The sequence below is a fragment of the Zootoca vivipara genome, chromosome 1 (assembly GCF_963506605.1).
Source record: "Zootoca vivipara chromosome 1, rZooViv1.1, whole genome shotgun sequence".
In the NCBI taxonomy this organism is placed as follows: domain Eukaryota; kingdom Metazoa; phylum Chordata; class Lepidosauria; order Squamata; family Lacertidae; genus Zootoca; species Zootoca vivipara.
The window spans coordinates 29,383,848-29,455,936 of NC_083276.1; the positions used below are offsets into that span (position 1 = coordinate 29,383,848).

The following is a 72,089-nucleotide window of genomic DNA, read 5'->3' on the forward strand; positions in this document are numbered from 1 at the left end:
TTTTGGAGAAGAATGACAATGACTGTTAGTAGGATAAAGAAAGCTGGGGAGAGAGGAAGGCTACTCTGAGAAAAGGTGCATCCATCAAAATACTTGCCCCCGTGGGTGGAAAAGAAGTAGGGAGCCATTTTGAGCAGAAAACTGGAGCTGTTTGTCATCCAAAAACAAAACTGTCAGGAGACTGTAAGTATGGTCCAGCCCCCCAAATCAGTTGCCAACCGCAGGCGTCCGAAGGTAGTTTCATGATTACTGTGTTTATTTCTGTCACATCCTTCATAGTCATGGAAGACCAGTTTAGCAATACGCTAGCTCCCTCCCTACCCACTTTTTCCCTCTTCAAAAAAAGAGGACCTTTGGATTAGCATCTGGATGAAGCAGCATAGTGAATTAGTACAAAATAAAGATGTTGAGCCCTCTATTCTGATTTACCTCAGGAAGCAGATGGGACACTGCCCAGCCCTCACTTGGCAAATGAGTTTTTTTATTTTATTTTATTTTTTGCCATCCATACCTTTTGTTGCTTTGGTTAGACCTGTTTTCATATGTTGTTTTGACCACTCCCTTTGGAAGTGAAATTCACTTGTATAGTCAACTTGGCTTCAATGCTGCTTCTACAAACAGTGGGTTTAACTCTTGAAATCACTGCTGGATCCCAAAATAACAGTGAAAACAGACACACAAACACATCACCCTCCTGAAAAGCCACAAACCAGTCAGCTATCTGGAGTTGTGGGACCGATGAGAAGAAAAGTAATTAATCTCTGAAAAAGAGGGTTGGCGGGGACCAAGCTAACTTGGAAGCCATTGTTTTTATAAATATAACCTAGAAACTTTACCTCCCCAATCCCTCAATGAGGAGGGAGAAGCACTTCCAATTCTCAGAGGCACTCTCTTACTTATCACTTTCAAGCCTGCCATTCAAAACAGGTTTTAGCTCAAATACAGGCCTTGCTGCCCTTGCCTTCCTTCAGCTACATGATCTGGGCTGGATTCAAGCAACTGACCTCAATGAGAGAGTTGCTACAGTGGGAAAGGGATGTGGAGGCAAAGATTAAGTATCTCCCCTGGGTTGGTTTAGATCTCTTAACATGGCGCAAGCCCAGCAGGTGAGTTCTTCTAATTCTTCTTCTCTCCTACCTCTCAGGGAATATATCTAATATTTGGAGCTTGAAATCTATTGGTGAGGAAAGATTGGGAAATGCCCTAGTTTGGGATAACTTTTATTTTGGCCCATTCCCTGTGATTCCAGTGACCTTGAGCCATGTGGGGAAAGGAAGAAAGGAGGTAGAGGGTTTTCTTTTTCCTTTTCCTTTTTAAATAGCACCACATCTAGGAGGATGAAGGGATAACCGAGTGACTATCAGCCTTGGAACAAAAAAAAAAAAGGTATCCATTTACTTCCATCTGCATGCTCTCACACAACGAGATCTTCTCTCTCTCTCTCTCTCTCTCTCTCTCTCTCTCTCTCTCTCTCTCTCTCTCTCTCTAGGACATGTCTCCAGCTTGTCTAGTAACCGCCACCGGGAATGTGATGATTGCACATGGATAGGGAAAAGCCAGGTGCAAATATGCTGTACAATATCACAGGATATCTTACACGTCCTTCCCAATAAGGAGGGCCTCTATGTACATGTTTTCTGTGTATCTTGAGCACAGAAGGCAGCCATTCTCAACTTAAGAGATCCCATGGCGCTCCTCCCCAAACAGACCACCATCACATGGACCACAGCATTGAGGAAAGGGGTCAAGCTGCAGACCCACTGACGCCTAGATTTTTTTTTAATCTCCTCTCACGCCACCATGCTATGAATGTTACAAACTCTTATTTTTCACCATTTTCTGCTTCAGTCCCCATACCCCTTCTCTTAGGTCAAAGAAGATAGGAATCAGCTGCCCTGGATAGTGCAAACAGCATCACTCTTAGGAGCTCCAGACTCCCTTTGGGCTCCCTCTGCAAGTGCAAGAGCTTGTTCTATAATTTTCCAGAAAGAAAGAAAGGAGGGGGGGTGGGGAAGAGTGATGTTGATTAAAAGAGTTTCCTTCTCTGTACACAATAATCTTCAGATGGATGTACAGACTGGCGTGGCTGCCAGATGGATGTTAAATAATTCTTCCGTAATAAATGATTGGAGATAAAAGCCAGCTGCCACCTCTGTTTGGTTAGCTCCATGGCCGCAACCTTGGCTTCCAGTTTCCTTCCTGGGCAAGCCTGTCAGACCTTGGCTTCGAGCATTTCTAGGAAGAGTTTGTGCATGGGGACCTTGCCCTGCAGTTTGATGCTATAGAAGTGCTGCACGGCCTTGGCAGCTGTTTGCCGCAGGAGGGGAAGGGTGAGCAGCAGCTTCCCCGCACGCCGTGGCTCCTCATGACGCTGGCTCAGCTCATAATCCTGGAGAGCTTCATGGAGAAGGTCTTGGAGTTTCTGCACTGCATCCATGTCCTCTATGTGCATTGAATCTGCAGAGTGACAAGGCAAAACAAACAAACCAGCAAAAAAGTGAGAGGGCAAATCTGCCTGTCCTTTAAGAAGTCCAATACAATACAAGCAGCATGCAAGGGCACAAGATTCAATCAAGTTTCAATCAAGTATTATTAGTACAAAAAGAAAACAATAAGAGAACCATGTACAAGTGCTGACACAGAAACCAAAACCAAACGTCAAACAGATAGCATATACAAATAAATACTGAAAGGCAAACCAGTCTTTATGGTCTTTGAGGTTATCAGCTCAAAGACCATAAAGACTGGTTTGCCTTTCAGTATTTATTTGTATATGCTATCTGCTTGTATTGGACTTTTGTAGAAATTGGCAGCATTAGCCCATTATTTCAGTGTCCTTTAAGAAGAGCTGATGCACCCTTCTTACGCATATCACTGTCTTCTGAGGTGTGATGTGAGAGAGGCAGCCTTCTCTGTGGCCTGCACCACCTCCTAGATGGAACTTCCTGCCCTAGAGGTTAACACATATTCTACCAGTATTTGAGAACCTTCCTTTCTCTACAAGCCTTTGGTTCTATTACTGTTTGTGGCTGCAATCTAACTCCACTTACCTGGGAGTAAGTCCCATTGCATTTTCTAGGACTTCTGAGTAGACATGGTTTAGGACTGCACTGCAAGTTATGGGTTCTTGTATTTTCAGTTCGAGATCTTATGGTTCTTTCTAATGCAATTTGCAGTGTCGAGGCATTGGGGGGGTGTTTTTAATGTATCTGTTTGTCACGATGGAATGTTTTTAGATAGGCCTCTCTACAATGTGCACCTGCCTCAAGCCAGGTTCAAGCACTGGCTCTGTATCACAGAGCCTCTTCGTGGCAGTTTTCCAAGATCAAGGTAGCATTGGAGTTAGTAAAAAATGAAGTGAAACAAACCACAATGCTGGTTAAGTATGAAATCGCTATGACCCAGTGATCTGGAAGCTCTCTCGGCAACTGAAAACACTAGAGGAATATAAAAACTAAAGGAGGTGCTCAGAACATCCTTTCTACCTTGACCACCATCAGACTGAACCAAAGGAATCATAAAGGAATGTTATCTCACTCTAGTAGTCAAGAAAGCCCCCATTTGGACCACATGTAAAGCTCATGAACCCAATGTCAGTGAGCCTTTCAGTTGCATGGGCGATGGTGGATAGACTCATGTCCATTCCAGATGGTAACCTTACCTGAATTGGCAAGAGCCAAAGCCTTGAGTGTCACAAACTCTTCCTTCTCCACCTTCAGCTTCTTATACCTGCGCACAAGCTGCAGGATAGCCAGGTAGAGCTCCAGCAGGCCTGTCAAGCGAGAATGTTCCTCATCCATGATGTAATCTTCAGCATAGACCAATTTATCCTCATAGGGTAACGAGCGGTAGACGATACCCAGGATGAGTATCTCCATCCATGCACTCTGCAATAGGCTCATCTGGTCCCCCAGGGAAAGATTAGAGAAGCCTGGCAGGGCAAGAAGAGCAAGTCAACTTACGTACACAAGTAGGAGACACTGTTTTAGCACTGCCTGCTCCAAGCCCTGAAGCTTAGAAATGGAAGCCTCAATATTCCCATGGGGAGCCCTTGGCCATAAACATTTAACCACAGTTCAAGGTGAAAAAATGCTCCTTTGACAAAGTGCTAAAAAGAAGAAGAAGAAGTGAAACTTTCAATCATTTCACTCACAGGTGTGCCACATTTTAAGAGCCAGTTGCATTTGCAGTTCCACATGGTAAGCCACTTCCTATGTAGTTTGGGTGATTTTAACCATTCAATGACACACATGCAAAAGGGATTTTGTAATGGAATACTTTTATTCACACAATCCCATTTGGAATCACCTTCAGCTTGCCACATACATAGCTGCCAAGTTATCCCTTTTTTAAAGGGAAATTCCATTATGCTGAATAGGCTTCCTCGCGAGAAAAGGGAAAACTTGGCAGCTATGCACATACCAAAGCTTTCTATTTGCTTTGGAAGCTGTACACATGATTGAATGAAAAAGTAAAGACTCAGTTGTTTTATTTAAAAGGACTGATCTATGAAATTTAGGTGGAACAGCTGCCTAATAAACCATGTATACTATAAACAAATAAATGCTCTCCTATTGCAGAGCTGTGGATGTGTTTCTTTTCGCCCTTGCTGCCATAGAATAGCATTAAATACTGCCCCGTGCCTGGCTATTAATGTTAGGCTTGCTTATACTTCACACCGACAAGCTTTGTAGCATTTAATCACAAAAGTCCATTCACAATCCATTAAGTCCATTCAGGCTGCGAACAGAAGGACCCCCTCCATGAGTGCAACCCCCTTCCAAAAACAGAAGCTCATTCCCTTTACAGAAAAAAGTTAGGAGCCAAGTCAAGTTTTTCTTAACAATGGAACTCAGTCCAGTTTTAGAACATTGCCTCCACCAACCACAGGATCATTAATGTTACCTTAGGACCCACAGGAACGAACAGCACCTACTCTGTCATGAACAGCAATTTGAGTACCAGCCAGACCAGACACTGAAAAGCCATGAATGAGAACTGAACAAATTAGAATTAGTAGCATTGAGATCCTCGCAACAGAGGAGTGCTGTGCTTGAAAACTACATGGTAAGATCATGTGTGTTGCCAATAATTTTTCTAGGTGGTGGCAGTGGTGATGCAAAGTACATACTAAATGGGGGCCTGGCTAGTTTCTCACAAAATTAAAAAGAACAGTTCCAGTGCATTTTGCCTTAGAACTCAGATGCCACAAGTGCTAGAAATGTACTCTCACTTCCTTTTTTCTTCTTACATGAAAACTGGGGATCTGGAGATTATGGTTCATCCGGAGGCAGTGGCACCTAGCCTGCCCACTTGCTCTCAAAACTGGAAAAGTCATGAGGAATCTGGGAGAGGAACAACATACAGTCCACACTGGAAAAATGAAATCAGGCATTACAGCTAGGGTTGCCAGACTCAATAGAGGACAGGACTTCTGTGCCTTTAATTGCCCTGCTCTCTTTTGAGTCTGGAAACCTTAAAGAGAAACCAGCAGACCCTTTGTTTAATTTTCAAGCAAAGGGTCTGCTGGTTTCTCTTTAAGGTTTCCAGACTCAAAAGAGAGCAGGGCAATTAAAGGCACAGAAGTTCTGTCCTCTATTGAGTCTGGCAACCCTAATTACAGCCAGTGTGGGAAAGGAGGCAAGGATAGGCTTTGTTCCTGTGTGAAACACAAGTGTAAGAAAAGGCCACTTCCAATATCACAAATGTCTTAATGTGCCAAGGACAACTGTCTGTCTACAAGTGATCCAGACATGAGTAAAACACTGGGAGTAGTTTGGCATATGGCTATCTAACTCACAAACAGACATAGGCATAAATTTCCCTCTGTTGCAACTTTACTCACAAGGGTGTCAAGGGCACCTCACTTTTGCATGATGAGATTTTCCATTTTCCCTCTTGAGATGCTCTTTCAAAATTACCAGACTCACACAAGAGTCCTGAAGAAATGGGGGAAACTGTTCTTGGTGAGGGCGGGAGAGGATGAGAGTAGAAACAACTGAAGTTCTTCTCAGTATTTCCTGACTCTTCCTAGTCTGTCACAACACATACAAATCCTACATATAAAGAAAGCATGGTGACTCAACCTAGTCCCACGTCTGCCTGCTCCTTCAATAAAGAGTGATTCATTTTCACACCTTGGTTACAACCAGGAATGGGGGAGAAATTCATTTTGTCCATTTTGCTTAATGTGAACCTAGATAACACCATACTTTCCAAACCAATATGCAAATCGAAATGCAGTTATCCTTATAACTTACTCTTCAACAAATTTTGTGGTGCAGTTCTCACAAAACATATATTAGGGAAAACTAAGCACAAAACGGTGCATGTGAGCAAAAATAACACACAACAATGCCTTATATTAGGCTCTTGCAAAAAATGCACACACTGCTTGCAAAACCTGATATATTAGGATAAGTGTACCCTAAAATGTGTTTGAGTTTTTAAGGGTTTGCAAAGTGATGCAAACCGAATTTGAGATTGGAAAATTTAGAAAATGACATTGACAGATTCATCTGTTCCCAGTAACAAACAGGGAGTTACCTAACATTTCTTGCCAAGTGTTGTAAGAGATCATTCTCCTTCCCTTTTCTTCTTTTTGTGCAACTGCTTCACTGCTGCCTCACAGTTCCTCCTAAGCTCATTAACCTTTGACTCACAGATGCTCCAGTCCCTCTAGCTGTGATTTACGCTCAGCAGGATGCCTTTATTCCCAGAGTCCTTTGCTCTGGTACTCGTTCGCCTGCATCTGGGCCAAGGGAGCCAGTCACTGCAAGGATCATTTGATTTCTCTTGTTATCAACTTGGCAATTAACAAAAGAGCTGGTGATTGCTGTATTGACTGGTCGGGAGTTCCATTTTTCTGTCTCGGCTATCTCAGCCCAAGGAAGTGAGGGCAGAGGGATGGGTTAGTGGTATTTATTTATCACTACACCATGTTTTGTGTTTGTGTTGCCAGAGGAGGTAAGGGGTGATAATGGCACGGCAGTCCTTGGACATCCAATTTCCCTTATCAGGCCACTGAATAGAAAAGAGGCCGCAGGCCACATTAATTAACAGATACCAATCAGCTGTCACGTGTTGTGTGTGCGTGTGTGAGGCCTGATGGGTAGGAGGGAGAGATCGATAAAGCACTGGGGAGGAGTACCAGAAGAAATAAGAGGACAGCTGAAGAGGAGGCTGGGACATCAGGGACATGAGCTGCAAATCCAACCCTTCTTGGCAAGTCTGAAGATGGAAAGGAGCTAGGCTAGACAACTAGTTTGCAGTGCATTGCTGACCACAAACCAGTGCTTTGCCCTGTATATGTCTGAATAACAACAAGCTGCCCTTTTAGCAAGGGAGCTGTGCTCTTCTGTTGCTAATCCACATTTATGTAGCAAGAAAACTATGCTCACAAGTTCCGCTGGAGACCTGTAACTATTAATCGCACCGACTTATTACGGTCAGTTCATTTATGCTTGACGATGTCCTAATGGAAGAAGGAGCTTCCATTCCATAACCGAGAATCATCAAAATGAAATAATAATCCAGCCAGTTTAGCAGTTACAGAAAAAGTTCAATCTTCTTTGAGCCAGACAAGCACACATAATTTGAAACAGTGTGAGAACATGAGAACCACACAGAACATGCAGTGCATGCAATATCTGATCTGGTATCTCAGGGCCTCTTCACTCATTACACTAGGGATTTTAAGTGTATGCCTAAAGTGTGCAGCGTGAATGCGACAAACACACACTTGAAAATGTGTTGCACACAGGTACACGCAACAGAGAACACACACTTCTATAATGGGCAAAGAACACCCTGCCACTCCAAGTTCACATCCTGAGCATTGTGCTCAACACTGTAGCTGCGACTCTGGGACAAAGCAAGAGCACTTTCTCACCAACTCTGTCCAGAGAGGATGGTGAAATCCCCTTTGTCAGATTCAGACCTGATAGCTGTCATCCATGCTGCATCTCCTTGATATCCAACTGGCCAATGCAAGGTGTTCTATAGGGGGCTGGCATCAAAGTATTCTCTTTTACAACAGAGGGAATTAAACAGTGGGATGCCTAACGCATCTGAGCAGAGAGCAGATCACATGCTGTGCAAGAAAATGCCATGCCTGCTGCGGATACCAGACTTTGAGCAAACAATGAAAGCACGACAGTGCTGAGATCAACGTCCCCCAATCTGATGTCCTGGAGATGTTTTGGACCACAATGCCCATCAGACCCACGTGTTGACTGAGGCTCGTTCACAGCTCTTTCCCTCAGCATCGCCAACAGGGTGGATTCTTTCATAGACCACAAAGAGGGCTATGAATTCATGGGGTTTCAATTCTGGCTCAGCACTATTTGAGACCAGAGATTTCAAGTTAGTAATAAATTATCTGGAATCAAGATAAACCTAAGTCTGTGGTTGTCACCAGTTATTCAAGATGGTTTAAACCACAACAAACTATAAGAATGCCAACAGAATAACTGTACCACTCAGGTTCCTCCTCATCCATGTATTAGGAAATTGTTGCATGCCCCACATTGCTCCAAATAAAGCACATTACTTCATCCTTTCTTACAGAGAAGCATGCATAAGCTCCTCTTGGCAGTATCCCAACTGAACTTCACAGATTCCCTCTGAAACCTGTAGTATTTGTACCCATGGGTGTAGAAACCTATTCTTTTTTAGACATTTGGCAGCAGGAGCAACCAGAATCTTTAGGGGGGAGAGAGAGACTAGAGAGAGAGAGAGAGAAGAGAGAGAGAGAAAACACATAATTTGTGGCAAGTGGAGTTCATAATCTGTTAATTTATTATCATCTCTGTCATCCTGGAGGGCCATTAGCAGCTGTAATAAAGAGAGATGTAATTATAGGATCTGAGGCCACTCTAGACACAGCTGCTGTCACTCCACTAGCCATATTTCATCCTGCGCAAAGCTCTCGTCTTCCCAGCAAGAGCAGCAGCAAAACAGACACCCAAAGAGCCCCTGTCATCACCCCTCAAGAGAAGTCTCCTCTTCCTGCAGGGAGGCACAGTGATGGGGAACCAAGGTATAGGTGATTAATGCAGGGGCTGGGTGTGAAGCATGAAGAAGGGGAGTCCTGTCCAGAGGGGAAGACAGCCTTGGTAGGGAGGTAATAATATTTGCTGAACACTATTAAAATGTATCCCCCCCCCTCAATTGCTGAAGAGTGGCTTCAAGCTTAATTGGACATATGTGCTGACACCACTGAGAGGGTCCTTGCACAGTTGTTTGTCTGAGGCAAGTTTAGGAATTAATGCAAACCTGAAAGTTGTGCACATGTACACACATACTCACAGCTTTCAGAGATTTCATTGGACGAAATCAACATATTGCCTTAATATTCAGAAACTTAGGACCTAACTATATTATTGGAAATCAGCCCTGAGTGCTCACTGGAAGGACAGATCATGAAGCATAGGCTCCAATAATTTGGCCACCTCATGAGAAGAGAAGACTCCCTGGAAAAGACCCTGATGTTGGGAAAGATTGAGGGCACTAGGAGAAGGGGACGGCAGAGGACGAGATGGTTGGACAGTGTTCTCGAAGCTACGAACATGAGTTTGACCAAACTGCGGGAGGCAGTGGAAGACAGGAGTGCCTGGCGTGCTATGGTCCATGGGGTCACGAAGAGTCGGACACGACTAAACGACTAAACAACAACAACATATTGTTACCCTCAGATCATTCTTCCTTTTCTATCATGCTGTCAACTCACTCTGGACCTGTCCATACTGAGTATCATTTAGCTATTAATTCACACAGCCACACCCCATTTGAATTAGCTTTGGGTTTGTCTGTGAGGAGCAACTTTGTGGACTTTTCCATTGCAAAATTTCCAAACAATGGGAAAGGATTTCACAAAATGGTACATTGGCACACTGCTTTGAGAAGTAATGGGACAGGATGTGATCAAGTGCTCTTTAGTGAAAAACAACCACAATTTGCACTGTAATCAGGCAAGTAACAAAAGTACTACCGGGGGGGGGGGGGGATGCTCTGTCTACATCTTTCTAGACAGACGGACATAAAGGAAAGTGTGATTACATCTAACCTGCTTGGAAAATGTGTATCTCCACAACAGCAGCTCTACCTGGTCAACAACTGTTTGGATTGTGCACTAAAAATGGGAAGTACATTGACCTCACAAATGTTCTTGCAGGAAGGGGCCTCATCAATATGGAGATGGTGGCCCTGAGTATTAATAAATTGTCGTCTGGTGTAGTTTGTTATTATCCTTCCTGTTAATTCTTCCCAGCTGCTGGGTTAGTGGAGCAATCCAGACAGAGTTTCCTTAATCAGCAGCATTACACTGTTTGTGCTGAATCAGGCCCTGGCAGATTGTGCAGCCAGTGAGTGGGGTAATCCCTGTTATGACAGGCCTCCTTCAAGAAGGGCACCATTGGGATTAAGATTTGCTGAGAAGCAGTATCCAAAGACTGACCTCCTTTCCCAAGCACCCATCAGCTGGAGTTTTCTCAGTTCAAAGCTAAAGCTATAAGATAATCGCAAGCATCTAAGGATACATTAATTTATACCAATAAATCAATAACTGCATTGGAATTCAGATTGAAAGCAAGGAGTCTGTTGTAAACTAGGAGTCCTCTTATAACCTCTATTTTCTATTGAACTCAGGTTCTCCTTGAGGCTGCTTCGCATGGTTAAAAGAGCAGCAAAAAAGCTGGTGTGTGTGTGTGGGAGTGAACTATTCCCACTTCAGTTTGTTGCTTCTTGTAATGTGCAACGAGAGAGGTGGATCCCTCCAAGGCTGCTCACGGGTTAAAGATTCCCATTGCATTTTTATTCGATTTGCAAAATGTGGGGACTGAAGCTGCGAAATCTTGGGGGGGGGGGTTTTACACACAGAATTTCGGAGCTCCTCATCAAGCAATGGCAGCTTCCCTGTTGAAAATAATAAACTAGTGCCCATGACGGTAAGTCACCGCAACCATTTATTTTTATTTTTGCTACCCACCCTTAGCTTCTTACCTGGGATGTGCTTTGCCCAGCCAATGATCACAACCAGCTCTCTGTCTGCCAAATCACAGAGCGTGGTCAGAGCTTTTATGTCGCTCTCCGGCATGGTAGGGTCAGGCATAGCATAAATCTTTTCCGGCTCTGCCACCAACAGGTGGGAGACGATCTTGGTCACTGCAAATTCCAAAGCAGAAATCAGTATGTGCTTCTGACAAACCTACACAAGTAGCTTAAAACTCCGCTATCTGAAATAAAGGTGAGATTATTTTTGCTTGGGAATGCCAGGTATGTAGGAAGCTGGCTCCTGCCTGATCATACTGTTTGTTCCTCTATCCCAGTATTGCCTTCTTGGAGTTGTGAACAGCTCTCCAGAGACCGTGGCAGAGGTCTTTCTCATCACATGCTACCTGCTCCTTTTTAAACTGGAGGCCCCAAGGATTGAACCTGCAACCTTTTGCATGCAAGACATGTGTTCTACCACTGAGCTACGATCAGTCCCTGATCCTATCATAGATACTTACATGTGTTAATTACTGATATACCTAAGCATCCTTTGCCAAGATAGAAGTTTCCATTCTGAACACTCCACATATTTCAACTGATAATCGTTTTACCATGTATTCTGGCTAATTAATACTGATAGGAAGCGCACATATGGACATTCTGGCTGGAATAAATGGGGAATCTTCTGACATGGGGGGAAATGCAGGGAAAACGGCTTAAGGAAACACCCCTGTGGAAATTAAAATAAACTATGGGCTATTTCTCATGTCAGCTTTAAATATTTTCCCAACTTTCTATTGTAAAATACTGATTTTTGGAAAGTGAAGTGGCTCTTAGTGTGTTTGAGCCCACTGGTACATTAATGGAGGGGACCTCATCCTGTTCTGACCACTCTCTAGAACAGGGGCCAGCAACCTTTTTCAGCCATGGGCTTAGACCAGACTATATTTTGAAGGGGGGAAATGAACAAATTCCTATACCCCATAAATAACCCAGAGATGCATTTTAAATAAAAGCACACATTTTACTCATGTAAAAACACCAGGCAGGCCCCACAAATAACCCAGAGATGCATTTTAAATAAAAGCACACATTCTACACATGTAAAAATATGCTGATTCCCGGACTGTCCACAGGCCAGATTGAGAAGGCAATTGGGCCGAATCCGGCCCCCGGGCCTTAGGTTGCCTATCCCTGATCTAGAACATAAAGCTGATCACTGGTGCTGCAGGACCAGCACAGATAGTGCAGTCTGTGTGGCTTGGCTGAACTCTGACAGAAGGTACTCTTGGTGGGAAGGGTGATATATCTTTTCCAGGGAGAGTTTCTCCACCTCAAACCAAAGTGCTAGTAGCTGGGCAGACAACAGAATAAGATCAATGAGCAATGAAGCAAGACCTTCCAGAGAACTAAGAGCTTTTACTATTTGGCTTAGGTGTGCCCCAAAGATACCTTACACTTAGGTGTGTCTTAAGTGTAAGGTATCAAAGCAAAAAGCACAGGTATCATACAGGTATAGGCACCAAGGAATCCGAGAGGCTAAATCTCCCCCACTGAGTGCAGACTCAGTGGCAAGCTCAGGATTTCCTCTGCATAATGTGTGAAATGCACCAGGAATAGATTCAGGCTGCAGCATAGAGATCTACGATGAATAGGTTGTTAGGCAGCTAGCAGGGTCATGCAAAGCTGGAGGACCACCATGCTGAGATGGGTAGACCACCATCTTCACCTGCAAGCTGATCTCTTGTAAATTTAGGGAAAGGCCAGGTGCTCCCTTAAACCATGGATCTGAACAATTGCCCTTGGCTTCAGTTTCAGAAAAGTCTCAGAGGACACTAACTCATGTGGCTCCCTAATTAAGACAGCTGAGAACTGGTTTCCTATGGGGAACACTCAGGGACAGCAGCACAATCCCACAGCACTATGTTAGGGGGAAGGAAACGGAGAGCTTGCCCCAGGCAACAGAGTGTGATACCGGCACTTACATGGCTTTTTGGCTGGAGGAGGAATCTGTAAGCTCAAATAAGTGCTGCTCTCGGAATCCAATCTCCTTTTGTACTTTTGACGGCCACCACGAACTCGATCCAGACGGACCCCTGTAGGCAAAAAAGGAAGGAAATCTTAAGGGTGTTTTATTTTTGGTGGAATCAGATATGTTTCTTTATTCTTTACAGGTATATTTGTATGCACATGCATTCCTATTGATTCCTATGCACGTGGGCTGTACAGTGGTACCTCGCAAGACGAATGCCCTGCAAGACGGATTTTTTCGCAAGACGAATACGTCTTGCAATCTGATGGTGACTCGCAAGACGAATTCATTTTGCAAAAAAATTGACTTGCGAATTGCGGTTTCCCATAGGAATGCATTGAAATTTAATTAATGCGTTCCTATGGGCAAAAAAAGAAATTTCAATGCATTTCTATGGGAAACCACGATTCGCAAGACGATTTTTTTGCAAAACGAATTGACTCGCGGAACGAATTAAATTCATCTTGCAAGGCACCACTGTAGTTCTAACTACACATCCTAGGGAGTAAGCCCCACTGAGCCCAATGGAATTTACTTCTGAGTAGGCGTGTTTAGGATTTTGCTGCCAATGAAGAGAAAAACTGATGAGATAAATTGACTGATGGAACAATCCCTCCATCTTCCACACTGGAAGTGGTGCAGATAGGATAGAACTTGAGATTTCTGTTCACCCAGTTATGTCTGGCTGTGCCAGTGGGGGGGGGGGAGAGGGCTCCCATCAACACAGAGCTCCTAAGTGCACCCACCTAAACCACAGGTGGTCAGATGATGTTGAAAACATGATCGCAGATAACCACCCAATAACATCACGTATGCATATCATGATGGGTGCTTAATAAAGAGGATGTCTGCATGGACCCTTAGAATGAAACTTTTCATTTACTCAGTTTCTGCATTCACACCAGGAATGGGTGGATCTGTCAATTTTGGTTTGTCTCCTTTTTCAGTTTCCTGTTCTTAAGTTCAGTTCTCCACATTTCCACCTCAGTTTCCAGGGTTTTTTAATAAAAAACAAAAACAAAAAATCCTCATGAAAATTCATCAGCATTCTAACACAAGTTTCTCCTAATTCACATATTTCTGTATGCAATTTTACCTAATGTACACATTCTTACAAATTACTTTTGCATTTTTGTATGCTGTCTTCACTAAAAAGATGCATTTATAGACACCCTTTATCCTGCTATGTGCATTTTTATGCAATTACTTGGCTGGGGAACGGTGTTGAAAATTCAGGGAAGTATGGATTTTGAAGGATGGCTGTGTTTCGGTTTGTGTATTGTTTCGGTAAGTACAAATTAGGTAGGCTTGCTTTAACAAAATCTAATTTCTCCCTCATCTGTAGCCACCAGCAATTGGCCTGATATGAGTCTGTCGGCTGCGCCAACCTGGAAATGGCATGTGGGGGCAGGAGGAGAAGTTATTTTCCAGTACAACCAGTGGGACTCCAGACATAGCAGTTGCTCCACTACTCTGTTAAATCCTGCTGCCGCCCACCAGGAATTTGGATTGCTCCGTGAAATATCTTTCTTAAAATATACACAGATATGCTTTCTCCCCCACCCAATTGATGAAAAAAGGGACAAAAACAAACAATGCGCTTTTAAACATCAGAGCTTCTTCCCTTTTCACCCTCCCATTAGCATCTCAACCCTGTGAGGTAGAACTGTTTCTATAGTGTTTGTTAAATAAAATCCAAGCAAACAGAATGACAGGCAAAAACCCAGTTCCCAGGAAACCAACTTGACTAGCATTGATAACCCAACACTACACAGGCAACCTGTCTTCATTAGTAGCTTTGGAATAACTGCACTCTCCAAGAATATTCTCCCAAATTGTGCATTTAAGATCTCGGCCATGATCAAATGAGCTAATGGGTTACAGCAAAGTGTTGTTGTTGTTTTTATGCATATGAACACCACTTATCTGCAACTTTACCAGCAGCACAATGAATTGGATGCTCATTTGGAGACTAGTCTAAACTGTTTTGTCCCTTCATGGCCACTGGTCCTGTCACCTCCTGGCAAATCGAAGGGGAAGAAATTGAGGCAGTGAGAGATTTTACTTTCTTGGGCTCCTTGATCACTGCAGATGGTGACAGCAGTCACGAAATTAAAAGACGCCTGCTTCTTGGGAGAAAAGCAATGACAAACCTAGACAGCATCTTAAAAAGCAGAGACATCACCTTGCCGACAAAGGTCTGTATAGTTAAAGCTATGGATTTCCCAGTAGTGATGTATGGAAGTGAGAGCTGGACCATAAAGAAGGCTGATCGCCGAAGAATTGATGCTTTTGAATTGTGGTGCTGGAGGAGACTCTTGAGAGTCCCATGGACTGCAAGAAGATCAAACCTATCCATTCTTAAGGAAATCAGCCCTGAGTGCTCACTGGAAGGACAGATCCTGAAGCTGAGGCTCCAATACTTTGGCCACCTCATGAGAAGAGAAGACTCCCTGGAAAAGACCCTGATGTTGGGAAAGATTGAGGGCACTAGGAGAAGGGGACGACAGAGGATGAGATGATTGGACAGTGTTCTCGAAGCTACCAACATGAGTTTGACCAAACTGCGGGAGGCAGTACAAGACAGGAGTGCCTGGCGTGTTATGGTCCATGGGGTCACGAAGAGTTGGACACGACTAAACGACTAAACAACAACAACAAAACTGTTTTGAGGTGTTTGTGCTTGCACTCTAGTGGTATATAAAATTTGGGAAATAATTGAATAAATTCATTGTAAAAACCTGTAGGGCTCTCACAGCCTGGTGAGGGTCAAAGAAGTGCGCAGACATTCACTCTCATTCATTCATGTTATTTATTCCCTAACATTTTTATGCTGTTTGATTATAAAAGAAAACCTCACAGTGGTTTACAAATATGTGGGTAGGGATTAAAGTGGGACTGCCACGTGTTTGCCATTGGTGTGAAAGGGGCCTTATGCACTTTGCACCCTTTTGCACTAATATTGAGCCTTCAGTGCTAGAGGCATGGCCAGCTGATGCTCTGGCATTTGGGGGGCGGGGCGGGGCGGGGCGCATGACCTGTATGCTTGGACCTGCTTCTCCCCACATCTTCACTGGATGAGTGAGGTGGGAATGGCTGGTGTACGCTGGCGTACACTGGAACGCCAGTCAAACTAATTTCCACTGCAAGTCCCAAGTGTGCAGTAACAGGGCATTTAGATATAGCAAAAGGGAAAGGGTGAGGAGCTAGTGGAGGGAGTTCTGCTATTTTTACCCAGCAGAATCATGCACATATAAGCATGTTGTCCTCGGTGCTTGGCTAGGAAGGTGGCTGCACAGGTTGCAAAGGTATTAGGCACCCTCAATCAGATTAGAGAAACACAAAAGGACTTAAGTGCATTAAAAGAGATAAGCAAGAGAGAGGGAGAGAGGGAGATGCAAGGAGATTTACCCTCCATCCCTCTTTTCCTTGCTGAGTAGATATGTCTATTCATCCAAGGACATTAGCTCGTTAATTTCAAAGGAGAGACTCTGTTCTCCCCCTGTCCCTCCATCCTGTTTGACACTCCTTCAGGCAAGCACTTTAAATAAGGTCACAGTTGTTGTTTCATCCAAACAGTCATCATCATGGCTAGCGTTAAAGAGACAGTGTGTGCAGACTAAACCCTCCCGCTCAGCTGTTGCTGTTTCTATGCAGAGGAATCACTAGGTGATCTAGCAGCAAACCTCATATTATTATTATTATTATTATTATTATTATTATTATTATTATTATTATTATTATTATATACCCTACCCATCTGGCTGGGTTCCCCCAGCCACTCTGGGTGGCTTACATAAAATTGTAAAACATTTATATGCTATACCTACATTTATATGCTATACCTACTCTCACTTCCTGACAGTAAGAGCTGTTCAACAGTGGAATTTGCTGCCAAGGAGTGTGGTGGAGTCTCCTTCTTTGGAGGTCTTTAAGCGGAGGTTTGACAGCCATCTGTCAGGAATGCTTTGATGGTGTTTCCTGCTTGGCAGGGGGTTGGACTGGATGGCCCTTGTGGTCTCTTCCAACTCTATGATTCTATGATACAGTGTAAAAGACACTGACGTGAGATCCCTGCCCCAAAGAGCTTACAATCTCTGCAGAAATGAAAGGCAATGCAATCCAGCAGCTAGTAGGTAATGTTTGGCAGGGCCCTGAGTTGTTTCATAAGTTGCTGTCAGAATAGTGAAAAGAAGAAACCTCTTTTGCTAATGCATCTGAGAAAGGAATGAGAGAGAAACACGGGCCATGCTGGTTTTCTAGAAATGAGCTCTGTGGTCTGCCCTCACCAGTGAATGCAGGGCAGCTGCTCCTCTCCCCTGCTGTGTCCAGTGTGGCAATTTCTGAGGAGAAATGCCTCCCTGGAAGGCAGGGAAAGGGTCAGCCAAGGCCACAAGCCTCTAAAGGTGTTGTGAAGCAGCTTGTTTTCCTTTGCTACCAGCCACTGGAGTGGTGCCACTGAACTCCTATCTTTGGGCTCCTCTGCCCTAGGCGTTTTGGCGGGAACCAGGCTGCAGTGCCATCCTTACCCCCAGCTAAAGGAACCCAAAAGGTCCACACACACTTTTTTCTATAAAAAATGTGGTGTTTGTGTAGGAGATGAGAAAGGAACTGAAGGCAGGGGAGCTAAAGGTGGAAAAAAAATGTTTTAAAAAGTTCTAACTTGGTCAGACTGCAGGAGCCTGACCTATCGACTCACAAGCAGAGCAAGAGGTTCTATGCTTTGCCTGTTTGGTCCTGTAGGAGGCGCCATCCCAAGGGTGGGCAATAACACCTAACCTCATGTAAACAGGGTGATCAATAGGATGCACCGTGCTATCCTGTATAGCTTGGAAGCCGGGGACACACTGAATAAGGACATCTGCAACCTGCAAAAATGAATGGGTGCAAATGGCTTAATTTTTCCAAGCCTCGGGGCCCTATCTGCCCCTTCAGAACCCCGTTGCCCCAAGCTGAAAGACAAGTGCATTCAATGCTTCCATGAAAATGCAGGAGAGGCTGCACTCACAAGGCAGGCGAAGAAAGCCCAGTTAGTGGGATTTGCATCCGTAAAGAGGAAATGGTAGGGGTGGGGGTGAAGAAAACAAAGAAAAAAATCAGTTCTGAGGCTTGAACAGAAACAGGAATGGAAGTAGGATGGATATGCTGAGATTTGCAAGATACATGAGGATATCAATCACAAATTAAGTTACAGTAATTATTCTGCATTTCACGCCGGCTACTTGAGTCTGAGGTTTGACAGCAGTGCAGTGACAGCACTAAATGAAAGTGCCCTATAGAAGACAGACAAAGACGGCGAGGGAAAACACAGCTCATGTGAGTCATACTGTCCAAATCAGTCTAGTTAAAGTTTCTTAACAACACAGAGTCGGGTCACCTGCAGCTGCAGAAGGGTCGCTGCTATCTGAGATGGGGAGTTGTGAATGGAAGTTAAAAGGGTCTGTAGTGCGGCTTGGTTGCTTCACTAGACTGAGAAGCAATCTGCTCATTGCACCATGAAGCCGTTCTAGTTCTGTTTTAGGACTGCTTATTTGGGGGAGTGGAGTTACCTAACATACCAAGTTGTCTTAAAGGTAAAGGTAAAGGGACCCCTGACCATTAGGTCCAGTCGCACACGAGACTGGGGTTGCAGCGCTCATCTCGCTTTACTGGCCAAGGGAGCCAGTGTACAGCTTCCGGGTCATGTGGCCAGCATGACTAAGCCGCTTCTGGCGAACCAGAGCAGCGCACAGAAATGCTTTTTACCTTCCCACCGGAGCAGTACCTATTTATCTACTTGCACCTCGTGCTTTCAAACTGCTAGGTTGGCAGGAGCTGGGACCGAGCAACGGGAGCTCACCCCGTCGTGGGGATTCGAACCGCCAACCTTCTGATCGCCAAGCCCTAGGCTCTGTGGTTTAACCCACAACACCACCCGCATCCCACCAAGTTGTCTTCCACTGTTCCAATTCACTTACTTGCCGATTTAAAACAAAACAAAAACCCAACTACTCAGCGGTCGTTCCTGTGAAACACTACATGGGCATGCATTTAAAAGGAATAAATACAGGCAGAGAATGAAATGCTAGACTTTCCTCTGGGGAAGAGGACAGCAGCGTGTGCGACTCTGTGTCTGTGTTGTGTGAAGCAATAGTGAGCACAGAGCTGAGGCAAAATTTCTCATAAGAACTTTTTCAGGAAAAAAAATTCTCAACATTTTCTTTTCCAGGCTCTTTCCCAAAGAGGGCCATATTGCTGAATATTCTCCACCATTTATGTGCTAGGTTACCATCTCCCTGCAACCGCGTGACTGAACAACACTAGGTTTGGGACGTTGTGCGGGATGCAAAATGGCTGCTGGACTTTCAGCAGTTTTGAACTGCGGGAGACATTTTTGTAGGGCAAATATGTATTCCCCCCCCCCCCATGTATCGTTACCCAAAGAATGGCTTTTGAAGGCAGGTGAATGTAATGTAATACAGGTTCCCAACCTGCTTGCTGACCCTATTTGGGAAAAGCTGCTAAGAATTTCCCTTCTCCTTGTAGTGTTTTCACTTTTTGCTTTCTTCCTATTAACTCTCTTTTCTGGGGAAAAAAAAAGACTTTTGATGCACTTCACGGGGGGGGGGGGATCATGGTGGCTTCAGATTCAGCCTTACCTCCTGCCTTGAATAAAGCTGTCAGTTTTCTAATCATCCTGTTGGTGCCACTCATGTTCCAGAAGTCCTTCGAACGGAGCTGTGCCAGTACCAGCCCTTTGCAGTATGAGAGCCATTTCTACTGATCTGTTTGCTCTCCCTGCATTTCTCCAGCGCAGCCCTGCCAAGAGACATCTGTCCAACAAGTTTGAGATCAGATGTCCCCTCACTGACTTGATAACATCAGGCTTGGGAGGCCTTTTTCTTAATGGAAGGCAAATAATTCCAGCTTCACACACACCCCCGCCCCCCCCTCCCTACATGCTGGATGTAGGCCCAGTCTCTCGGAAGTAAAAATAGCCGAGTGTGCAGAGGAGGTAGCACAAGCAATCAAGTTTCGTTTCTTTTTTTCTTACCCGGAGACTAAAAATACCTCTAAAAGCTTCATGAAGCAAAGCCCTAGACAGTGGGAAATGCAGCCTATTTGCTGTCATATTGAATTTGCAGGCTGTGCATCCTTTTCAGTTGAGTCCCTATGGCAGGGTAGGTCTCCTGACTTACCATTCTGTATTTGATCCTTGGGGCGCCACGTACCTGTACGTCTGTCTGTCTGCATTTCTGCATGTGTGCCTTTGTGTGTGTCCGTATTTAAGAGTTTTTCTGCATGACCAGTTTAAGGAGTCCCCATCATCCCAACTGTTCGCAACTTATTGCATCTTACTGCATTACTCACCCCCCTGTGCTTTTTACGACAAGGATGTGTCTGGCTGATTTGAAGATTTGAAGCTGAGTCCTGTTACATAGCAATGCTTGTTACTGTAAAATACCCTGCTCTGTTTTTAATGTCTTGGTGCACATGTGGGCATGGGGGTATGTGTGCATGCCCACAAACATATACGCCCCCCAAAACAGACATGCAAGTTTGCTGCTCACAATCAGCTACCTTATTCGTTCACATGGTATGGCCAACCATGCTACATCCCCATTGCCAGGCTATTTCCTCCTGTTAAAATCCACACTGCTATGCAGAACACCACAAAAGCATTCACCAGAAGCAGCTTTTTATTATCATAATAGCCAAAAGAGAGAATGCACTTATGGGATTTCAATTAAGTCTGAAGAATCATACCATTTTCAGGATGCAAGACCACCTATCGTCTGGAAATGCCCTAACACAGGGACTGGGAGCCTCGGGCCTGAGGGCCAAATTAGGGCCTCCAGGCCTCCCCATTTGGCCCGATAAGGCTGTTTTTTTTCTTTTCCAGAAACCATGCCCATTTGCCCCACACCTGATATCTCAGAAAGCAGGATTGAACTCCCCATGCGGAATTGAACTCCCCCCTACCCTCGCGGGCCAACTTTGACAGCTGGGTGGGACCACCCACATGCCAATCATTTGATGTCATTATGACATCAGTTGATTGACAGGTGAGTGGTCTGCCAGGGAAAAAATATTCCCCATCCCTGCCCTAAAAAAACTAGATTGCTTTAAGAGAGAGGGTGCAGTGGAGCAAATCCTACATTAAGCATCTGGGACATTGGAAATGGTTTAATAGTAATCAAATTTGTTCTTAAAACTAGTGCTGAATAGTATATTTCCAGCTCGTATCAGTTTTGCATGCTCATTCATAAATCCAATTAATCTGCAAATGTTTTGTTAACCCACAAAATATGTCTCTGTGTATACATTTCTAAACATTTCATCCCAAAATATGCATTTTTTATTTATATGGATACTTTTTTTTAGTCAATAGGCATACATAGCTGTCAAGTTCTCCCCTTTTTAAGGGAAATTCCCTTATGCTGAATAGGCTTCCTTGTGAGAAAAGGGAAAACTTGGCAGCTATGGGCATATAGCAAAATTAGGAGACGTGCAACCTTCTAATGATAATTAGATAACTGTGACCAACACTTCAGTCTGGGAGGTGATGAGGCCAGTTTGCATCAGAATCCACAGAAACTTAATTCCTCAAACATCTCTCCTGAAAAGATATCAGCATTGTTACAAACAAACAAAAACACAAATTGTTTCTCAAAGCGCAATTGTCCTTCAGTGAGAGAACTTTCCTCCATGTGCTTTGTTCACCTGAAGTATGCAGAAAAGTGGTATTTCTGGCACGGGTAGAAGCAGAATACTCTATAAATACAAAGCCATTAAACCCCCATGCAGCCGCAACCTGATCAGGGCCGCCTTTTAATTTCCTGACATGAGCTGGCCACTAACCCAATTACCCAGAATCCCCGGAGGAGTCCTCATCCTTCCCAGGAAGCACAAAGAGAAAGTGCAAGCATATTGCATGGACGTCAGCAGAGCTTTCACTGAAATCAAATATCTTTCAGAAAATGCACAGAATGGAAGTGGGGGGTTTTGGGGGAGGGGGGAGGATCCCAGGGAACACTTGAGAAGCAGGGGGCACTTCTCGAACGGTTGTGCTCCACCAAAAGATACTTAAAGAGAAAGTACGTAAGAGAGACAAAAATAACCCATTCAAATTAATTCTTTGTTGTTTTAGCTAGCTGCTTGGATTACAGCAGTCAGTATAACAGAAGTGGATTTAGAGTGTGCTGTATTCTGCTTAGTGGCAGTGTAAGAGAATGTGTTACAGCGACAGACCCTCCAAGTGACCCTGTTTTCCAGGGATAGTACCAGATTTACCAGAAGCCGTCCCGGTTTCTGACTTGATCCTGGAATGTCCTGCTTTTCCTTAGGTCGGACACCTGTATTTTCACTGGAGAAATGTCGGAGGGTATGCAGTGAGCTGTGCTCACAATCTGCTGGATGGAAGGAGGAAATTGCTTGGAGGCTGGAATGAAGGACCTCCTTCGCTGGAGGCATTTAAGCAGAGACGGAACGGCCATATATGAGGGATGCTGTAATTGCACCCTGCACGGTGCAGTGTTGGAACAGATGACCGCTGAGGTCCCTTAAAACTCTAAAATTATATTGTTAAGCTACGCCAAGTAGGAGTGGAAGTCTATTGGAGGGTGAAATTCTGGGAAGGAGCAGCTGGGATTTGCTAGTTAAAGCAGTTAGCAGGTTTGGGATTAGGGAAGAAGAAAAATGGGATTCTTAGCGTCATGGATGTTAGAGAAAAGTGGATTAGCTGTGATCACGGAAGTGGTTAATACATTATTTCTCTTAGTTTTGAATTATTTTTGTAAATTCTCGTTGCCTAAGCAGCTTGCCTGGTAATCTTGGGTTCATGATTGGATTGTTGTTGAGTTTTATCTTGTAGAAATATCAAGAGAGAGAAAGAAAACATATTCACTCTCAAATTAAACTTAATACAGCTAACCTCTTCTCTTGGCCTTTTTAACCCTGTCCTCTTCTGCTAGCTTTTCCTCTTAGTTTGGTGTTTTCTAATAGGTTTCTGCTCACATGGTTAGATTTTTGTTCCTCTCCATTTCCTATGCTTTATTCCTATCTCTGGGAGAGTAAAAAAAGATTTTGAAAGGTGAAGAACCTGGTAAGTTGTATTGTTAACACTGCTTGCTAACACAGTGAGATAAACGTAATGGAAATATTCTTAGGGTTTCTATGCAATTCGGGGGGGGGCAGGGTCACAGGAAAGGAACTCAAACAGGACCTCAAATCAAGTGTTTTTCTGCCCATGCCTGCTAACCCAAACCACCCGAGCTGCCTAATGCAGAGTAAATGGACAAAACAGCATTTTTCTGCACCAACGCTTTGTAAGGTCACAATCACAAAAGAATGACCTCAGTGCATGATCAGAAACATGCAATTTGATCTAAGAAAGCCTCATTCAAAGAATTCACATTTGAAATGCGACCTCACACTGCCATTTTCAGTCTCTCGTCTCCCTGCCCCCCTCCCCCACAGATAAAATACTAGTTGAGTTTGAAGAGCCAAACAACTCTATTGTTTTCCAGCATGCAAGATTCCAACTTTCAGCACTCTGAAATATTTCCTACAGGGTGAGTTTCATATTTTAGAATTCAGAGAATATTATTATTATTATTATTATTATTATTATTATTATTATTTATTCTGCCCATCAAAATATCTCAGGGCAGTTTGCAAGAAAAAAAAGGAGCTATATATTTAATAAAATAACATTACAAAGTCTTCCCTTGACTTTACCAGTTCAGACTGCAGGAGGAGTTGCCTCTCTAGTTGTACCAATGCAGCACATCAAAGAGAAAAGCACTAGGCTATGCCTATTCCTGATGTACTGTTTTTTCCATATTCAAGGGCACTGTTGCTGCTTTTAACATGGGGGGACATTCAAAAATATCACCCTCCACTTGGCAGTCTGAAATGCTGTCTACCAAATGATTTTGCTGGATGTGTAGCTCAGTTTTAAGGTTTTCAGTACCTAGTCTAGACTGATCCTCTCACCATGTATCAGATATATATATATATATATATATATATATATATATATATATATATATATATGGTACCAATTAATTTCTAGGCAAAGGTATCTTTAAGACATAAAGACTAACCAGGATACCATTTATCTGGCCCTCAGAGCTATCACTACATGCAATAGTGGATGTTGGGTGGGGCTATCTGACCTGGCAGATGTGTTACTGATGCTTTCTGGGAGGGCCATATGAATGTTGCAGCGGAGCCAATAGAGTGTTCCTGCTCACAGTCTCCTTGCCTTTCCCCTCTCCCTCCCAGCAGCCACTCTACCACCAGGTGGTCAGGTAAGTCCTGCCCCACAACTGGTTGACTATTTGGCAACCAACGTAGAACTAGAATTGTACAACTTAAGATGCCAAGGCCAAATGGAAGCATCAGCTCCATAGGCATGTTGAGCTGCAGATCCCAACCAAATGGATGCAACGGTGGCAAATCATTGTAAGAAAAAAGATGGTTAACTACAGGTAAGAAAGCTAGACGTGTGCGCTGGGCTTATATATCAGGTTTGACGTGGAAAGTTTCCCACACTGTGTTTTATCCACATGATGTAGCGAGTTTCCACTCTGCAGTGTCATGAGGGAAGAAACTGAGATGGCCCGGCGCACATGCATTCCCTGCGTTGTACTGCATTGATTAGGGCTCTCTTAAGCAAAGTGGCCAGGATATCTGAGAAAACTATTGATTGCTCACTCTGCTCCCTTCCTGCCTCTGTTTCTCAATCGCTTTCTGCATTGCCATAACAAACCCCCAGTGCTGGGTACATCACAAGGATAGTCTTTCACAGTCTTTAAGGATTCATTTGGAGCCTTCCTCTCCACCTCCACCCCCCCCCCCGTCACCATAACCTGACAAAGACAGTCTCTATTTCTGGCAAATCTTGCCTTTTGGGTTTGTGCCCAAAAGGTCTTCTTAGGCTGTGATCTGATCCCTGCTTACTGGGATGTAAGACCCACTGAATTCATTGGGACTTAGTTCTGAGCAGACATGGTTAGGATTGCACCACTAGTGTGTGAGCTCTATCACACAGCTCCTAACCAAAGTCCTACCTAAAGAGGATGAAGAAGGAAGCTTCTTGGTTGGGAAAGGGACTGCATGGACTAGACTGCTGCTCATTCCTTCTTCCTCCCCCAAAGCCCTTGCAACTCATCTGAGGCTCAGGAGAGCGTACCGTACAGCCATTGTCAGATGGGCTTCAGAAAGACAGCAAGGGTCTTCAAGCTTGTAACCAGCAACAGTCAACAAACTTTGCCAGGAAGTTTGAGGGAGAAGAAGATGTTTGCTGATGCTAAAAAGAAGAGAAGCTAGAGGCGGATGCCTGGAAATATCCAACAAACTTGTTTAGAGACTTTCTGGAGTAATGTTGAGTCATGATTTCAGTAACTACTGGATTCGTTCGACACGCGAGCTCCAAATAAATCTAACCGCGCTATGATGGGCAAAAATGACCTTACAGTAACTTCAAAAAAAAAACACAACTCCCAATTATATTATTTTGCTTTGGGCACTTCGGAGATGACATTGTGCTCAGCTTGACTCTATTTTTAGTCTGTGTGAAAATGCCCCAAAGAACAAAACACCAAACGGGGAATCTCGTTATCCCTTTGTTAAGACGATCTGTGTTTTCACTGGGATTTTCACCAGAACTTTATAGTAAGTGACTGGTAATGGGTCACAAGAGAAAATCAAGAGAGCTATCTTCTATGCCAGAATTGTTCTTACAGTCTGATGCGATCCTGACGTCTCTGGAGATGGCAAAAGCACATTGTATCTCTTTCAAAACAGCAAGCAGCGGAGAATTATTTAATGTGGTATTTGGAAGTGTTGGTGATAGGGGACAATATGACGAATGGGATCCCGGAAGGAGAAAAATATTACTTTGAGTATCAAGGCTCTCTTCTGGTCAGTATGGGGTGCTTCTCAAGGGAAGCACTTGGAACTTGTAAGGTTGACCTGGATATAATACTAGAAAAATGTGCACTTGGGAACAACCCTGCATTGACTGGGAGATTGAATGGATGATCTAAGAGAGCCAGAGGTAGGAAGAATCAATGAACCCTTCATAAATGAGAATCCCCAGCCAATTCTGCATCTCTGTGCTGAAAGTCAAACAATTTTGGATTTGTTCTTCCTAGAAAATTGCTGACTCCTTGGAGACTAAATACCATAAAACTATTTTTTCTTGCCTTTATTGGGCTTTTAAAGCCATTGTATTGACTGAATTCCTTTTCTTCTCCAAATAATATTACTGCAAAGAATAATAATAGTAATAATAATAATCCTACAATGATGGTTGCTAGTAGTTGCAGACTTTATAGCAGTAACAATAGTTCATGGCTACCTGCATACATATGTACTGTATATTATCATAGGATGGAAGTATAAATGATCATGCACTCATAGCTGCTGAAAAAAGCAGCAGCTCTGTCCTCTGTTTTCCCCTCCCCACAAGTCTGGTAACAAATAATAACAGGATGCCACTGCTCTGAGAGTTTTCCTGCTCTCTTTCATTGGCTGACACTAGTGAGGGTAAGGAACCACAGTGGTGTCACATTCTGAGTTTTGCATTAATAGATCTTAATGGAGCAGTTTTGTAGGAGGAGACAAGGGGCAACTATGAACATCTAGTTCCAGCCACAGTCTCTCGCACCAGTATGGTGCCTGTATTACAGATGTGGAAATAATGAGAGGAAGTTGGGGAGATGATGGGATATCACCAAGGCTTTTTCCCCCCAGTTGCAACTCAACAGAACTCAGTTCCAGCACCTCTCAGGTAGGTGCCATTGCCTCTTTCTAGAAAAATAGCACTGGATATCACCCTGTGTCTAGACAAGCAGCAGCAATCCGAGGTCCGGGAAACAGGCATGTCCTGAATCACTACTATTAATGGTTGCACATATAATATGATTACATGTTCAATTAAAGCAGTGTGCATTTGGAGCAGTGTAATCTAAACTTCAGTGCTGGAAAGCCTGTATGAGATAAAGAACTGGACGCGAAGTGGATGCTGGAATGAATGTGGTTTGAAGCTGTAAAGGAAAGAACAAATCAGGCCCAGTTCTAGGTGCCGTCCCGGTGGCGCGGGGCGCCAGGGCGCGGGGCCGGCAGGGGGGGTGCTGCGTGACGGGCGCCTGACCTGCTGGAGACGGCCCTGGAGCAAATCAGAGTAAGTAAAATGGAAGAATCTAAGGGACCAAAAGAGAGCTCATCTTTCCCAGCTTCCGAAGGACAACACACCGGTAGGTCACTCCACCACCTTCAAAGCAGGCTAATTTCTCTCTCTGAATCCATCACCATCCTAATCTAAAAGCAAGGTCATGAAGGGTCACACACAGGCCTGAGCTCACCAGTGTCAGGAGAGCTACAGTCGAGAGAGTGAGCGATCGAGAGGCAGAAATTTAACCTCAGATAAGATCTGTCAATCAAAGGGCAAAACAGGGTTTAAATCTACATTACTAACAGCACTAGCTTTTGATCACTCTTGCAACACCTCAGAGGAAAGCGCTATGGCTTCCGATTCATCTCTGGCTTCCGCAGATGGCAGCCTGCCTGCTTTGGCTGAAATGTGCTGGGCTGGAGCACTCTCCAGTGCTGATATCCTTTCAGTGTGGGTTAGGCTGTGAGGCAGCTGTGCTTTTCCAAGTACATCGATGCAGAGAGTTACAAGTGCTACATTTCCTCCCTGCCCCCCCCCTCCATCCTTCCATTCTGGAGGGAGCCCAGGGAAATGAAGCTTTGAAGCCAATCCATAAGAATGTGTTTAATTGCCATTGAATTCCCAGTGGCGCACCTTGAATGGATGGATGGAGGGGGCGGGAGGAGAGGAGCACAAGGGGATGAGCCAAGCACTGTTCAGACAGCACTGAGCAGATCAATAGGTGGGGTGGGGTGAGGTGGTGGGCTGAGCACTGCAGGGCAAAGGAGACCACCTGCACAGGGACAAAGGCTCTCTCCAGCCAGGGATGTTTATCTCTTCTCAGAACAAATGGACTATGATCAAACTTTCTTCCCAGTCGTGCCAAGGGATGGGTGTGCGTGTGTGAATTTGATTCAGTTTTCATTGGAAGGCGAACCAGCGCAGCACACACTTTCTGAAACAATGCGAGAACCGAAACACAACCACCTTTCAAAATGCACACTTCTCCAGATTTTGTAATGCAGTTCTCCAGTCAAGTAATGTGTACCAAAATGCATATAACGGAGTTTGTGTGAGCATAAAAATGCAGTTCTGGTTTTACATGTGTGGAATCTTATAGCTTGTAGCACGCCACTTCTGTAAATGTTTCTTATAAAATAAATGTGTACAAATAAATGGGGGATCAAAGGAATGATTCTTCAGCCATTTTTAAGTGCCTATAAAGAGGAAGGAGAATGCCACTGCTCAGATGACTCCCCCCCTTTTTTTAAAAAGGAAAAGGCTTTTTCACACGTGGAAAATAAGTCAAGTGCAACCCCTCTTAGGAGGGTTTCCAATGGAACAAAATATTAATACAAACAGCACAATTCACTAAAAAAGACAGCAGCATATTGCGGTGGGAGCCATGGCACCACCTGCACATATCCATCAGTGTTGGAGGCCTACATTCTTGCCCAAATGCAATCTTTTAAGTCACTTCTCTGGGTACCTCCACTTTCTGAGATTAGGCAGGCCACAGAGAAATATTGGATTTTTTTTTCAGGTGTGGTACCCAAAGTGTGGAATGCTCTCCTCAGATTAGTTTGGGGAATCTTAGGTTTTCACAGTGCTGGGCAAATACCCTTTTATTTGCCAAAGCATCTTAAAACACATTTCCATTTTTTGTGTGGAAGCTGACCTAGGAGGTCTGAAATTGAAGGTCGGGACACCAACTCTTTTAAACAAACCAGCGAAACATGCACAACTGCAGTTCGGCACATATGCATTCTTCACCCCTGACTGTGGTGTGTTAGGTTTAGATTTGCCTGCTTTTAGCATTTTCAGTCAGGTCAGGAACAGAATTTCAATTTAACACAACCGGCATGTCACTGAGTCACTCAGAATTCGAACCGACTTCAGCTGCTTCCTCCTCCACATCAAAAGCATAATCTGGCCTCAGTCAGAGAGAGGTGAGGGTTTTTTAGGTGCTGGCAAATCGACAGAAGTCATGCGCCCGGCTCGCCTTACCTTCTTTCAGCATCCCCACTTTGAGGCATTTCATGAAGCGACACGCCTGGCAGGATTTGCGCCTCCGTTTTGTGATTTCACACTCATTGGTTGCCGGGCAGCTGTATTCAATGTTCCCTGCAAAGACAAAGAGGGGCTCACTAAGGACTAGCACCAAATAGAAGTGAAGGGTATCATGCCCTCAGAAGTGTTCCAACAACAAAAACGGAATCGCTGCTTTGACCAGTGCCGTTGTTACACGAGCCCTACTACAAATGGGCAGATGTATCCGTTTTTGATTTCTCACTTGTTTCTCATTTTCCCAGTCCTAAATGTAATTCTCTGCATTCCCCCATCAGTTTTCAGGTTTTCCTCATGAAAAAGAAAAGTCCCTGTGAAGATTCTTCAGCATCTTAGTATGAATGTCCTCTAATTATTTCTAATAGGCATATGTTTGTATGCACTTTTGTCTAATATGCAACATTTCTGCAAAGCAATTTCCCTTAACATCATGCATTCTCACATGCCATTTTCATTAACATGCATTTTTAGGCATACATTTTATCCCAGTATGTGTGTGTTTGTACACATTACTTGGCCAGAGAACTGCATTGTAAAATTGAAAGAAGTGCAAATTTGAAGGATGGCTGCTTTTCGGTTCTCGTATTGTTTCAGGAAATGCATATTAGGTAGTACATGAAAACTGAATCAAATTTGTTTCCCACCCCTAGTTCCTGCAAAGAAGGCTTACAATCTACATTTGAAAAATGAAGGGAGGTGGTCAGAAGTTTATAAATTCATGAATAGTGAGGGTGAGGTGGCAGAGGAAGAACAGTGAAGATGAAGACTCTAGAAAAGATTTCTTGCAGATACGGTTCTGACATTACCCTTTCACATATATGCAGAAACACACACACACACACGACAGGTCTTTTCAAAGCACTTTGAGAAGAGAAACCTAATCAGTGGATATGGTCTCGAACGAAAGTTTATTCATGCATAGAGGGGGGAAATGTACTGAGATGACCTTAAACAAGTCACCATCCTGGAGTCTTAGTACATCATCTCTTAACTTTGGATAATATTTCCTACATGGTCCATACTGGAATGAATGAAGCTGGGCTGAGATATGACTTGGACCATAGGGCTGCTATTAAAAGCTACTGCACCCTGCCACTCAGTTTTTGGCAAAAATGTGACGCAACATCACATAGTTCCCCATCCCTTGCGCCACATCATTGGCTGATGTTGGAGAATGCAGGAAAATATTTGGCATGATGATATAATGTCAGACATTTCCTTAATGAAATACAAGGAGAGGAGGAAAAACTTCAACATGGGTTGCCATTTTTGGTAGCGGCCCCATTACAGGCATAGCTTCTGGTTCTGAAATGAGCTAAGGACTGAAAATCACATTGAAATTGCTACTTGTTTTTTTAAAGAATAATTACCACGCTGCCAAAACAGCAGGTTGAACTAGTTAACTCCTGGGGCTTATTAAGGAACACTGTAACCCCCAACGATGCTGACTCTGAGCCTGCCTGCCTTACAAAAGGGTTTCACCTTCAGAGTATTATCTTTTAAGACCCACATCCTGACAGTCAACACCAACGTGAGACAACTTCATTTCTCTGATGCCCTTCAGCATGCTCACACAGCCCTGCCACCACATGGTTAGATTCAGGAGCTTGGAGAGCAGTACCAGCTGCTTCCATTGAGTCTATACCCTGGCATTGCACAGCGCCTGAATTTCAATAGCCAAGGAAGTATCAAATATCTCTAAAAGCTGGAAATTGAAATTCAAGCTTGATCTCTAGTTAACAAATGAACTGCAGTAGCAAGGCAGGTACACCCAGCCAGCCACAGAATCCCTGCTTTTCTGCAGTACATCCCCTCACCCAAACACACACATACACAAGAATCATAGAATTGCAGAGTTGGAAGGGACCTGGAAAGCACAGTAGGTTTGTCTGTTTTGCATCCCGTTCTTTAAATCACCCGTTTCTCACTTTCAAATGCAAGGGTACAATTCCTTCAGAGCAAACCTACAGTTTTCTCCATCTTCAGGTAACAAAAATAAATAAATCTGGTGTCAAGAATCAGCCAGCAATGTTGCTTTGTGACCTGCACGTCCTTTTATCACACTTTCTACCAAGTCACAAACAAAAAACTGCTCCAGTGCATTCATGTTGTCCCTGACTAAAAGTGAGGAACTATGAAAGTATTGCCAATAAACCTTAATGCCATCAGATCACCTTGTATTGTGTCTAATAGTAGAGCAATGTGCTGCCATGAATGGGTGCAGATGGGCTTGAGCAGCAAAAACCCCTCTTTCTCTCTTCTTTAGAGAAAATCACAGGTAAGAGAAGGTAGCAGTCAAACTCATTCAAGATAAGCAACTCTCTTCAAAATTTAGCAAAGTTCTCTGCTCTGTTGTTGTTGTTGTTGTTGTTGTTGTTGTTGTTGTATTCCTCCCCACCCCCCACCTCCCACAACTTTCCCAATTTCTTTTATGGGTCCTGAGGCTGCCTGCCAACAGGACAGAACCACTCACGCTGCCTTGCAATTTCTGTAAGTGCCCTGTGATAAAGTGATGAGATTAACTCATTGGGATTCTAACAGCCTTCCCACCGGCTGGCAGTCAGGCTGCCACTTCAGTCACTGTGGACTTGGGGCGATCTGGCAGCCGGCAGCCGAAAGAGTTCCAGGGTGTCTTCAGGAGCCAGAGGAGGAACCTGCGCACGCCAATGAGCAGCAGCAAAAGATGCACACATGCATGCATGCATGCATGCTCACACATGTGTACGAGAGTATGCCTTGAGCATGTCACTCATCCTATTTGACCATGCATAATTGAGGGGAATGACTTCAAAGGCTGGGCTAGCTAGGAGATCCAGGGCTTGAACTGGGACATAATCTTGAAAGCAACCGAGGACGTTGTGTGCTTTAGATCTCAGAGCCCTCTCAGAGGTCTCAGAACAGAACGGAATTATGCAACATCAGCAGCCTTGGGGGTTGACAGACAGCATGCGGCCCCTGGATTGGCCAGGGTTGCTATAAATATTGAGAGCTCAACCTCTTATCCTTTCCCTATGAACAAGAGCAGAACCTGTACCCTGCTATTTTCTAGCTCCCATTCCCAGAATTCAGGAGTAGGGGATCGGGGAAAGTATCAGCATGCTCAGACAGATGCCAGGATTCCTGCATCTCAGCAGAACCTACTGCTGATGCCCACTCTGCCCCATCCGCACCCTCTGCATGGGAGGTGCCTGCCATTTAAAATTACCCCTAATTTGTACTGTGGTATTGTGGAAAACATTTTTTATAAAAATTCTGTATTGCTTTTGTTCTGACTGTAAGCCATATTGTAGCAGTTGGAAAGATGGAGTGTAAATTAGGAGTGTGCATCAGTTCAAGGTGGGTCACAAATAACAAGGTGAGTTGGAATCCATACAGGCACACACTCAAGTTGGATCAGCAGCCCCCCCCCCTAATGTCTCGTGTCACTCTGCAATTTCTGTACCTCCTGTATTTCTATGTTTCTTTAAGGCATCGGGCTTTGCAAGAAGTGAGGCTGTACAAAATGCCTGCCAAGCACACAGGAGCTCTGGTTTTTGTTGTAGTTGTTAAAGCACAGAAGCAGACTGTTTTTAAAACAAAAAGCTTCATTTAAGGTGGTTGTTGTTGTGTGTGTGTGTTTTAAAAAATCCTACATTGCGCTGTTTTAACAAACCAAACCAAAAAGAGAGCTCTTTGGAACTCTCCAGGCAAAATTTTGGACAGCCTCACATTGTAAGGTCTACTGGAAGAAACAAACGAGGAATGGGATGGAAAGGAAAGGCTGGTGTGAAGCTACAACATTGGGTGTTTTTTTTTAGCGTACTACCAACAAGACACACCACTCATCTGCCTCTTAATTATCATATGACTTGGAAGAACATGAGACAAGTCTCCAGTCCGATGCCTCCCTGCCTCCTGGGAATCATAAAGAAAAGTGAGCCCCTTTACAGGAAGTCACTACACCTTTTCATCCACAATTTGCTGAACTTAACCCAATCTGAAGGGTCTCCCAGGCTTGTAAATTTCATCCACTTTGGCCAAAAGGGGGAAACAAACGTATAGCCCAGTTTTGGATTTCTCATTCTGCTGAATAGAGAACCCAGAGCCTCGTTTTACACAGAATGTATTGGAACCCAAATTACAGAAACAAAGTGAAGAGAGCAACAAACAACCCAGAAGCAGATGGATTTTGTTTTAATGCACAAAAGCAGGTGCAAGGTGAAGCTTTGGGCCTATTTTCACCCCTAAATGTGAGAAAATAAAATAAATGAAATGAAAGACGGTCCATTTCCCATGATTGCGTAGAGAGAGGCAACATTGGGGGCTTTGTGATGAACTAAAATAGAAGTACTCTATCCTGTAACCACTCGGCACAGAGGACTGTGCTGCAGTCACTTTCAGAGCGGTCCACCAGAAAGCCTTTCTCTGGAAGAGGGGGAGGCTCAAACTTATTCTCCTTGTGGAGAACGCATACATCAGGTCTAACTTTGGAATAGCTACCTCTGCCCCCTACCCCACCCCACCAGAAACTCACAAGGAGCATTTTGTTCCATTTTACATCCTCTAATTCAAAAGTCCTCTTTCTGTCAGGACTGAACAGCACTTGGCTGCTGCTGCAGAAGCACACGGCTATTTTTGATGTACGTTCAACAACTGTAACAGTGAAGTGACTGCCAGCTATTGTTAGGAGGCATTTCCTGGTTCTGTAGCATCGGCTGATGAATAATATTACCATAACTCTGTATTAATGCATCTTCTGTCATTCGCCCCCCCCCGACACACACATTTTGAAGTGGTAATAGGTGCTAAGGGATATACAGACTGAATATAAATGAGAACCTTGAGGGTGTCCAATGATCCTATCTCACAGGATTGCTAACATGTTAACAGCTGAAAGCCATGGAAATCGACAGTGGGCCCTTCTTTGTAAAGTTGCCGCGCACGACTTCACTGTCACAAGCAAAAATAAGGGTCAACCCATAATAACAATCAAACATGACAAGCATGAGGATGCACTTACTTTAAACGTACAAGGCCCTGGAAGTCTCAGGGTTGAAAGAGACGTGACACAGGAGATCTGTGTTCGAATCTTCCCCGACCCTCTTTAAAGCAGCCATGGGAGGCTCCAGTTTTGATCAGAGCAGGAGCAGGAGGGCAGTGCAGTATACAAATATTTTTATAAATAAATAAATTCAGTGCTTGTCATAGAATTGTAGAATTGGAAGACTCTAGGATCATCTAGAATCATCTAGTCCAACCCCCTGCAATGCTGGAATTTCAAATATAGCATCCATGATAGATGGCCATCCAACCTCTGCTTAAAAACCTCCAGTGAAAGAGAGTCCCCCACCTTCCCAAGGGAATCCTTTCCACTCTCAAACAGCTCTTATGGTCAGGAGGTTCTTCCTGATGTTTAGTCAGAATCTCCTTTCCTGTCACTTGAAGCTATTGGTTTGAGTCCTACCCTCCACAGCAGGAGAAAACAAGCTTGCTCCATCTTGCACGTGACAGCCTTTTAGATATATGCAGGTGGCTATCATTTCTCCTCTCTGTCTCCTCTTATCCGGGCTAAACACACCCAGCTCCCTCAACCGTTCCTCACAGGGTTTGATTTCCAGACCCGTTCCAGCTTATCCATATCCTTCTTAAACTGTGGTGCCCAGAACTGAATACAGTACACCAGGTGTGGTCTGACCAAGGCAGAATAAAGTGGGACTATTACTTCCCTTAATCGGGACACTATACTTCTGTTGATGCAGCCTAGGAGATCCTTTTCACATGTACACTGATTGCTACTGACCCAAATGGTAAGGATTGCAAAGCATTTCATTTTTCATTTTTCACTTGGATACCCTGCATCCTGACTCCACATTCAACAAGAGTCTCGGCTGTCAGCTCTCACCCTTTTCTAAAAACATAGCAACCCCCCCCCCCCGGATCTTATTTCAGTTATTGGGGAGCATACTACAACAGCTTCTACTTGCAAACCAAAGAACCCATTTTGTCACATTGGCCCCCTTGCTTGCATCCCTTCTCCCAGGCCCCGTACCTTGAATTGTCCTCTTGAAGAAGGCTTTGCATGCTTCACAGGACGCCACTCCGTAATGGTACCCGGACGCAATGTCCCCGCACACTAGGCACAGCCTCTTGGGGATGGCGTTCAGCATATACTCGCACTTGGTGGGCGAGTCTTCCATGATGGCGCTGGCGCAGTCATCGTACCGTTTGCGGCAGGGCCCTCCGCCAATCCCTGCACTGCTGAACATGGGTGGTGAATCCAGGCCATTGGGGTGGCCACCTATAGTGATGCCATAACCGCCGCTGGCGTCGGATGAACCACTCGGGCTGTGGTGGCTGATGGCGTCGATGCCGGAAGATGGGCTGGATGGCTCAGTCTTGATGAAGGATCCACAACTGGAGGTGAGGTGGCGCTCATCTGTGGACATTCTGCCTAACAGCCTGTGGGTAGGAAGCACAGGGACCTGTTAGCTGATAGGGAGGGAAAGCCACACGGAACTGGAATAGAATCTGCTTCAATAGTTGATTGTTAAAAAGTACTTTTCCAAAAGAAACCAGAGTCCTTTTTGTTGCGGACAATTCAGACTGAAATTCCCAGGTGTCAAAAAAAAAAAGGTGGTTTATGTATGTCACTACTGCGGCCCGTGTCTTCTTAGAATAAAACAGAAAACGAGCGAGGTCCCAACTAAAGAAGAATGGCAACTTAAGCTGACGGAATATGCGCTGCTTGCAGACTTAACATGTAGAGTAAGAGAAGAAGAAGAAGAACATACGTTTAGAGAAGATTGGAAAACGTTTATAGAATATATGGGGAATAATTGTGCACGGTTGAAAACGCTAGCAGCATTAAGATAAATTCAACAGTGTAAATAAGTTTTGATGGATCCAATAATGGAATGCTGAATGGTATAGTTTTTGTAAAATATGCAGGGATTTATGATATGTAAAATGAACTATGGAAAGAGAAGAAGGCAAGTCACTGATATCTTAAGGATGTAAAAATTAGTATTTTAAATTGTAATACAGAATATATATATATATATAGGTAAAGGGACCCCTGACCATTAGGTACAGTCGCAAACAACTCTGGGGTTGTGGCGCTCATCTCGCTCTATAGGCCAAGGGAGCCGGCCTTTGTCTGCAGACAGCTTCCGGGTCATGTGGTCAGCATGACTAAGCTACTTCTGGTGAAACCAGAGCAGCACACGGAAACGCCGTTTACCTTCCCGCCGGAGCTGTACCTATTTATCTACTTGCACTTTGACGTTCTTTCAAACTGCTAGGTTGGCAGAAGCAGGGACCAAGTAATAGGAGCTCACCCCGTTGTGGGGATTCGAACCACTGACCTTTGATTGGCAAGCCCTAGGCTCTGTGGTTTAACCCACATTCACCACTAGCATGAGGTTACAGGTAGGTAGCCGTGTTGGTCTGGGTCGAAGTAAAATAAAAAAATTCCTTCAGTAGCACCTTAAAGACCAACTAAGTTTTTATTTTTTTATTTTGGTATGAGCTTTCGTGTGCATGCACACTTCTTCAGATACCAAAATCATACCAAAATAAAAACTTAGTTGGTCTTTAAGGTGCTACTGAAGGAATTTTTTTATTTCACTAGCATGAGGGTTATGCTAGGTAACTTGGTTTTATTTCTTCAAAAAATATCCAAAAAACAGATGTGTGGGGTGGGGTGGGGATTTTTTTTCTTGGAGCTGAAGCCACAGAGCCACTCAGAAGCTTTCAGAATCTGCCTTGGGACAAACTTCTTGTTGTTTTAATTTACAATTTTAATTCAGTGGGGTGCCTTCTTAGTAGCTTAATCAAACTCAGAAACATGAGAACCTTTTCTGAGTCACCCTGGTTTACCTCACAATTCACAGTGCACACAGAGCTGATGAACACCACTAGTACATATATTTCAACCAATCTGGGTATTGTTGGGTACGTCCATCATGAACCATTTCCCACAGTATATTTGTGCATATATTATAATTATTATTAATTGGTTTAGATGCAACTAACTTATCTCGCTAGTGGATGGCCATGCAAGGAGATCTCCCAGAGCAACAAGGCATTTCCCTCTACTCCTCCATATGTCCTCTTGTCCCCCAAATACGCTGGGGGGGTGTTGGGGGGGAAACCAGAATAATGTGGCAGGAGAGGACACTGTTCCATCAGGCATGCTTCACTGATGGAGCAATCCCCTTAGTGTTACATTGCATTCCACCCATTAAATTTCTATCCTGTCCTTCCTCACAGGGTGATGTGCCTGGAAATGGGTGTTATGTTGACATCAGAATGGAAATTTTAATAATTGCCATGATTAATGTTTAGGAGTCTCAAAATCAGATAGGTGAACAGTTGTAGTGACAGATATGGAAAACTTTGCTGGAACTGGAAAAATGTTGTAAAAAATGAGAATTTTGCACTATAAAAGCCACTAGTCTGACATTTTTTTAAAAAAGAATTCTTATCTTCAGATTATAGTGATCATTCTAGCAAATTGTGTATCTTCCTTGTGAGGAATTATTAAAGCATTTTGGGGCTTTTTTATTTAGAACAAAAGAGGGACATGAAAGAAGTTTCTAAAATTAAGAAGGGTGCAGAGAGAGTGAATAGAGCAAAACCCTCTTATAACCCCAGAACCACCAAAATTAATTCACCATATGAAAATGATTATTAGTAGATTCAGGACAGACAAAAAAAAGTGATTCTTTACATAATGCATAATTAACATATAAAATTCATTGCAACAAGATGTGACGGTCACTTGCTCAGATTGCTTTACCAATGTTAGTGTTGATAGTTAAATAAAACCTCCATATTCCAAAGCAGTTTGCTTTAAAATAAAGATGAGGATAAACAAGGGAGGGCTGTTGCCTTCATGCCTGGCTTGCCAACTTTCTAGATGCACGTGACTCGCCAGTCTAGATGACACTTGGCCTAATCATTTGTTTAAGGTTTTCTCATGCTCTTAGGTTGTTTCTTTGAAGAAGCACTATTCACCATTTATTCAACAAAAGTTCCACAGTTGTTGTTGTTTTTAATGCCATTGCATATTTGTTGTTCTGCTGACCCGATTCAGAATTAGTGCAAGTATTCAAAAGGCACCCAAAATCTAAAACAGCGAAGTCTTGTGGGACATTATACAAGGGCAAAGTTTTCCTATTTGTCTTAGGATACATCCACCATGAGGAAACATTTTACTTGGCTCTAGCTACTTTATGAGGAATGTGAAAGGGGGAGAGATTTGATCCAATTCTCCTGTGACCTGGCAAGGGAAACTCTATTACTATTCCTGGCCCCACATAATAGGCTCAGAGGTTCTAAACATTGTGTTCTTTTCTCTTTTTAAAAAAAGGTCATTTCCTAAAGCCCCTTATAGGACTATAAGATCATTGCTGTTCTCTGGATCTTCTCCAAATTGTCTCATGCATTTCCTGAACTGAGGTGCCCAGATAAGAACGCAGACCCTGAAACACGGACGGGACAGAGGGGCAGAGTGAGAGGCTGCTTCCTAAACATGAAGCCCAAACAGTTCTCTCTATAGCTTACCATGCCATTTGCTCTCTGAGCCATGTATCACATTGCAGATTGATATCACTGGATAGCCATTCTTCCCCTCAGATTTCTCTCAGCATGGTATATTAGCCACTTTTAGCAGCTATTATATCCATTAGCTTCTGCAATCCTCCCTACTACTCAAAAACTCATGGGTGGGATCTAAATGGCTGTGTGCAGAACTTCTCTGCGGCAGCAGGAGTTTCTCAGGCACAAGCCTCGCTTTTAGCAGTGCAGCCAGCAAAAACTCCCCAGAAGTCAATGAAGCTTCCAGAAAATGTTCCAGTGCACTGTGCATTGGAATGGGGAGTTAGGAAAGCCCATCAGGAAAGGGACGTGGGTAGCGCTGTGGGTTAAACTACAGAGCCTAGGGCTTGCTGATCAGAAGGTCGGCAGTTCAAATCCCTGCGACGGGGTGAGCTCCCGTTGCTCGGTCCCTGCTCCTGCCAACCTAGCAGTTCGAAAGCACATCAAAGTGCAAGTAGATAAATAGGTACCGCTCCGACGGGAAGGTAAACGGCTTTTCCATGCGCTGCTCTGGTTTGCCAGAAGCGGCTTAGTCATGCTGGCCACATGACCCGGAAAAACTGTCTGCAGACAAACGTCGGCTCCCTTGACCAGTAAAGCGAGATGAGCGTCGCAACCCCAGAGTCGTTCATGACTGGACTTAACTGTCAGGGGTCCTTTACCTTTTTTAAAATGTGTTTTCACTCACATAGAAGCTTGGATAGAAGTTCTGTTACCTACGATGAATTTCTCACAACGAGAAATTGTGCTCTGGCACTGCTTAAAAAGCAGCGGCTGTTTTCTCTGTCTGTGGCCAGTGATGGTTTGTCTGTTTGATGGTGAGGATGATGTGTCGCTTACTACAAAAAAATAACCTTACGTTTTTAAACACACACACACACACACACACACACCTCTTACAATGGCAAATTAAAATACATCAAAAGTCTTTTTTTAATTAACTACTCAAATAATTTCTATGAATAAGTAATGATAAGACTTCAGGTGTTCAGCTCTTAACCAAGTTTTGGGCCATATACCATCTTCCGGGGATGTTGCATCATGTTCCAAACCACAGATCTTGTGTGAGACCCGGCAGTCAAGGGATTAATAGTATTTAATAGTCATGATGCTGCCACTAAATTCAGTAGTATATGACTGGACTTCTTAGAGCTCTTTGAATGCTGATTTTATTTTATTACAGTTTGGGTTTGTTCACCACATTTCCCCTTCTCCCCCTCCTTCGCTTCTTCTCTGTCCCTCCCGCCTCTTCGTCTTCCCTGCAAAAGCAATAACTACAAGGCTTAATTTCGCAGACGTTGCTCATAGATCCTAAATTAAAATCTCTTAATGACTGCAGCTGATCTACACTGATGTCACAGAACACTTTAGCCAAGAGTACACTACTAGGTTCAAGCTAATATTTCAACAAAAGGAGTAGGGCAGGTAGTAAGATAACTTTATGGAGAAAATGAAAACACAGGTGTGGCACTCATACCTATTATAGACTCATAGAATCATTGAGTTGGAATGACCCCCCAAGGGTCATCTAGTCCAACCCACTGAAATGCAGGAATCTGAGTGCAGAACCTTACATTTGTCCCTATTAATTTCACATTTTGTTCTTGAAGTTGTTTGCAATGATAAAAGGACCCATCGCTGATTCCTAGTGGTCCGTAGTGCAGCAGTAAAACTCCCAGCCCATTTGCAAAGCAAAGCAAGGTCTGGTATGGTTTCAAATTGGATGGGAGTCTGCGTGCTGAGATTTCTTCATGGCAGGGGGTTGGACCAGATGACCCCTGGGGATCCCTTCCAACTCAATGATTCCATGATTCTATGTTACATTATGCTTTTACATTCTCTCATCCCCTGTGAGCTGGCCACCTACGAAACATCAACATTTGCATCCACATTCGGCTGATTTCATTTCGCTAACAAGATGTGCATAGCTCTATGGTGAATGTGTGAATAATGTCCAAGAAGCAGTTTATACACTACTTTCCCCTAGACCACTTATTATCTAATCACATCATGAAAAGCTATATATACATTTTAATGAACACATTAATCTTGATTCTTCACGATGCTCAGTTTGTCCAACCCGGATGTGTCCCCTCAAAATGCCACTGATTTTGCCTTAAAACAACTTTTTAGTTATTTTATTTATCCATTATATTTCTTAGATGCTTTTCTCACCAAGCAACTCAAAGCAAATTACATTAAAGCCAACAAAAAAAAAACTAAAAATACAGCACTACAAATAAATACTAAAAACACAGCTAAACAAAGTTTCCAAATGAGCCCATTTTCACAGTGCATCAGAAGTTGTTGTTGTTGTTGTTAAACACAGAAGAGCAGGTTTCAGGGAAGGTGACAATTTAAAATTCAGAATTAAAAACAGTTAAAACTGTGCATCAGATCCTTTCTAGCCCACTTTTAAAATATATATCTCATACAATACTTTTGTAAGTGTCCTCTTGCTAAACCCTCATTTTGGCTAATCCTACCTAATGTCTTTTAGCTACTCTCACCTCAATCAATTTTCTAAATAGCCAAAGCTTTGTTATTACTGAGGGCAATCCTTTTAAAATATAAGATGGGGAAGTAAATTCATTTTAATCCTTGTTTCTGTTCCATTAACATTTCTGAAGTGTTTTTTCACTGACCATGAGGACTAGAATTTTTTTTTAAAATTTATGGAATTCCCATGACCCCAGCATGATCTCATAAACTGCACATATGCACCTCAGTGGCATGCCACCTATGGGACAAGTATTACCCAAACCAGTTTTTAAAAGATGGCATGCAATTTCGAATTTGACTTGAAAAAATTACTATAGCATCTCCCAGGGAGTTTCCACCAGAAAGTATATAAGCTGTTTGTTTTTCGCAGGTGCTTATTGTGCAATAATGTACATACATACCGGTATTCACAATAAAATACTTGCTGCATTTAGAAAAATACTGGTGCTTTATATACACATAACTTAATCTGTGTGGGTAATGTAGCATGTAAGAATATGGTTTTGGTTGCTTAAAGGCTCTGCTGGCAAATATATTTGAGTCTTTGCCTTCGTTGACCATGCAGATTGGCACACCAATCACAAAAGAGTCACTTGAAAATCAGCTTGCATTGTAACATTGGGCAAAAACTATACCCCTATGCTGGATTGAAATAAATATTTGTTTAGCCTCAGAGCTCCAGTTCAGGATAAAGAAATACCCCCTCTATCTTGGGGAGCATTCAACTATGTTAGAGTAGACCCATTAATTAACATGATTAAGTTAGGTCTATTAATTTCACTCTGAGTAAAACCTACTTGAATACCACCCGGAGGCTATAGATTATGTAGTCTGGAATAAATTGTAATGGCTGTTAAGATGTATAAACCAAGGAAACTTTGAAGCATAAATAAAATAAAGATTGACCCTTTTAAAAGTTCAGCCCTTACAATGAAGGTAGGTGTACTGAAGTTCTGGAAAAGAAACCAATGCAGCAAGGAAGGAGAATGGTTAGCAATATATAAAATGGGGTGGTGATTTAAGCTATTGTTATAAGCTATTCTGGTTATGAGTTGTAGACTTGTAGCACAGAGGAAACTAGTAAACTTGCATTGTCTTGCTTGATAGAAAGTACCATGGACAGCTCTGCCTGTGAGCTCATTACAATGTAATCCATAACACAGCATAATGTGAATAGGAAGCATTAGGTAGTTTTTGCTGCATTTTTTGCAGCATTTTTTGTTGTTTGCTTAAGAATCAATTAATTAAATTGATTATGCATTATTGGCAATATGGGCAATTGCTCAATTGCTTTGCAGCAAGTTTGTCTTGCTGTGGATCAATTAGCAAGACTGATTAAAACAAGAGTTGATAAAAATTAGTATTTTCTGAAAATATGCCTAGAGGGGGGATTTATAGAACATAAAAAAGCTAAAGGAGAGTGCTTTTTCTTCCACACAACCACTTTGCAAAGGATCGAAAAATTAAGGAAGGGCCCTATTCTGTGTAGATCCTGAGTCAGTCTCTACCAGTGAGGAACAGATATCGTTAGGAGTGAAGTAGGTATTTTATGCATTTAAATTGTGCCGTAATCTGAAGAATTCAAATTTTGGCCTGTGGAGGGTTTTTTTTTAACTTCATCTCTTTAAATAGCTCCCCCCAGTCCTCCACCTTACCTCTCACACTGCCTTTGAAACAGCACTCAAGATCAATAACAGTTTGTCAGTGGTGTGGGGCCTGCAATTTGAGACCAATGAGTATAAAACTTATTTGGGTGCATGGAACAAGTTATGTGGTGGATCCCAGCCTCTGATTTTGTTCTTTGCTCTATCTGAATTGCCTAGTTCATCAGAGCACGTAAGGAAAGTCTATTGTATTGGTCCATCTCTCCTGGCATTTTGTTTCCAGCTGCGGTCAGCCAGATGCTTTGCAAGCAACAACCCACTACAGCAGGGGGTGGTCAACTCCAGAGACACTGCAATCTACTTTCAAATTTAAGATCTGGCGGTGATCTACCCCCCTTTTTTGGGGTTCAGCTCAAAGTGGTTGAGCTTTTTTTTTACAGAGGGGGAAACCACACTATTGGGGGAAGGAACAGAGGCAGCCACTAACCTTCCAATCGCTGACAACATAAAAGCCTCCATTTCAAAACTCAGGCTTCCCTTCTGCAACAATAGAGGCCAGTGCAGGGAGAGGGACCCGGGGGCCCGGAAGGGGACTGGTGATCGACCGCGATCTACCAAAGCCTCACAGGGATTGACCAGTAGATCGCGATCGACGTGTTGGACATCCCTGCACTACAGCATAAGTCAAGAAACGACATCAATCAATCTAAAGAATGCAATAAACCCAGGTTCATAGGGCCAAAAGTACAGTGACATTTGAACCAGGGAACCAGCCCAATCCACACCTTTTGCCTCCTCCACACTGTGCACCAGCTCTCTTACGACACTTCTCTCCTCTGCCTTTTACAAATCTTTCTGTGAGCAAAGAATGAATAAATCGCTTCATTTCAAACAGGAGAGTTGTTTTAGATTTTGGTTCTCTGGCTTCCTTTGAACCAATAGCAATACTTAGTAATTTTGTTTTATTTATTTGCATAATTTGAATCCTGACCTTAAAAAACTCTGTGAGGGTGGCTTACACATAGTATAGCAGAAATAGTAACAACAGTAAAACACAGTTTTAAGCAAATTACCAAGGTTATAATGCAAAATCATAAGGCAATATCAAAAACCTCAAACACATATTTAAAATTCCAGTGATTTTTTTTATTAAAAAAGTCTTTGCCCGTTGCTGAAGTAACAGTGGTAAATGCCATGTGAGCAGAGCTTTTTTTCTAGAAAAATAGGTGCTGGTACTCATCATGAAGTTTTTACATTAAGGTGAGGTGACAGTACTGTGTACCCTTGAGTACCCCATGATAAAAAGCATGGCCTGCAAGCCTCTTTTAACAAAACGTTTCATAATTGGTGGTGCTACCACTGAAAAAGCCTTACCTATAGTTGCCACCCACAATATCTGCAAAAAGGCAATGACTGTGGACAGACTTGCTTACAGAGGCAGCAAAAGGTGGGACTATAGCTCAGAGGAAGATTACATGTTTTGAATGCAGAAATTTTATATCCCTAGTGTGTGCAGCAAAAAAGATTTCAGATATCGGGCTTGGAGAAATAGCTCCACCTGAGACCTCTTCCAGCTGAAGCAGTTGGTCCTGGACCAATTGCCTGAGTTAGCCTGAGTTAAAATTGAGCAAGTGCTGTAAAAACTCTCCCATAGCCTCAAAAAGCTACACAGATTAGATCTGAATTGCTCAAGAGCACTAAATGATAGATCAACAACATCACTGTTCTTGTTATTTATTAAATTCACAGTCGCCTTCACATCAAAGCCTCTAAGTAATGTTGTTAAACACACCCAACACAATCAACTACGAAATAAACACAAGGGAAGAAGCCGCAGCAAAGCAAATGGAACAAATGGCTCTCATTCAGAACCCCAGTTCTTTTTAGGCCAAGCTTTGCTTTGAATCTACCTTCTATCACAACTGCTTTGTCGCATGTGCACTATAGACATCTTGCTGTAGGGCTAGCCATCGGGTTATGGAAAGTGTATGTCCAAAGCAAAAGGTGGGGTTGATTGGAACTGGGGAAAAACAGGAGTACCCAGTCAATGCAATTGCTCCCCAACCTGGAAAGCCTGTCTCGAGACAGGGCTCCAGGGGGCAGTCTTGCTGGCAGTCCAAGGAGAACTGGGTTATATTAGGTCTATTGATGTGGAAGTTGGCCGAGACCCAGTTCTTCCAAATGAATCGAAGAAATTGATTTTTTTCTTTCCCATGGAGGAGATGGGGAGATTCAATTCCAGGCTCTGCTGTGAAGGGGTGGGGGTAGCAGATACTTGGGTCCAGACTTCTGAACAAAAATATATCCAGTAGATTAAAAACAGAGAGACTTTTCCCCCCCTCTCCTTTCAGGGGTGCCAACTTGAATAAAATAAGGACTTGGTAGATTGGGGAAATGCTGTGGACATAGTGCACCTTGATTTCATTAAGGCTTTTGACAAAGTCCCCATGGTATTTTCATGGGGTTCTGAAATGAGACCCCCCCCCCCAAAAAATGTTTTCCTATTCAGAGTGAGAGCAATGCTGTTCTAGGAAACATTGCCGTCACTCTGAACTGGCTTCAATTGGCCCTCAGTGATGAATCTGACTGACTTTGAAGCAAGCATGGCGATGTCATCCCATTATATTCTGTTGGCTATGGGTATCAGCCATGCGATTGACTGAAGAAAACACAGCAATAAGAAGCAAACACAACAGCACCAGAACAGCAGTAACAGAGAGGGGAAAGAATAGCAGGGAGATATGACAAATAGGAACATTTGTGTACTTCATGGGATTCTTTGAGAACTATTCCACTCACACCCCAAAGTTGCACTTTTAGCCGAAAAGGCCGAAGGGGCAAACCTTTGGCACAGCCCTAGAATCCAGCACCATCTATAAGATCAATAAAAAGCAGCCAGTCCTGGATGACAAATTACAATCTAATTCAGTGCAGCTTATGGCATGGAAAGTAATGATAGGCAATTAGTTCTTTTCAATTAGGGTTTGTTATCCATGATTTTTCGGGATGTATGAATATGAAGAAGTGTGAAAAGGAAGACTGAGGGTTTGGCTGTGTACGCAGGACCATATAGATATCATGGGAGGGATGCCAGCAACTAAAGACTAGAGATGGGGGGGGGGGAATGAAGTCACACAAAAATGTCTAGTTAGGGCACATTAAAAGCCGAGATTCCAGAATGAAATGCACCAATATATCTGCAGAACCTGCTGACATCTGGGATGGAATAGGCAGCTACATAGCAGCTAAGAAATTATCTTAACATCTTTTAACTATACCCACACAACACCCAGGTGTGCATACTCCTTGAAGCTGAATTCCCCCCCCCACAAAAAAAATTGTTTGAGGGGGGCCAGGCCCCCTCATTGTTCATCATCTCAGGTTGGAGGAGCTGGGGAGGAGGTTGGAAGCAGCCCCTTGCCTGTGGTGGCGGCGTGAGGAGGAGGAGGTCACTGGCCATTGAAGCTGCACTGCCGCCATGATGTCCGGGTCTCAACATCCCGGCATGTTGACGTCCTGACATGATGTCGTCATGCTCCCAATGTCCTGATGTAACATCTTGATGTCATGTGTGTGTGTGTGTCCCCCCCCCAATTGCACATACAAGATGTCACCTCTGACAACACCTGTATCCTCTCTATGGATTTCACCTATTTTAAATAATGCACATTAAATATATAATGCCTATAGCCCCATCCATTGGGCTACCTGTACCAATATACCCTCAAAACAATTAACTGTATGCTAGAAGGTACTTTTTCAACACCGACTTTAACACGTCCAGCTTAAGTGGTCATTTCCAATGCTATTTCCCACCACCGCAAAGGCTTTCACTGAGAATGTACAATGTAGGGCTATACAACATATCCCATTTTCAGACAGTTGAAATGTATATGACCTGTATTCAACTAAATAGTTGTGTTAGCCCAACAACTTTTAGTTGTGCAATGTAACTTCCCTGCCCCCTCCCTGTACACATCATGCACATCACCTAAATTTGCTCAGATTGGGGAGGGGCGGGAGGAGATACATTGTGAAGCTAAAAAGATCTTGTGTTAGCAAGACTACTTAGTTGAACATCTCTTTATCTTATCAGTAACAGATCATCCACACAACCTGTGTGTGTGTGTGTGTGTGTGTGTGTGTGTGTGTGTGTGTGTGTGTGTGTTGTTTGCTTGCTTGCTTGCTTGTTTCTAGGTGCAGCATTTTGAATGGGAATGGTGAAGTAGACAAATTTGTGCTTTGCCAGATCCTCAGCACTAATTTAACACACCACTGCAAATGTCTTTAAAAGGCTTGAGAAAATCCAGCAGGACGTTCTTCTGCACAAGCTTCACCAAAATGCACTACCACCTGCCTGTTTAACTCCCATTCATCTCAATGTATCTACTCATTTTTAGCATTCATATTATAAACCTTCACCACAAGATCAAAGGTCTGGTCACAATATAATTCAAAGTATATGACGAGTAATTCCGAAACATTTATCTTCACAAAACTTGTTGCCATCAACACTGCATCTATTCCAAAATACCTCAAATTTCTGAAAGCAAAACAGGCAGTAGTATATTCACATCATCCAAAGGCCTGGTGAAATGTTTTCACCAGCTCAAAGCAGGAGCTTAAGGAGGAGAGTGTTCAAAACTGAGGTGCCACTGCCAAGAAGACTCTAATACAGGCACGCCCAAACTCGCCCCTCCAGCTGTTTTGGGACTACAGTTCCCATCATCCCTGACCACTGGTCCTGTTAGCTAAGGATGATGGGAGTTGTACTCCCAAAACAGCTGGAGGGCCGAGTTTGGGGATGCCTGCTCTAATATGAGTCCTGGCCAACCAAACATCTACTACTAATGGTATATCTAATATGGCATGTGCAACAGATCTAAAATCATAGCCACGATTATACTGGAAGAGGCACTCTTTGAAGTAGGTAGGCTCCAATTTGTTTATAGCTTTATGTATCAGATGATGGTTGAATTCAATCTGGTAACAACTTGCTTGACACAACATGGCCCAACCTCCCTGCAAACAAGCTGGGATGAATGCTTAAGAACAGCGTCTCTGGCAGTGCCCTGTGACAGCTTTGTTGCTTTGGAGCCTATGGGTGCTATAAGTTGTTTTTTGTCCCTGCTGCTACAAGACTCCCTAAAATATTTTTAAGTGGCTCAGAAGTCCTGAAAGAGAATGAAATCCCGCTCCCAGGTACATTTATTACTTTATATTTTATTATTTCTCCCTTTCACACAGTGAAGCTGTCCTTGCATCATTCTTCACAGACACATACCGTATTTTCATGTATAAGATGATGCTTTTTGCTTTTTTTAAAAAAAAAAGTAGGAAAAATTGGGTATCATCTTATACATCGATAGTGAATGCAGAGGGAGGGGGACGTGTGATTAATGGCAGCAGCAAGCAGGAGATTGGCAGTGGCGATTGGGCGGGTGATTGGTGGCTGCAGCAATGCCTGCTGGCAATTGGCTGTGGCTGTGGCAATTGGGCAGGCGGTTGGCGGCTGCGGCAAGTGGGTGAGTGGGCTGTTAGTGGTGGCGAGTGGGCAGGCAATTGGTGGCTGCAGTGAAGTGTGTGATCGGCAGTGGCTATGGCAAGCGATTGGCAGCAGTGGGCAGGCAGGTGAGCAATTGGCAGAAGTGACCTCCCCCACCCCCAAAAAAGCTAAACAACTTAATTTCATAATTTGGGGTTTAAAAAAATAAGGGGTCATCTTATACATGGGGGCATCTTATACACAGAAAAATACAGTAATTGGGGCCAAGTGATGCAACTTGAAATCAGCTCTGATAGCCCAATGGGCTCATGCACATTGACACTGGCTGCATGGCAAAGCAGCTTTCCGACTGCTCTTTCAAACCACGATGTCAGTTTTCAGTCTGATATGAAATGCATACAGGGAAAATTATGGAAAGGAAGGAGCACCAAAAGGGGAGTAAGGTAAGTCAATGAGAAGAAAGCAAGTTGTGAAGTTTACGTTGCATATAAAACGGATGTGATCAAAATGACTAGCAAAGTAAATTATTCCAGCAATAGCATTCTAAACAGAGATAAGCAGGTCAAGGTGGGAATGGGGAAGGCCAGTGAAAAGAAGATTAATCAGTAATCAAGATGGGGAAAGAGCAAGACTTTGATCCAGAGTAGTTATTTTGGCCACCTCATGAGAAGAGAAGACTCCCTGGAAAAGACCCTGATGTTGGGAACGATGGAGGGCACAAGGAGAAGGGGACGACAGAGGACGAGATGGTTGGACAGTGTTCTTGAATCCACCAACATGAGTCTGACCAAACTGCGGGAGGCAGTGGAAGACAGGAGTGCCTGGCGTGCTCTGGTCCATGGGGTCACGAAGAGTCGGACATGACTAAACGACTAAACAACAACAACAACAGTGTGCAGATAGCTCTGAGTCCAGTAAGCCCCTTTGCTGGTGTTGTTTCTTACTCTCTATCCCACCCAGCAAGCTGCAATAAAAGTTGAGAGAGCATCTGAGGCAGTTTGTGTTGTGATATGTCAAAGAAGAATTTCTGTCAGCCACAGTGGACCCAGGCAGGTCACTTTCCATCCCTAAAGCGGCTTGCTAGATTGTGGCCCAATGCATTAACCAAGATCTCGGCAATGGAAATAATAAATAGCAAAATCCATTATTAATCCTTCATTTATTTTAACACCCTTTAACCAAGGACTGATGACCAAACTTAGATGCTACATCAGAAATGCATAAATGTATGGAGATGGGGGGTGAGTGGGAAGAAAATGGGGATTTGGATCAGGGCCAATCAGAGGGGAAGGCGTTTCCCCGCTTTCACCCATGTGGGTTCCCCGATACAAACCATGCTCCCTGTAAGCCAGAGGGGGGGAAACAAACAGGTGAACTATCAAAACTGCATGCCTAAGCGACTGAGCAGGTGATCAGTGATGACGGAAGAAGTCTTAGGAGGGGTAATAATAAATATTCTGGCTTTTACATACTGAGTTAAAGCTGACAATCTAATCTGAGATTTTTAAAAGCGAATTAGAAGTCTGAACTTGAAAAACATGTCTAAGAACAGATATGAACAGAAATGACTGGATATCAACAGCACCATGAAAACCATGCAACTGAACATAATTGTATGGCGAGCGGGAAAAGGTGAGTCCAAGGGCTCAGACCTCAGGAGAGGGTGGCAAAATGGGCTATGTCAATTTTCCATTTGGGGGCAGTTCGGCCATGCCAGTCCCAAAAATCTGCAATCCGTACCATCCAGACTTTGAAACTCTTTTAAAAGAATACACACACACACACACACACACACACACACACACACACACACACAATGATCCGTCAGTAACTATGATGGCTATATTACTTACAAAGCCCTATCACATTAGAACACCTTTATAACGAGCAAAGAAAATCCTTGACGGACATCCTTGTCAAACGACTCCCCAAACCTGAGCCCTGCCTCTCCTGGGGATGCGAGAAGGGAAACAATTCCCTCATATGGTTTTACAGACACATCTAGGATTGGAGTCAATGGTCTATTTAAAGGGATGTTTGCTTTTCCTGTTGCTAAATGTGGAAACGAACATGCCGCCCTTGGTGAAAGCTGTTAGGAAGACGGCTTCCACCGACAAGGAAAAGAGATGGGGGGGGGAGAGAGAGCATGTTTGGAGACACCCCCCACCCTGCGCACCCCACCCTCCTCCTCCTGCATGTCCTCCCTGCTGTGTGCGTTCCGCTTGCCCTTGGAATGCTATCACTTATTATCACACTGACTTCTCCAGATGGGGCATTTTGGCTATTGATCTGATAAATAAACAGCCTGCTCGCTCGATCAAAATGTTATTTTGCATTTCAATTACTGTTCACTAATGCAACCTTCATCCCGCCAAGAGCGCTGCTGGCAATGACACTCGACCTGGCACAGGCGCTGCGAGCAAACTCAGCGGCAGTGCCTGCTGCAAACACCTAACAGGATTACCACCCTCCATTAGGTGCATGGGAGAAGGAGGGATGGGAGACGGCAGTCCTGCAAGGGAAGCGGACAGACGTAGGCAGAAAGGAAAGCATGGCGGAGCATGGCGGGATCAAGAAAGAGGTCACGCACGCACATGTAGCAAGGTTTGATCTGGCCAACTAGATTGCTCACTGGGCCCCTGGTGGGTAACCCTGAAGTTGGATTATGCCCAGCTGGTTACAGTGCCCAAGATTTCAATGGTATAAAGACTGGAAATCAATTTGTGGTGATGGACCAGTAATATAAACATTGAAACAGAGAAGGTGGTGTCTGCATGCTGCTGATCCTTTCTCACCTTGTGCTATTTTGGGATGAGAAGGATTCTTTTAAATGTTAACTGTATTCCTTCACCTCTCCTACCACCATCTCTGGCTCAGCCACAGAACTAATTCTGCTATTGCTGGGTGGGTTTTATAGCTTCCTGGGGGTGGCTGCAGGACGAAGAGACATCTTGCTCTGCCTGCTAACTTCTTGGCTATCAAAACACATGAAATTGAGGACCATGCTTGAAAAGAGACACTAGTTAAACAAACTTTCCGGGGACACAGAGCACACTAGCTGGAAACCCTGGGAAAGTGGTTCCCAACAGCAATTGTCCCGTGGAAAAGAGAAAGGCCATATAAATGCCCAAAGCTGCCCAAATGTACTTACGAAGATTAAGGAGTTTAAAACCCAGTGAGTCAGCTAGGCCACATTGCTCCAAATTTTTGAATCCTTCTTTTGAAATCTTTCCATTGACTTCATCAAAGTTCAACGTTTTAAAAGCTGAAAACAAAACACCTTGGTAGCAGATTGTTGGGTTTTGTTCTTTCACGTGAACGTTGCCAGGGTTGGAAGTCAGTATAAAAATGTTTTACAAACAAAATACCCGTGAAAAGGACACCCAGCAACTCATCACACAGCACTCTCTGATCAGTTAGGATCTGCAAAAGGTCCTCTGACTCTCCTCTCTTGCAGTTATTGATTTTTATTTATTCTTTTTTTAAAAAAAAGTTCTGTTATTATTTTATCACACTGACTGTGTCTTGCAACAATTAAAGGTCACGTCATAAAAATCAATAAAACAGAACCTCCTACCCCCAAAAAAATACACATAAATGACAGCCAAAGAGCATAATGCCAGTTGTAAGGCACTCTGGAAAGTCCTGGAAGGCTAAACGAAATAAAAGCCTTGTGTTGCTTCTTTGAAGTAAGTGTTGAGGACTGGGAATCCTAACTGTGTTGCTTGCCCATCCTTAAGGATTGTGATGTTGCTGGAGGGTTTTGGAGCTGCAGTTTCCACCCCCCCACACACACATTCTTTCCAGTGTCCTTGCCCTATAAACCCTGTCTTCCTCTCCAAGCTTCCTGAGCCCCCATATGGGGTGAGGTTCCTCACTTTCTAAAGCCAAGGAAAAGAAATGTCACTCAAGTTTGGGAGAGAAGAAGTCTGTTAAATAACTATAACCTTGAAGTCGCTGGGGAGACAGTGGTGCTTACTCAAGGGCAGTCCTGGGGACAGTGTAATTAAGGGTGCATCAAAGAGAAGTTTTATTTGATTACGATCTTTACTTTAGACTGTGGTCCCAGGTGCCTCACATGGAGACAGGAATATAGAAATGTCATACTCCTGAAACATAGCCTGATATCAGAAACCACTGAAGCTTGCATGCTACCATCTCTTCTTCTTCTTCTTCTTCTTCTTCTTCTTCTTCTTCTTCTTCTTCTTCTTCTTCTTCTTCTTCTTCTTGAAAAATCTCACTTATATAAATAGAATGTCAGATACACACAATAACTGACAATGCAACTAATAAAACATACAAATCATTGAGTTTCCATGAAAGAAGGCAAGAGAGATGATCCCCCGGAAAAAGGAAAGGGCACATCTGCATCTTAATGGCTTGTAGGTGACAACGGCCTGGAGATGCCAATAGGTCATTTATTGAGAAACACATAAAGGTTTTTGCTGCTTCACAAAGTAGGACCCAAACCAATGGATTCAAATTACAAGAAAGGAGATTCCATTAGGAAGAAAATTCTGATTCAACAGCGGAACACAATGCCCTGGAAGGTGGCGGACTCTCCTTCCTTGGAGGTTTACAAGAGGTTGAACGTATACACCTGCCAGTGTTTTGTTTTGTTTTGCTGTGATTCCTGCATTGCAGAGGGTTGGACTAGATGACCCTTGGGGTCTCTTCCAACTCTAAAATTCTATGAATCTGTGGTTCCCAGTGCCCTCCAAGTTGGATCTGCACTAGAAATCTTTTTTTCAGGTTCTTGATGTCTCCCAGGATTGCAAGTGTAAGCAAGTGGGCAACCGCTTTTCAGCATGAGAAATATGAGTAGCAAAACCATTTGTCTGATGTAATCTGTGGGTTATAAAAGTCAAGGTTGCTCCAGCAATGAAGGAACTCGCACCAAATCTCCATGTGCTACAAGAATATATCCTTACAAAGCTTTAAGTCAACAACTTATTCTTAACCCAGGGATAAGGGAACTCTTGCTTCTTTTCTGCAGGCGAAACGCAGCCCTCTGAGCCTCTCTATTCAGCCATCAAGACTCTCCCTGGGCCACAGCCCTAAGCCACACCTACTTTCCCTTGGCCACACCCTTCAGCAGCCCTGCTCTATGCTCAAGTGGTTTTGCCTGGCTGGAATGTGTCCTTGAAGTGTGATAGTGCCTCTTGTTTGCTTGGGTGGAGGATGAAAATATGCAGTTGAATGGGAATGCAGGGCGTAGAAACCTCTGGGTTTTGCATGCCTAGAATGTACCCTACAATACAAAGTAGGAGTTGCATGCATTGCTCTACCCAACACTGGCATGTGCCCTCTGGAAATCTCATGCCTGCCTTAAGCCCAGCTATATAAAAAACATCAAGTGTTAATTTCTGTCCACATGTACACAGAAGCCAAGGGATGTGATTGTTCTATAAATATTCAACCCCATTTCTCCAGGCAAATATTTCCCCTTTGTTATGAAACTTGAAAATCACAATGGGTTATTTTGGGTGCTGCTCTAGAAACTGAACACATCTGGGGAAGAGGGATGCCAGAGCAATGCTATCGTTGTCTCCCATTTCATAGAAGTATATACCTGTATTTCTCTGCAAGTCATGATGCCATGGGACGCCAGATATGAAGAAGTGTCTGACACCAACCTAAAAATCTGAACTTTGCAGGGTGGGGGTGTTTCTCTTATTTGAAAGTACGAATTAGTAAAAAATGTATTCGCGCCTGACATCTGCTTCTCTCCTATAGGCAAAGTCAGGGCTGTTGAGTTGTGTGTGTGTGTGTGTTTTTAACTGATTATCAAAGTTAGGAAACTGTTGGTAAGCTAAGAGTTAAAAATAAACAAAGCCATAGGAAAATGTCACATTACATAAATGAAATTCTCGGTATAATACAGTGAACTGAGCGAGATCAATATGATGTGTGAAGACAGAGAATCTATAAACCCACAACCGCCAGCCTCAACTACCACATAGATCCCAACTCTTACTGCCTCTGATGTGATCAGTACCTTGAGCCCAGCTTCTTGAGGCTAAAAGGCACAAGAGCATTTAGAACCAAAAGTTAATGCTGTGTTTAGCTACCTCTTGCACTTCAAAGATTCTAAAATGGGTAGATTTCCAGCAGTTCATTCTGTACCGGCAGCTTTTAATAAATGAACATAGGGAAGCGATTGCAATGCATGCTCAAGTCATACTGAACCAAAAGAAGGAAGAAAAGCTGTCCAATATCTTACGCTGGACCCTTGGTACCACTCACTCTGGAATATAGCTATAATGGAGAAAATTACACATAATTCGAGGTTTGGACAAGGGCTAGAACCTCCAGAAGCTTTTCATATGATTTGGCATGTTTTTATGGCATATACAATGGAATCCTCATTTTCAAAACAACCGTTGTCATAAGCCTAGGAAATCTGGATCTATACTTGATAATATGATAATGCTGATAGTCTTCACTTGGACTTTGATCTTTTAACCGATGTGCAACAATACCCATTCTATGTGCCTATTTTATAGTTTTGTTTTCCCCCCTCTTTTAATTTCCATCTGTTATTATCTTTTATACACATTATAAAATGAAATTAAATACATTTTCAAAAAAGCTAACCACAAAACCAACTCCAAGTAGGAAACACTGCCTGCTTCTTCTCTGGCCTTCAGGGAAACAGCTCTGATCATGCTCAGGACCAATGTATGATTCTGATAGGCTAACACTGCTGCCACTTAAGCAGTCCTGACTCCTCCTGTATCTGCTATAGTGGTTGTGCCAGAGGGGCTCTTACCAACAGATGGTCTACGGCAGGCATCCCCAAACTGCGGCCCTCCAGATGTTTTGGCCTACAACTCCCATGACCCCTAGCTAAGAGAACCAGTGGTCAGGGATGATGGGAACTGTAGTCCAAAACATCTGGAGGGCAGAAGTTTGGGGATGCCTGGTCTATGGCATAAGAGCTTTCCTACTAGGGCTGACTTTCTTGCAGCCCAATCAGTCACATGGTTTTTCTGCTTGGAGACACCTGGGAGGGACCTCTTTGCCACAGCAATGCTTTCAGGTTGGAATTAGCTGAACAGTGCAGAGAGCTGATTGGTCAGAGAACAGGAGATTGACAGGAAATAGTGGGTGGCTTTGAGGAAATGTTCAAAAATTGCTTGACATTTTCAGTGAGAGAGCTGTGCTCCAGTGGCCTGGTGAATCTGCCTCCACTGCCTGGATCTCCAGTGATGCTATGGGCAGATGAGGCACACCAATGGAAGTGGTCCTTGGATTAGAAGGGAGACACATTTGTAGTCCAAATGCCAGGGAAGTAAGAACTCCCCTGCAATTGATGCTTGAGAAGTTTGGGCCACAAACATAGGGATACCATATAGTTCACCCTAACTGGTAGAAGGAGGCTTGGATTTGCAGCCAGAACAAGGGTGTGTTCCCTCTACTATAAAACAATCAGCTCCAAAGATCTTCCAAAGCACATTCCCCTGGAAACGAATGAACACCAGTGTCTGTGGCAAAAGGCTGAGATTTAAATCATGCCGATAATTTGTACTGGAGTTTGTTATAAAGAATGTACATAGATACCATGGCATCACACAGATGGAAGGGACCCTACAGATCAATCTTATTTTTCTTCCATTATCTTTCCGCTACTCTATCTTCGCATACCCATTACACATCTTGCAAGGCTCTTCTGACCCCAACTGCTTACATTTTCTGTTGTTATGCTCCATCCTCATCAGCTTCAGACAGAGTTTGTACCTGAGCCCTCTAGTGTTCTGACCTCATCTGCGGTGCACTGATTCAGCACTTTAGGTTTCTATTTATACATTTGTGCTGTATACAAAAATTGACCAATTTGGAAACATTGCACAGCTCCAAAATCAGATGGGTAAGAAAGAAACACAAACGTATAATTCAGACTGGATCTGAATGACCTTAAAATAAGCAAACGGTAGCATAGAAGCCATAGGAATTCAAGAGTTTGCTGTATACTGTGGCCATAAAAGTGCATGAAATAAACACATGTGACATGAGAACTAAACATGATGTTAAATGCACCTTTGCGTGTACAGGTATTTAAAAAAAACACTGTTGTTGTTGTTGTTGTTGTTGTTGTTGTTGCTACCACCAGCAGCATCATTTATCTGCCCTACACACAAAGGTCCAAGGGCTGGTCACATCAATTTAAAACACATCATTAAAAATAGTTTAACACAAATTACAATCTCAGGAATAGGTAGGTAATAAAAGCAGGCAGGCAGAAGAATGAATTCTCAACGAATGTCACCCTGCATAAGGGGCATGTTTAGACATCTCCCCCCCATCATGGTGTCCCTATAATGGTGATCTCCTTATACTGTATATGGTTGCCGTTCACTTAACAGTGTGCAAAGAAAACAAGAGAGCTGTGTTTAAGGATACCGCCGCACTGTATCACAGCAAAGACAAAAAACTCTCCTCTACTCCAGACACTGAACATCCTGGGCCCCGCTGGCAACAATTCCATAATACGGCATGTTCCAATGTATCTGTATGTACAATATTGCACAGAGATACATTGCTGGACCCTATTAAGAGTCTTTTTACAAAGCCCACACACTTTGCCTATCATAAAGATGGGCATTTTGCCACTGTTCCAAAAAGTGAGCCATGAAACAGAAGACACAACTGATTTAAAATGAGAGCGCATAAGGAGGGTGTGCCTTTGTCAGAGGCATTTAAACAGAGGGTGGATAGCAGCCTACCAGGGATGCTACAGCTGTGGAATTTCTCCTGCGTCAATAGAGGTCGGGGACTAGATGACATCTGAGGTCCCTTCCAGCTTTATGAATTTATAAAATCATCCATATAGTGTCACTGGGATGTTTGCATTGGCTTCTGCTGGCTTCGTATTGACTTGCAAATATTGACCTGGACATTAGAGCCCCTTTAATGCACAGTTGACTGAAATCTCTTCCTTATTGGCTTCATCCATGTCATCTCCTACAAAAATAATAGAGCAGTGAATTTTGCCCTCTGCTTAAGGAAGGATTGTTTGAGACTCTAAAATTATATTATTTAGCCCATCATAACTGTTATAGAGTATTTGATATAGTGTTCTGATTTTCTGTGTCATTTGACTGACTGAAAGGTGATGGAAGAAGCACCCTGGTTTGCATTCATTAACATGAATACTTGCAGTTCCTGAGAAGATGGAAAGCAGTTAATTAAATAGATTTTTAGCCTGACTTGGAGGGGGGATGCCAACACTAAAAGCAAAGTTTGGTAAAACTCTTACACAAAATACCTGTTAACTCGCTAAAATACACTTTCAGGATTTCAATTAAACCTAACCTGTCTAACAACAACGGGATCCCAAATTAAAACAGTTCACAGCACTTCCAGAAAACACTCAGTCTCAAACTTTAGTGAGTCTCAGAGGAAGGGAACTCTTCAGTTGCTTTCCTCATACAAACATAGGGCTCCTCCAAATGACCTATTTACTCAACATTCATTTTGGTTTGCTTGTCCAGAGATTATGTGGAGGTTAGATTATATTCAGTCCTCATTGAGCATTCATCCTGATTTGCTTACAGGGTGTTTATACATCTTCATGCTAGTGATTCATTCATCCTTCACTTTTCAATGCATTTCCCCATCAGTTTGCTAACTGTAAAAGGTTTGTTGGGGGTTTTTAAACCAAATTTAGCAACAAAGCCTTTTAATTGCACAAACACAGAGTTACAGTATTTGCTTCAATCCCTTCCTCAAAATCCTGACAGCCTGGAGATGTCCATAGTGTGCAGATAGTATATTCAAGAGGGTGTTCTTAAAATTACATGATCAGATGTAAGGGTCTCCAAGGTATTTAAGGAATTTATAAAATCAGCAGCTTTAATTGTGCCCAGAAAATAAAAGTGAACCAGTGAAGGTGCTACAGCCCCCGTTATTTGACCAAGTGCCCATCAATGTCATTTTAGTGCAATCATAACAGTAATCTAGGTTTAAGATTATTATGACATGAATTATCCTTGTTAGACCTGAACTTGCTATAGCAACTGGAAGATTGTTCATTTCATTTTGCTAATGCTAATTTTGCCGTTTCCAGAGCCGTCTTTCTCATACAGCTTAGTGGTTCGGTGCGCCAGGGCGCCAGCCTCTCAGGGGTGCCCAAGCGAGTGGGGGACCTGTGTGGCTTTGCCAGTGGCCTCCCCTTTCCCTGCATGCCCACCAGCTGCTCCCCATCAAACATATGGCTGGCGGGCCTGCAGCTTGCCTTCCAAGCCTCCGTGGGAGGAGAGCAATCCCTGCAGAGGCTTGGGATAGAAGCTGCACCCCACTAACTAGATGGCGGTCGGGCGCACAGCTTCCCTCCCAAGCCTCTGCAGGGATTGCTATCCCACAGTGGCATGGGGGAGAGTTGTGCATGCACCCCCTCCATGGCTGGCAGTGCGCAGGTTCGCGCTCTCCCCCCCACACACACACACTATCCATGGTAATTTGGGGACGCTGAGCAGATATTTGCACCCCGTCACTGCATCTGCTAAAGACGACCCTGGCCGTTTCCGTTTCTGGGGCATCTGCAAACATGCTAAACTTCCCTGCTCTTGTTGCACCACACAGTATAGGATCAGAATTCAAGGCAATGCAAGTGGTGTCTCTGTGCAAATATTCAGAACAAACTGGAAGAATAATCAACACAGAAAACTCTTACAGGGATGTAAAGGAAACATCATTTCAGGATGGCCCACAAGGTGAAAGAAAGCCGGATTGCATAACTGGACTGTCTCACCAGAGTGGTGCATGCTCTAGTTATCTCCCACTTGGACTACTGCAATGTGCTCTACATGGGGCTACCTTTGAAGGTGACCCGGAAACTACAACTAATCCAAAATGCGGCAGCTAGACTGGTGACTGGGAGCGGCCACCGAGACCATATAACACTGGTCCTGAAAGACCTACATTGGCTCCCATTACATTTCCGAGCACAATTCAAAGTGTTGGTGCTGACCTTTAAAGCCCTAAACAGCCTCAGCCCAGTATACCTGAAGGAGCATCTCCACCCCCATCGTTCTGCCCAGACACTGAGGTCCAGCGCCGAGGGCCTTCTGGCGGCTCCCTCGTTGCGAGAAGCAAAGCTACAGGGAACCAGGCAGAGGGCCTTCTCGGTAGTGGCGCCCGCCCTGTGGAATGCCCTCCCATCAGATGTCAAAGAGATAAACAACTACCTGACATTTAGAAAACATCTGAAGGCAGCCCTATAAAAATACATTTTAATGTATTTTAATCTTTGTTGGAAGCCGCCCAGAGTGGCTGGGGAAACCCAGCCGGATGGGCGGGGTACAAATAATTATTATTATTATTATTATTATTATTATTATTATTATTATTATTATTATTTGAATCCAAGAAACCACCACAAGTGTCCTGCAGACACAATTGCCACTCAAATGAAGTGATTCTTGTCACAGCAAAGTTGGATATTTGGTTAAGTTTCAGTAATCTGACAATGAATTTGGTTCTATCTGATACCAACCTAAAACTCAAAACTGTCAACTTTCCTTAATTCTAGATGAGAGGGGCTCACCCTGGTAGTTTTATTGAAATAGATAATCCTGGTTTACTTTCTCATCCCTGATTAGTGCCATTGGTTATAGTTACTTCGTGGTTGGGGGAACGCACTGAGCAAGAGTTCAGAACCTATATGCTTCCAGAGGGTATTTTAATTTAAGCCATTTTAATTTATTGAGACAAAACACAGCCTTGTAGCACCTTAGTGACTAAGGCTGTGCACAAGTCCCTGTTTGCTCTGCATCCAGTGTGCTCCCACCACTAGTTTGGGAAAGGGTACACACATAGTGTTAGCCGCAGTACACATCTATCCTGTAGTTTCTTGGGAAATTCTGCATTTTGATGTGTTTTTTCCCCAAACCAGCTTCAATCCAAATTGAGAAAAATGACACCCGGGCTCCATTTTAATCTGGTAATGTGTGCATTATTTATTCATGCATAAAAACTGATGCCAGAATGCATCTGAAACTCTTGAAGGTATTGCAAGACTTTCCGTCGTTGTTCAGACTTTACCTTCCCATCTACTTCCTTTCCCCTTTCCCTGAACTCTGAGGTCTCCCTCCCTTTGAAAATCAAAGAAGATGTAATAGAGAAGGAGTCAAGGTGTTAGGTTATGAGGTGTAGAGTATCCTGTCAGATCACAGCTTATTTTAATCAATCGACTCAAAAAATAGCAGCAAGGAGTAATTATTAATAATCAAGGAAAATTGGATTATTTCTCTGCAGTGCGGTGCTGACTGGATAGAGATGTAGGTGCAGAACTAAAGTTCATTGGTGCAATCCACAGAAATAAAAGAGCTGACTGCTGCAGTTTCACAGGGAATGTAGGAAGGAGGACATTCACTAAACACAGCATGTCACAGCCTACCAAACACAGAGTTATGTGCGCTTGCCACCAAATACTTTGCAGGTGAAATAACTTTGTGTCTATGGGTGAGTTCTGAAGCATAGGAATTTGCCTATCTGTCCATGTAGCCCAGGGTTACCTATGGCAACATTGATGGGCAGCAACTTCCAAGGGCCTTAAGCAAAGGTCTTTCCCAAAGACTACTACCCTAAACTGAACACATGATTTATCTTTCAAATTTCTGCATAGACAATCACTAAGATATTGCTTGAGTCTGATATAATATTTTGGGACAACTCTTAAAAAAAAAAACCATGGTGAGGGACTGTGTTTGCGTGGGATAAAAAAAGCAAGGTTTCTTTAAGAGAATATATACAAATAAAATTAGCAGCCTGACAGGCTAGTTTGTTTTAAATTTGCTCTCTCCAAGAGGGTGTAAATTTTGCAAGAGTTGATTAGCACTTCTATAGCCCTTGCAGAAGAGGGCTTTTGGTCTGGTGGAGGCTGAACACTCCTCGTACCATGGGCCTAAACCCCAGGTGCAGTGTCTCTCTTCAAAGGAATGTTAGAAAATACCCAGCAAAAGGACTCCACTTACAATTCCAGCAAATTATTCTATATCCTTTTGATGTGTTCCCCTTTGCCTGCAACCAAGCAAGGGCGTAGGAAGGGAGGTGTGGGGGGGTGCGGTCTGCCCTGGGTGTCACCCTTGAGGGGAGTGACAAAATGGCACAATGGGGGGGGGGGTCAGCATGAGCTATGCATCTCTCCTGGGAGTGACGTGGTGGCACGGGGCCCCACGCTACCCAAAACAGCAGTGTGGGGCTTGCATCTGCCAGGAAGACTCCATGGGCAGTTCACTGCATCGCTCCCATGCGCAGATCACTGCAGCACCCCCATGGGCGGCTCCCCCCCCCCGCCCCCCGCTGCTCCGGGTGCCAGAGCAGCTAGCTACGCCCCTGCAACCAAGTCCACATTTCACACAATCTTTTTTTTAATGCAATTCTTCATTATTCTGGAAGGCCAGAGTATCATGCTAGGGCTGCTAGCCTGGAACTAGCACAAATAAGGAGGTAGCCCCTAGTTCTTTAACCATCATTATCTGGCTAAGTCCCAAGTTTAAGAATATAACATGAATTCCACTAGTTCTGCTGTACAGGCCCCAAAGATATTCTTTGTCTGACTGCCACTAATTTCACTGGGGCTGTTTCTCAGGGGATTGTACTTGTCATCAGTTTTAAAAGGAAAGGGGAGAGAGGCCCACTGAAGAAAGGGTATCCCTACTTTGTTCAGCAATGAGAATGATCAACTGTATAATCAGCCTGCATAATACAGTATCTGGGAGTTCAGCTACTTTCCTGTGTTCACACCATTGTTCATCAGTGATGACATCACTTCAGGTTCAACCTCTTGACTGGTCCATCAGTGACCTAAGAGGGTTTTTAAAAATCAAAGCAGATTCCCCACCACCACCACCCTAAAGAAAATCTGCACAAGGGCCACAGGAGAAATACACCATTTTGTAATTAACGTTTCAGTAGGTGAAAGCCGCGTGCATATGCTGTTCTTTACATATAAATAGAATGGAAGTAAAACAGTTACAGAAAATGCTTAATACACAGCGCAGTGGCTGCCCCTTATTTGCCTGGGTTGGTAAGGGTTAATCCTGCTTTGAGGCTCACTTTGTTGGCTATTATTTGCGTAAGTCTGGCAGTCAATCAAGCTTCTGCTTTCATGTTGTTCCTTTTTCTTTTTCACCCTGGGAACTATTGCAGCAATATCGTGCAGGGATCTTGGTTTAACTCTGCAGTTCTCTATCAAGCAGACCTCTCCTCCTCCCCCCCCACCAGCCCCCACTCCCAAAAGGGGCCTTCTGAGCTCGTTTTGCTAATGTATTCTCAAACCAAATTAGGGGCTCTGACTCTCGGTGAAGTTCGTGAGTTAGTTGCCACGATGCACTGAATTAAAGATACCATCTCGGACTCAAATCAGATTAGCGCCCACACACACACATGCAAAAGCCCAGTTTCTAATCAATTTTATAAAGGGCCATCAGCAGAGATACACTAATGGTATTGAGCCGAGATCTTTAAACTAAGTCTTCGCGAAGACTGCAGAGATAAAACATACACTGTAATAAAGAGAGAGCTCTTTGCTGCTCCCTGGCCACTGAGATCCCAATGCACATGGGGAAATCACTTCAAAACGCCACACTGCCCTTCTTGACACCAAAACATTACTGCTCCGATCTTACACACAGAGAGACAAGCACTTTTGTTCTCCAGTCAGATCCCTAGGACTCCCACACACCACTTTCCTTTACAGACCGAATCACAATAGATCCAAGGTACTAGAATTGGGTGGCGCTGTGGTCTAAACCATAGAGCCTAGGGCTTGCCGATCAGAAGGTTGGCGGTTCGAATCGCCACAACGGGGTGAGCTCCTGTTGCTCGGTCCTAGCTCCTGCCAGCCTAGCAGTTCGAAAGCAAGTACGTCAAAGTGCAAGTACGTAGAGAAATAGGTACCACTCCGGCGGGAAGGTAAACGGCATTTCCGTGCGCTGCTCTGTTTCGCCAAAAGCGGCTTAGATATGCTGGCCACATGACCCAGAAGCTGTCTGTGGACAAACCCCAGCTCCCTCGGCCTATAGAGTGAGATGAGCGCCGCAACTCCAGAGTCATCCATGACTGGACCTAACAGTCAGGGGTCCCGTAACCTTTACCTTTACATCCAAAACAGTGCCTCTGTTTGGATCAGCCAAGCTTCCCAATGCTTCAATCTTACAAGTAAGATTTAAAAGGTGGGTGTTCAAGAAGGTTTTGAAAGGAACAATAAATACTGCTGAAAGAGAGTCTGGGGTCTTAACATAAGACCAGGATCAGGCCAGTGGCCCATCTAGTCCAGCATAGGCACCAGGTTGCCCCCAAGATGTAGCAATGTGCTCGTGATGGAGGAGGCTAAGCGCTTTGGAGGAGCCAGTCAATGAGCGCAGGGCGACCTCAAGATTCAGGGGCCTCGTTTTTTTGTGGGGGCAGAGGTGCCTTCAGCCCCCTAAAGTTGGCACACCTGTAGTCCAGTATCCTGTTCTCACAGTGGCCAAATTCCCACAGTTTCCAGAAACTGGAAGCATAGCGTCTCCGATTGTAGAAGCAGAGTATAACTGTCATGCCTAGCAGCCACTGTCAGCCTTATCCTCTAAGATTTTGTCTAACCCTCTTCTATAGTCATGCTAAAGTCAGAATTCCCTGTCTGCAGAGCTGAGGTAATATAAAAATGGTAAAGGAAAGGACTGGCTGTGTTAGTTAAATCTGTCAAGGCCTGTGGTTACACAGAGGAATATTGTTGTTGTTGTCGTTTAGTCGTGTCCGACTCTTTGTGACCCCATGTACCATAGCACGCCAGGCACTCCTGTCTTCCACTGCCTCCCGCAGTTTGGTCAGACTCATGTTGGTAGCTTCGAGAACACTGTCCAACCATCTCATCCTCTGACGTCCCCTTCTTCTTGTGCCCTCAATCTTTCCCAACATCAGGGTCTTTTCCAGGGAGTCTTCTCTTCTCATGAGGTATTCCTCACAGAGGAATACCTGGGGTAAAGAAGTAAAAGGGGAGCCAAAGCCAGCTTCACCATTAGACAAAGGGAGCCAGTGTGGTGTGGTGATAAGTGTGTTGGGCTATGACCTGGGAAACATGGGTTCAAGTCTCCATTCAGTCCTGAAGCTCGCTGGGTAATCATGGGCCAGCCATCTTCCCCCAGCCTAACCTACTGCACAGGGTTGTTGTGAGAATAAAATGGAGAGCAGGAGAACACTGTGATCTTTGGAGGAAAGACACAAATGTAATAATAAATATCTTGTTATTAATTTGGGGGTGGTTCTAAACGACCTCAGAGAAACCCCTCTAATGCACTGACTCTAATTACAAGACGAGACTGCTAAAATGGCCCATCTGGACAAGTCTGGCCTGACTGAATTCTTAATGCTATGGAGATTAGCTGTTGCACCTCCTTATCAATGGTCAGCAAATATCTGAATGAGCTACAAAGGCATGAAGCTGACCAGCTCCTATTTGTCTTCCTGCTGACCAAGGTGAGGAAGTGAAGTAAACTTGCAGTTCTGGAATCTGAATGAATTAGACGGTGAGGAGAGCACAGAGGACTGGCTTGCTTTCTGTAAGAAATTGTAGTGGTTCTGCTGATTCCCCTGGAAATCTGATGAGGAGAAATAGAGAACCAGAGAAATAGGAGGGAGGGCTCATTCCATTAGCTTTTCTGAAAGCGCAGCTCTATCAAGGACCTCCTACTTCTGAACTACATAATCTGGTCATTAAAATAACAACTCTTTCGGATCTGGTGCCTACGTTTGATTCCCCACTCCCTCTTCCCTCCCTGACACTTTTCCTGTTTGTGTGTGTGTGTTCAGATTATAAACCTGCAGGCAGGGATTGTCTTGTTTTAATGACTCTGGTGGAATCTACACACATATTTTAAAAACCGCTGAGAAAATGCTTTTTTAAAAAACGTTTTGAAAAATATATTAAATTTGCCATAGCTCGCCATCACCATCTAGTGTCACCTTTGTATACTGCACTTTACAACACACTTAAAACATTTTAATTGCAGCTGTATAGCTGAGTCCTCTGTGAGCCTTTTGGACTGAAGAGCAGGCTACAAGTCCTATAAATAAGTAAAATAAAATAAGTTGGGGTGTTTAGTGCTGTGGATCTCCATCCATGCTCAGCCAGTGTAAATAAACTGCTTATCACAAAATGCCAAAAAATCCTCCAGTGACCTCACTCTGCAGGAAATGAATCCTGGGCACATGTGGCAACCCCTGGAGTTCTTGCTGCTTGGAGAACTGGGACACACGCAACAATATAAGATTTAGTCTAGCATGCTTCTATATCCTCTCATTCTAATCTCTCCTTTCTCTCCCTCTCATACCACATTCCAAACTGCAGCAGAGATTTCTTGTGCATCATCACTATTCAGCACTGAGCAAAGAGAAATAGATTAAAGGCTCCCACTGGGGTAAGATTCAAATGAGAATCCAAGGTCCTAACTAGATCTGATGGTGGCAGACACAGTTCTTTCCACATGTCCATTCTGTTAAGTGAAAGGGTTTTTAAAAAACAAAACAAAACAAAACACTTTAGCTCTAAAAAGGGTCACACAGAAGAGGGATCCCTGCCCTTGGAGCAGCCATCTGCAGAGATGTTTGCACCCCAAAAATGCTTTTCTTTTACTGTAATGCAGGGAAAGTGTGGCCCTAGTATGACTACAAGTCTCATCACCTTATCCATTGGCCATGGTGGCGAAGTCTGTTGGGAGCTGGAGTCAAACATATAGAGCAGGCATGTCAAACCTGTGGCCCTCCAGATGTTTTGGACTACAATTCCCATCTTCCCCAACCACTGGTCCTGCTAGCTAGGGATCATGGGAGTTGTAGGCCAAAACATCTGGAGGGCCGCAGGTTTGACATGCCTGATATAGAGGATCACAGGTCTCCTAGATGTTCCCTAAGACACACCCATCCATCCCAAATACCTGTTATGGACATCCATAAGTTATAGCTTGGTCACATTTGCTATACAGTCCTGAATTCATAAAGAAATGCACCTAGTGTTTCTGTTAAATACTGGAAGCTTTCTGTTTCTGAATTCCCCCCTCCCCCAGTGGTATAGATTTTTATTATTCTTTAAGTCAAATAAATGTCCATCACTGTTCCCATTCCTGATACTTAATGGATTTCTAAAGGGGAAATAATAGTGATTATCCATCTGCATGCATTGAGGGCACTAGGAGAAGGGGACGACAGAGGACAAGATGGTTGGACAGTGTTCTCGAAGCTACGAACATGAGTTTGACCAAACTGCGGGAGGCAGTGCAAGACAGGAGTGCCTGGCATGCTATGGTCCATGGGGTCACGAAGAGTCGGACACGACTAAACGACTAAACAACAACAACATCTGCATGCATATGCAAGCGTTATATATACATATGTCTAGCTACAAGTGTCATACCTCTGAGTAGATATATACAGGATTGAACAGTAAGTCCTAGTGGATTCAATCAGGCTTAGCGTATATAGCTTATATGAGACAGCAACCTTAAAAACATTCTATGAAAGGGAGGGAGGAAGTAATATAATGGAAGTCTTGATATTTGGCATCAAAAAGCAGCTTTCCAATAATCAAGCTGGAAGCATGACAATCTTTAGGGCAGTCTAGAGCTTTGAACAGAGACACAGCCCCCAAACAGTCACCAAAGTTCTGCTCTCTGTGGAAGAGGCAGGAAAAAAGCAATCTCTCTTTCACAGAGCGTGAAGACTTCTGCAAAAGTGAGCAGCAGGATTCAGCAAAGCACTGGCTCTCAGAGGCTGCAGCACTGTAGACTGCTCATGGAGAACAATGTGCTGCTCCAACAAAGGTTTGAGGTCCATCCCTCTCAGACTGTGCCACCTTCACCTCTTCCTTGAAGAATGAAGGTTCTTACATGGATCGGAACCAAGTGCCTCTTATCTTCTCTGTGGGTTCCTGGCTGGTGTGCGGCCTGCACTGTTTAGACGAAGCAGCTGTGTGGGAAGCTATCATCTTCTCAGGTTCAGGGAGAGGTGCTTGTGGGGGGTCCTGGTCCCAGATCTGTGCGTTCTGGTTTATTAGCCTGCTGTTTGCTATCTATAGACACAGCATCAGTAGACTCAGGCTCAGTGTCTGCAGCCTGGCTCAGTTTCCCAGCCAGCAGCTTGGTAGTCTCAGATATGGCCAGCTCATCCTAGACTTGGTATTAGATATGGGGCAAACGACCCTTTTAGCTGCAGCCTTCATTTCCATATTAATCTGTGATAGAAATCTGTTGCTTGCATGTGCTCGTATCACTGCACAGTTCTGGTGAGCCTCCTTGTTGATAAGAGAGTTATCACCATTGATAAACTCCCAGAAAAAATGATAGAATGCCTCTTAAGAATGGACTGTAGAGATATAAAATGAAAGCAGAAACGAAGCACACGCAGAAACAGATGGCCGAATGATGCGGACATGAGAGAAAGGGATAAGGAGTCTAGAACTTTGTTGCATTCTGATTCCATTCTGTTTTGAAGGTATGCCTGTTCTACAACAGTTGAGCTGAATGGAATTGTCTTTGCCTGAATTCCTAACAGTCAAGATCCTTCCTCCCTGGGCAGATTTCAGGCCTCCTGCCGTGGTGCAGTTTTACGGCAATCATATATGCAGAAGATGCTGCCAGCTTTCAATGCTATTAACCTTTCCAGCCTAATGAAATGGTTTTATTGGCTGCAATGGTGGTGAGAAAACCTTTGGCTCCAGCAGGTTCCTGTGAATGGGTTATCAAGGCCATGCAGTCTTGTTTTATTTGCAGGCTGCTCCTAATCAATGCCAGACCTGAAAGGAGCAGGAACTGCCAGCCTCAGTCTCATGCTCATATTGATCCAGGGGAGGAGAGGTGGCTGGAGTCAACCTCTTTGGATGGTTGTGTCACATACAAAGTCTTCCAGGAATGTAGCCCTAGCAAAAGGAGCACATTATACATAAGCTCTAAGAGAAAGGGATGTGTAAGAAGAGCACATGAAGCCAAGGATGGGGCAAAAGATTGAATCCCCTATCTCTAATATATGGATATACCAATATTTAGGGCAGGATATCAATCATATATATCATGGAGTCCGAAGGCAGTTTCTTACACTGTTTCTCTAGACCAGTGTTTCCCAAACTTGGGACTCGTTGTTTTTGGACTACAATTCCCATCACTCCTGATCACTGGTCCTGCTAGCTAGGGAGTTGTAGTCCAAAAATAGCTGGAGACCCAAGTTTGGGAAACACTGGTCTAGACAAATATGACTATCACAGCAGACAGCTTGGGCTCTAGTTAATCTGATACTCTTTCATCAAACTGATGTGCTCCAACAAAGGACTGTGACACATTGCTCAACTTCTTCCCACCTCAATCAGTTTCTCTTCAACAAGTATTCTGTCTGCCTCTCTCTCTATATCCCTCACTTCCCAGATCATCACCTTGTCGTGGTGAGTGGGCTTGCATGTTCCTATGACCCTTGTGAGCAAAGCCATCAGGAATCTCAGGCTCCCAGCAGGGTCACCCAAGGTGGTAAGGAGCTAGACAAAGAATGATCCAAGAAGTCCTCAAAGGCAGAACAGGAGGATGATAACAAGTGGTATGTTAGAATGGCTGTGAAGGCGGATGAAGGCTGCAGCAGATAGGATCTACCAGTTCATCATGACTACTCATGCCATTGGAACAGAACCCCACTGCGAAGACTGTGCGTTGATCAGAATACACTGATCTACACACATAAAACAAATTCAAGCACAGGCATCTTCCAAAAACCCAACACGTGTTTATGGAAGACAACCTTACTTGGCTATGTGTGATCGCCAGTGAAGAAGAAGAAGAAGATATATATCCCATAAAAGCCCTCCCAATAGTCTGTTGGGTGGGTCCAGGAATGGAGACTATGTGGCTCTCCAAAAGTTGCAGGGATCTAGTTCTCATCAGCTCCAGCAATGGTCAGTATTGAAGGGAGCTGGAGTTCAACAACACCTGGGAGAGCCACAGAGTCCCCATCTTCAAGCTAACAGCAGCCTTGGGAGCTTTTCTGCCCCATGCCTCATAATCACCCTGACCACATAGGCAGAGAGTGAGAACGTTTATAAGGAGATACTGCTCTGGGCTTACTCAAGGACCATGCAACTCTCTGGCTGAGCTTGGGAGGTTTCTCCTTGTGACCAAACTAGACAAGCCAATAAGAGATCTGTGTATATTTTTCTCCATGGGTCAAACGTCTGATTTGGAAAATGATATAGAAGGGGGAAAACAAAGCTTCAGTACCCAATCCAAAATGGAGAAGTCACTCGTTTTATTTGTCCTTGAAAAACATAGGAAATTCAATCACAGATTTTCTGCTGTTTTGTCCTCTTGGGCATCCTTGAGATTGCATAGCGTCTTCTTCATCCATGTTCCATTAGTGTTGGCTAGGGACTGCACAAGTCTTTCAGCTGAGGCCACAGTGCTTGCTGGGCCTGTCCCTTTTGCTTGGGGACTCCATGTTTCCCTTGGAAATAAGACAAATCTTTGAAGATGGGGTTACCAAAGGTCAGTAGGGGGAGGGGGAAAAGAGCTTTTCAACCCTATACAAAGCCAAAAACGAAGAGAGTAGATTTGGCTTCAATCTATTAGAAACAAAGAACGAGCAATTTTTTGTTTCCCGGGGAGAAGTTTCAAAATAGCAAACTGAGCTCAAACAAAAGAACTTTCCATTAGGAAGAAAGGATGGGTCCAAATGGTAGGTATTAATTTTCTCCTTCCATGATGCTCTGTCTGATATGTAGGGATGGTTTCAAATGCTACTTTTATGCTTCCTGCAAGCATCCCAAGTGCTCCTGGAAACATGTACATATATATACACACATTCTGTGTGTAAATCAGGCAATAGAATCACGGTGTGTAGAAAACCTACCCGGCAACCATGAAAGCTGCTGTTAGCCAATCATCCTGAGATATTCAGCAGCCACAATCCAATACAGAATTAAGTGCACTTAAGCCTATTGTGTTGGACTGTAGCCAGTAAGTTTGCATAAGGAACTGTGTATCTGGAAATGGACAGCATAACTTGTGTGAACTGGAAATCTGAACCATTCTTTAGATAAACTAAAATCAGCTGAAATATATTAATTTATATTTCTTTTTTAAAATGTATAAGCCATGCTTTCATCCAAAGATGTCTTTCACAGCAGTATACATAAGAATTTAAAATCTACAATGCAATATTAAAACGGTATCAAACAGAAATATAATGAAATTGAGAGGAATAAAACTATTTCTACCAGCTGGCTGATCATTTTAAATGCCTGGGTGATTAAAAAATGAAACAGGATTTTCTCAATCTACTTTTTAAAAATAAATTCCTAGCCTTTTAAAGCCTGGGAATCTTTCCTACTTTGTCTTATTAGCTTTCACAAAATCACTCAGAACTTCCAGCATGATATCTAGACCACCCAAGGTGCTTCTACTGTGCCTTACAATCAAAGTTGTTCCATCCTCTTATTAAATGTTGGTGGCTGAGCTTCAAATGCTAAATATTCACAATGTTCGGTTGCCTTTGCTTTAGCAATCTTTCAGATGTGATAAATATGCCAAAGATACAAACACAGTTCCCATGCCCTAAGCGTCAACATGAAGACACTACTGGGTGTTCTCTCACAAACACAAGCATTTATAACTGTGGGCAATATTGTTGCACATCACCCCAATCTCCAGACAATGCAATATTCCAGGGGTTCCAGGCGCTTACTTTGGAAATGAGACTGTGGTGTTTTTATGATATATGGTTTATTTACACATATATACAACCTGAGCCTGTGATGGAGGGTTTCACAGCATTATCACCCCAAGAGGGCCTTGCTTTCCCCCATAGCTGCAGCCTTGGATTCAAACATAAATCCGCCATGGCTATTTCTCTGTTCCCAGCTTGCTGCTTTGCTTCTAGCTCACATAATTTCAAACTCTCGGCTCCCAACCCTAGCTTTGTCTTTCTAACTAGAAAGGAGATGGAAAGAGGACTTAAACCTACAGGTTTACACATATTTATGTGAGCCCTTAAAAGAAAGTAAGGGAGAAAAGGGGCAGAAAGGTACTTTATTTTTACTAAAATTATGTCCAAAAGTATTCATTGTTTTAGCTGATCAAAGTAAAACACTAGAAATGACATTTTCAAAATTAGAGAATGAACCACAAAGTAAAGTTTCTAGCCCATATTTCTGCTTTCTGTGCCTGTTTGGTTGCTGTTTCTTTTATATCTCATCTTTGGGGCAGAACATATTTCTTCTGTGTTTTTCCAACAGTATAAAAAATAGGAGAGCCCATAATCATAGGGATTACTGGGGTGTGTGTGCTAATATAATATAAATATCTAATGGCAATACATTAAACATGCACCTACACCATTCAGTATAGTTTCAAGTCTCTGGTTTGGTGTTCTGATTGGTTATTTCAGAAAGGTTATAGGAGCACCCTATTCTTAGGCTTGTTTTTGACAGCAAATCATATATCTGTGTGTAGCCCACTTGATTTTTAATTGGACATTTTATTATGCCTTGGGGATGGAGCAGGCTAAAAGGTCAATTAAAATAATCACATAAGTAAAAGTATAAATAATAGGAGTCTGGTGAAGGAATTAAGGAATCCACTACAAAGATTTAGTTGCAGGTAGGTAGCCGTGTTGGTCTGAGTCGAAGCAAAATAAAAAAATTCCTTCAGT

The 72,089-nt window shown here is 43.6% G+C and overlaps 1 protein-coding gene across 3 annotated transcripts; it reads right to left on the reverse strand.

The window, feature by feature from the left end:
• Positions 1–2,212: 2,212 nt before the first annotated feature.
• Positions 2,213–35,672, reverse strand: ESRRB (estrogen related receptor beta). Of its 3 annotated transcripts, none has more exons than XM_035118302.2 (6): positions 35,263–35,672; positions 29,175–29,291; positions 12,978–13,088; positions 11,002–11,163; positions 3,662–3,931; positions 2,213–2,457 (listed from the first exon to the last, which is right to left on the reverse strand). In XM_035118302.2, the coding sequence occupies exons 1-6, from the start codon at positions 35,657–35,659 to the stop codon at positions 2,213–2,215; spliced, it is 1,302 nt and encodes a 433-aa protein (XP_034974193.1). In that variant the 5' UTR covers positions 35,660–35,672. The 3 variants fall into 3 exon arrangements, with proteins under 3 accessions (XP_034974193.1, XP_060133824.1, XP_060133851.1); XM_060277841.1 differs by having other exon boundaries at positions 12,972–13,088; positions 35,263–35,659; XM_060277868.1 differs by lacking the exon at positions 29,175–29,291 and having other exon boundaries at positions 35,263–35,659.
• Between the last annotated feature and the right edge of the window lie 36,417 nt (positions 35,673–72,089).

Coding starts and splice junctions, on each gene's coding strand:
- ESRRB (XM_060277841.1), bottom strand. CDS start 35,659: ATGTCCACAGATGAGCGCCACCTCACCTCCAGTTGTGGATCCTTCATC. Junction 11,164..12,971: donor AGCCAAAAAGCCATGTAAGT/GCCGGTATCACA, acceptor TGGAATTTGCAG/TGACCAAGATCGTCTCCCAC. Junction 2,458..3,661: donor TTTGGCTCTTGCCAATTCAG/GTAAGGTTACCA, acceptor GTCACTCTGCAG/ATTCAATGCACATAGAGGAC.